At 42.9% G+C, this 72,089-nt stretch overlaps 1 protein-coding gene across 3 annotated transcripts; it reads right to left on the reverse strand.

Moving 5' to 3' along the window:
- Positions 1–15,146: 15,146 nt before the first annotated feature.
- Positions 15,147–34,054, reverse strand: pcdh10b (protocadherin 10b). 3 transcript variants are annotated; one of them, XM_034598351.1, is made up of 5 exons: positions 31,169–34,054; positions 30,027–30,085; positions 29,718–29,824; positions 19,696–20,058; positions 15,147–16,615 (listed from the first exon to the last, which is right to left on the reverse strand). In XM_034598351.1, exons 1-5 carry the CDS (start codon positions 33,515–33,517, stop codon positions 16,596–16,598), a joined length of 2,898 nt encoding a protein of 965 aa, XP_034454242.1. In that variant the 5' UTR covers positions 33,518–34,054; the 3' UTR covers positions 15,147–16,595. The 3 variants fall into 3 exon arrangements, with proteins under 3 accessions (XP_034454242.1, XP_034454241.1, XP_034454243.1); XM_034598350.1 differs by having other exon boundaries at positions 31,004–34,053; XM_034598352.1 differs by having other exon boundaries at positions 19,901–20,058; positions 31,004–34,051.
- Between the last annotated feature and the right edge of the window lie 38,035 nt (positions 34,055–72,089).

The raw sequence follows: 72,089 nt of genomic DNA on the forward strand, positions 1-72,089 counted from the left end.
ACAGCACACAAGTTACTTGTGTTACTGTTCTCTGACTCACTTATTACTTTCTAATTTCTGCTCATATCTCATGTACTGTCTCTGGTCGGAATGCTCTCTGGAATTCACACATTTGATTGGCTAAGTGGTGTCATGTGAGCTGATTTACAGCACATGCAAATGGTCTGTGAGTTTCCTGGGCCAAATAACCTGTGCTGTAAGGGCTATAAAAACTGCACCGGTTAAAGTAGAACTGTTTTATCAAAATTCTCAATGATTAATTGGTCATAGGTCTGGATAGGACGGCGTCTGAGTCTGGACCTGGACCACGATCGCCTACTACTGACCCCTGCCTTACCAGCTTGAAAACTCTGAAGCAGCAGGGACACGCTTTGTGTGTGCATGTAAAGATGTACAGTTACACAATTCACATGGATGATTTTGAATGGGCCTAGAGGGCACAGGGCTGCGCTAAAGAGCTTAGTCCAAAGAGGGGACGTCTGACAGCTGAATGGGTCTGCCTTAAGAAAAATTGATTTGAACCAGAGCTTTTTGTGTTACACTGCATCTCTGGAGAGGAGTGGCATTGTGGATCTGCTGCAGCAAGAAGCTTTTGAGAGGAGTTAGACATCCTTTTTTTCATCTCAAGCGTGATCAAATTACTGGAGTTTTCAATCAATAGCAGCACTTAGAGTCATGGTTAAATTATGGGGACCCTTTACAGGGGACCATTTTATCTTAATTGGTTCAAGCTGCATTCAGCTGAGAAAGAAGGATGAGCCGTGACTGTAGGTGACACATTTTGGGTCATTAAGTCACACAGGTTTTTCTTTGCTGTCGTAAGTCAGTCAAAAGAGAACCCGGACGTAAGCGGTTTTCAGACACGGCCTCCGGAGAAACTCAGCAGAATTGCTCATATTGCACATGCACGACCCAGCGGGAGGTTCTCCGCTCACACACTTTTACAGCAGCAACAAATCCTCCGGAGGATTCAGGTGAGGGGGGGTGCAACAGGCAGAGGCTGGGAGTTAAGTATTCATTCTGCAGCGGAGATCCCATGTTTCTGTTTACAGCTCAAACTCTCTTGACATCTTCATCAGTGCCGTCTACATGTGTGGCACCGCTTTTTCATCATTTGCTCATCTTCTGCAAAAACACATACACAGACACACACACTTGCGGTAAATAGGACATTTCTGTCCACACATACAGTCTCTACCATTACAGCCTCTATGGCCAACGGGCCATGGTGCTGCTCACCAATAGCAATATTTACTGTGTGTAATATTAGATGATCTAAATATGTGTGATGCCCCAACCCTCTCCCAAAGAGAGAAGTTCTCCCTTCTCTACTAATGTATGAAAAGTCATTCAAACTAATTATTAACACGACTGCTCAAATCAATGCAGGCTGTGCATTCGACACAGTGGAGCTCTTTCATTGCATTTTAAGTGCTCATGACCATTTTGCTCTGATTACAATTGAGTGCTCATGATTTCGAGAGCCTCTTCCAGTTGTCAAATAACAACATGCATCATCTGCTCAGGGGTGTGGTTGGGTGGAGAGGCAGCCTGGTCAAACATGGCCAGTTACTGTTTGTTCCCAGCAGTGTGGAGCTCTGCACTTCCCCCTCCAGCTCCTCTGTGATCAGTTTTGTGTCAGCGTGGACGCACTGTGCTCCTACCAACACAAATCCACTGGTGTAAACATTATTTCAGAAGACACGAGAAACACCAGGTTGGCTTGTTTTAACATCAGAGTTAGATCTCATTTCCATACCAAATGATTGCTTTAGTGTTTGAGCCTGCGGAGGAGCAAATGGTCTCGTTTTTTTAGCCCCCATCCCTCCTTCATACTGCCTAACACCCTCCACACAGACACACCACCTCCTCTGGTGCCTTTGTTTCTGGATCACCTCCACAGCGTGTGTGTGTGTGTGTGTGTGTGTGTGTGTGTGTGTGTGTGTGTGTGTGTGTGTGTGTGTGTGTGTGTGTGTGTGTGTGTGTGTGTGTGTGTGTCGGTGCCAATTGCTTCCAAATGGTCATGTGCTGAGCTGTGTGCCCTCATTCAACCATTTGACCAATGAATCCCTGTGACAACTCTCTAATAGGAAACATTTGACTTCACTTAAGTTCTGCCTTGTGTTGTGATGCAAATTTAAATAAAAGTTTGAGTCACTGTTCGGTTGTAAAAAAAAGATTATATTGTTACATGTCAGCTGCTTGTTGATTTTGAAAGGAAAAATAAAGCCCACATGATCCATCATAAAAGGTCTTTGTGAAACTTGTCGACCCTTTTTTTTAACAACTCTCACATGGGAAGATAGAAAACAAGAATTTATCTCAGATTTAAAATAAATCAAAACCATCCTCTGCTCTCCTCACAGTGTGAGACCACCCATCCTCTGCAAAGGCAAAATGCACAGCACCCTACCTTTAATTTTCATACGCTTAACCATCAAGACTGCAGGCCACCCTGTGACTGTAAAACACAAAACAGTTGGTACAAACTGTTGAAACGGACTGCGGTTCAGTTTGTACTGCCTCTCTGTCAACCACACTACTCACAATATCACACAATATCAACAGCATGGCCTGGTGGAGGTTAAAATAAAGATCATGGTCATGATTAATGATTAAAAGCATGTGTTAACTGTTACACGACATAACTGCAGGGCTGTCAGACACTCTAAATTACCATTCGACCACCACACACCCTGAATTTCATTACTGCATAAAGGACACACTATGCAACAGTTGGTGGAGCGAGAACGCATCCTAGAAGAAACTCTGGGTACGTATGTGTCTCCGGGTCTTCACCGTGAAGATTTCACTTCCCTGCTCTGTTGGCAAATAAACACATTTCATGTCATTTCTGTTGAAATGCCTTGTTTTTAGCAAGTCTGACTACAACAGACAGGGCCATTGTCTTTGTGTGTGTGCGTGCGTGTGTGTGTGTGCGTGTGTGTGTGTGTGAGAGAGAGAGTTGGGGGCAAGAGAATGCTCAGCGGATCAATGCACCACTCAACAATGAAATGCGATTTCACCCATTTGAAATAGTGAATTAAATAGGTAATGTGTGGCGATCGATGTTGATATCGTGGCCATAACCACAAATATATATCAATGAATGAAAAAACATTGAGAAGTGCCAAAGGACATCAGTTGAGAAGGAGGTCCTTCGATGTGGCCCCGGGTGCATCTGCATTCACACTGCTAAAAGAATGTGGCAATATGTGGTCTGACTGATTGAATCTTAAATGTGTCCTTGATGCATCTCGGCTGTGTTTACACCTGAGCTGTCCACATGTGACCTGATCCCCTGAGTGCCAGATGTGAACGGGGCCAATAATGCAATAATTTGCACTGGGTATTCTTTTTTTTTTACAATAGTGGGGTCTCTGGTTTTTCTCTGCCATGGAGTAACTGGAGAACCTTGATCTCAGAGGTCAAATCGTTTCTGTTCGAGAGGTTTCACTTAGTTGTTTTTCGACCATTCTGTTCAATCTAATAATATGAGCAGCTGTGGTCACGGGAACATCATGCTGCTTGGACATGGTTTCATAGGCTTTATCTTGATCCTGCTATTCCCTAGTCTCCTCAGACAACTCTCTTCTTGTTTTTCTCGTGTGCATGTTTAGTTCACACTACGATATCAAACAGCACAATGAGCAATGAGCCCTTTCTTTTCTATATAAAGAGGCTCTATGACTAATTATAAGATTGCTGACGCCTGTGATACGCATTGAAGACAAAAAAACATCACAACAATCAACTTATTGATCACCACTTCTAAGGGCCCCCAATCATTTGGTCCAAACTATTTTAGAAGATCTTCTCACAGCCTTTTGGTTTTTGTTAGCTGTCACGCCTGCTGGTATGAATGACTAAATAGTGTTTAATCTGAACCCTTTTCAGGAGAGTTGATTCAACGAGGAACCAAACCCTTTGGCCCTGTCTGTACATTACTGTTGATTACACAATAAGTTACACGTTAACTTATGAACTTGTGAATACTAGCAGCCACCAGACTGTTTTCTGCGGCAAGATGATATTGATCATAACATGATTCTAAAAATCACATGGTGAATGTCTCTGCTTTGCTGCTGTCAGACATGCACACAGAGGGCCTGTATGTGAGAGCACAGATGTCCAATTCAGTTTCTGCAGAGTTGTTCCTCCCAGCTCCCTGACGGAAAAAAAAAAAGAATACAAATATCTGAAATGAAAAAGTGGAGTCATACACGTAGACAACACGGACAAAGATGTCGACTTGATAAGACAACCAGATTCAAGAGCTTTAAGCAATAGGGACCAACGCCAGAACATTCATCTATAGAATCATATCAAGAGAAACTTATCTTGTCCAAGTAGGTCATTTACTCTCTCTATTATAGTCATCTCATTACTGTTCACACATGCTAAACACATTTTATATGTTTTACTCTTGAACAGTACTTGGAACAGCACATTTATGGCATGAGATGGAAAAGCAGTTAAGCAAAATTTACTAAATGGTAAATGGTAAAGCTTGAGATGACAAACTGCAAATTAGAATGTTAATATCTGATATATATCAATAATATACTTACATATCCTTCATTATGTTTTTTATTCAATCCTCCTCTGCCTCCCTTTGTCATTGTACTAGCTCTTGTCATTTCGGACCCTGCCACTTCCTCCTGCCCCACAGTGACCCCAACTCTTCCCACCTTTCTGCCTTCCCCACCTTCTCACCTCTTGTACTCACTTATTCCTACTCTCCAATTATTCCATCTATATATGCCAGCCCTTTTTTATTGATCTTATGACTTTACATGATCTACTGTACTTTCCATGCTGTATAACTGTCCAGCCTTGCTCTTATTTTTTGCCTGTATTTGCTTGTCTGTTTTGAACCACCTGCTTGTTTTTGGATTGTCCCTTTTACCTGGTTTTCATGTCTGTTGCTGATCACTGTCCCATACTCTGACTTCACCTATCACTTGACTCTGCCTGCTTTTGTGTGCTAACTGTTTCCACGTGTCTCTGTCCCACTGCTTCTTCCAGCTCCATGCTTCTTCAACTGTCTGCCCTGCTGCCGCTTCCTGACCTGCAAAGGAGTCCATTCAGCCATACACTCTTGAATGACCTCTGCAAGTCTGGACACTTCTTCTGGACATGTCCAGTACAAGCCAGGGCTCAGCAACTGTTCAACTGGGAGAGGGTGCTGGTGAGCTGAATTCTAAAAGCTCCTGTGTCCCCTTGTCCCCTTCACCATGACCAGCTCACCTTTTCTGACCAGATGCATATAGTGGTAGTTTTCCTCAACTCTGGGGTGGACATTAACTTCATGGACAAGACACTGGTGGTCCAGTTGGAGCTGGACCTGGCCACCTGTTGAGGTGAGTGTCATATGTGTATATCTTTCAGGTCTTGTCATGTCTTCAAAGTTAACCTGCATGATGGCTGGGGTCACTTGGCTCATTCTTGGTTGGGATCCTTATCCTGCCATACTGTCAAATCAACTGGTACTATCTTCCTCAATTCAGATTTTCTGACCTATCTAATGATCGCACAGAAAATCTGAACATGTGGTGTTGAACAAGCCTCTCTGCCTTCTCATCATTCTTATAGCTGCACCATCAGCCTCCTGCCTGGCACCGCTCCAACCTCTTCCTGTGCAGCCCAAGATCAGGGCCATGGAGACGTACATTGGCAAATCCTTTGCAGTAGACACCATCAATTTGTGCTCCACCCTTGCTGGGGCTGGATTCCTCATTGAAAAGAAAGATAAGACTATATGACCATGTATTGACTTACCAGGACTGAACAATCGCTGTAAAGAACAAGGCCTCTTCCAATTTAAATCCACTGCCTGTGAACTGTTACAAGGGCCACTGTGTTCACTGAACTGAATATTTGGTCATGCCCTTTGGTCTCATCAACGCTCCTGCTCTCTGACCTGCTGAATAGCACACCCACCATTAGTAACTCTTTGTAAAGGCCTCCCTGAACTGTCTGACTTCCTCCAATTTCAATGTAATTGTCGCAGACAGACCAGGATTTACAGGAGCTTAAAGGTCCACAACTGTCTTGTATGAGGACATCACAAGAATTAACATTAGAGGCCAGAAAAACCAACCCCAGTGGACATCAGGTTTGTGGTGATAATGAGTTGACTAATTACATCATTTACTGAGGATTTAGCACAACCACTATCGTCAAGAAACATGAAAACAGCGTCATTTCACACAATATCAGGTTAACATTCAAGTCATCAAGTCAAGAACAGTATAAACATTCTAAGAAAGTTGGAAGGAAAGAATAACTAATATTTATATGAATAGAGTAGAATCATAAATATGATTGTAATAACGTTTTCAAGATCAGATGTCACACGTTGTAATTAATACCAATATGAAACAGAGAAAATATATTTGAATGAGAAAATATGAGTGAGTAATATTTTTGGAAAATGGAGTAAAAGTTTGAAAGTTGCCTGATTTGGGTTAACAGGAAATTGATGTTGTTGACAAGTAGGCTCCATAACCCAGTCAATGTGTTCCTCTGTGATGTAAGGTTGGGTGTTTTCCATCTTTTTATTTCTACACCATTTCCTGCTGCAGCAGGAATGCCCCCATCCCCCTGCCCTCCCCCCACACGGTCTTCAACCCCGGCCAAATGTCTCCTCCAACTGTTCAAACATATGGCGGTCGGTCCTGAGGAATGGCTGTGAGCGTGTCTGCACGTGGGAACTGTTTGTTAGCAAAGGCCCACTGACGTACTTGTTAGCAATTAGGAGTTGCTTCTATGCCTATGCATGCATGTGTGTGTGCATGGGAGTGTCTGTGTTTGTGTTGGGCTGCGGAGGAAAGCATGCTGTGACTGCTGACGCTTATCAGATCGTCTGCTATCAGGGGAGGTGCAGGGAGAGGGCAGACGGGACGGCACTTTTATTCAGAGATCAGAGCTACATTGCCATTAAGAAGACTCCTTGTAACGCTGCCTTTGCTTGTTTACACTGAACCAGACAAGGCGACAGAAAGTTGTATGTGGTTTTAGATTGCTGTTCCAGAGGTGTGTGCGTATCAAAACAGCGTCAGCGTCCTGATCCACCATGCCAGCTCTCCCATTTACTCAGACATCAGTTCAGCTCCGTGTCTGTCTCCGCTGCAGACATAAAGGTGGAACAACAACACCTCCCATTTTGCATTCAAAAAGAACGGTAGAGTGGAATAAAGGTGCAACATTTACCAGTAGAGGCTCAAGAAGGAGAGCTTGGAGTGAGATGGAGTAATGGGTGGAGATCACAGGTGATGGCCCCTTGCTGAGAAGTGAATGGGAGCTTTCTCTCTTGAACGAAAGTCAACCAGCAACTTCAATCTGACATTAAATTGAATGTACCATACAGTCACAGGCCACAGCAGCACTATGTTAAATAGAGAAATTAAATCTACATTGTTCCCTCTCTTATATTCAGCAGTATGGCATCAGGCCAAGGATGAACTCTTAATTTAATATGTCCCTCCCTCCTCACAGAAGGGAGGGACATATTAAATTGAATTGACACATTATCACTTTCTACTTTTTTTTCCTGCACTTTAATCGCCCTTATTTATTTATTGGAGGAGAGGGGCCGTTGACCCCCAGAGTCATCTAACCTCGGTTTTACTGCAAATCATCTCGCTTTTATCATCTGTTATCTATTGAAATGGCTCCATTTCCTGCCAACTTTCATTTTCAATTAAAATATTATTCTTTTCGAACAGGAAAGTTCTGTAACCACACAGTACGTACGTGTGTGGGTGTTGAACAATTCAAAGTGGAATTACAGTACAGTTACTGTGCAGTTCACATTACATGACTTGCTGTCTTGTGATGAGGAGTCAGACATTTTGACTTCATACTACACAACTGACTGACGACAGGGGGACACACACTACACAATCTTTCACCAGCGCAAACCCCCGACTGGTATATCTGGTCTCCCAACCATGTTTGATCAGGAAAACACATGCGAGAGAAGAGACACTGTCATACCGAATGATCCTCCCGCAGAATGACCCATGGAGGAGAGGTCAAATGCTTCAGTGGACATCACAGTTGTAAAGAATAGAGTGCGGCTCGGGCTGCATTTTTCTGTCCAACCCTGAGGGGAAACTAAACAAGCCTGACCCAATCCTAACAGGGACTCTGTTTTATTCTGCCCGAACCCGACCCAAGCCTGCTGCAGTTAATACAAAACACAAATCCTGTCACACATAGTTGTTGCTTGATTTCCCTGATCACAGACATGCGCAGTCTATAAAGTCAGGGGCCACCTCACCACTACATGTACATTCACCAGCTTCTCCTATCCTGTGCTCTGATTGGCTGTAGTTGTTGCCAACTCATTCACACTTTTAGTCTGCAAGAAAATCTTGTCAGAATCTGTAGTGTGTCTAAGCCCCCCCTCTTTGAAGAATTCCTATAGAGATCAGCAACTGACGATCAAAACCCAATTTGGCTCTGATCAGAGGCTTGATGTCGTCGACTTCCAAACACATCTGCAGCTGGAAAGTCGGGCTTAAGATTGTACACTGTGAACTAGGTCTAAGTAACACTGGGTTCATGTTTCTGTTGGGTCTGGTAGGTTTGCCAGTGATGTGTATGGAAGACTAGCTTCTGAGACTGAACAGAGCTGAGCAGGGATTAACCTGTGACTGCACTCTGGTATGAACGGGTCAAACATGCAACCATTGTAGATCTGCACAGATACATTTAAACATGTATGCGGCGTGGAATAAGCTGATTGGTTCAACCCAATGAGAGGCGGGTTTAAAACAGAACACTGGACATTGTCAATGTCACACACCCATCCATGCAAAACAATGAAATAGACTGATGGGTAATGTTACTCAAAGACTCTAAAGTGGTGCAGTGGTTAGCACCAGGCTGGGTTGTTATTGTGTGGAGTTCTTCCTGTGTCTGTGTCAGTCTGCAGATTAGTGTTTAACTGGAGTCTCTTAACCCTAGGTGTGTGTGCATGGAGGGTTGTTTGTCTCTGTGTGCGTCATCTTGCTCCATGAAAGCAAATGAAAGTCAGAATGATTCCTGTGAGAATCTTAACAAGATGACAACAGTGAGCCTTGTACAATTGAGACGGAAGCCATATTAAAAGACGAAAACTAAGAAATATGCAGTTTTTCATGAGTTTAAAACTTTTAAAATAACTTTTGAATCGCTGCTGATTCGTCTCAGAGTCTCAGTGCAGACCCTTTATGAATAGGCCTATACACCCTCTTATCTGAATCAAATAAAATGTAAAAATAAAGCTCAGAGGAAATAAACTCAATTGAAACCGAACTCAACTATATTATCAAATAAAAACAGCAAACCAAGTACTGCCAGTGAAGTTAAAACCATCTGTGTGCTGCTTTCCCTGTTCGCCTCAGGCTACACAAGCAGTCCACAGCAGGCCCCAACTGGACAACACCACTTAGACAAGTCGGCCCTTATTACTGATCTACGTGTATAAATGCTTGTGTGTGTGTGTGTGTGTATATGTGTGTATTTGTGTGAACACTAAACAGCCTCCGTCCTGGGTGGCTCTGCTCTCTCGACCCCTTGCCCTCCTGCATTCTCCCCCCTTAGGGCTTGTTGGCTGGAGCCAGCGCAGACCAGGGCACGTCGGGGCAGCGGGGTTAGGATCAAGTGGGAAAGTGTGTGAAGGTGTGTGTGTCTGTGGGTGTGTGCTTGTCCTTGTTAAGTCGTGGAGTGGGGGGAGGACGGGTGGGAATGATCCACAGACAATAGTGGAGCTGTGGGCTACAACTGATGTGTTGTATGTCTCTGAATGATGTGTGTGTGTGTGTGTGTGTGTGTGTGTGTGTGTGTGTGTGTGTGTGTGTGTGTGTGTGTGTGTGTGTGTATACTCAGCAAATATGCCATTTGAAATAATTGTAGACCTTTACAATTTTACTGTTTTTAAATGTCAATAGATGATAGACTTTGAAAAGTTAATTATTAATGACGATTAAGTCATTAATCATAGTAGCGACACAACACTGCCTCTTTACAAAATTCAGCAAGAGCCATTACAGTTATAATTGTTAATTTAATAGTTTCCCCTTTGATGGTTTATTTACTGGAAAACTTCGATATCATGAATGGACATAATCAGCAGCACACAGTCAGAGTCCAGATGTTTATTGCTACATTGCGTCTGTTCTGTATTTTAATATGTTTATTAAAGTATAATGAATTGAGAGATGACTATATTTTCATGGCTTGCTTGGTGTGGTTCATTGCCAGGAAGCGTCTTGTTTCCTTGTCGAAGCTGCGAGCAGCTGAAGGCTGTCCACGTCCGACCGCACAAGCTCAGTGTCCAAATCTGCGACAGCAACAAAAAACATATCGACTCCTTCTCCTCCTTATCCTTGATGCTATTGTTGCCCTTCCTCCACTCAACATACAATTCTTCAGCAGTACCGGCCTTCTACAGACTTGGCTCCCACCTCCTGACCATTCTCCTGCTTGAGAGGCCTTTCAGGTGCTTTAACACACTCAGATGTGTGTGTTGAATGTTCTTTTCTCCTCACCAGAAAAACGACAAGAAAAGCAATTGCAGCACAGCATCAAAGGAGAGTTGCACCACAAATCCTGTGACAGCCACCACTCTACCACTCTAGTCAGTGGTAGAGGAAGTACTCAAATGTTTTACATAAGTAAAAGTATAAATACTTGAACAAAAAATGTCCATCCAGCCATTATCTGTACCTCTTATCCTTTGAGAGTCATAAGGGGAGCGGGAGAAAATCCCAGCTGACATTGGGCGAGAGGCGGTGTTCACCCTGGACAGGCCGCCAGGGCATCATAGAGTCACACCTACAGTCACTTTAGAGTCTCAAATTAGCCCAACCCCGATCTGCATGTTTTTGGATTGTGGGAAGAAGCCGGGGTAACCGGACAAAACCCACACAGACAAAGGGACAAAGCCTTTCCACACAGAAAGGCGTACCTTCATGCCACCGGAAGTACAAAAATGTATTTAAATAAAAGTAAAGGTACCACATTCACTTTTCTACTCACCGTAGGGGGTATATTTAAAAACAAGTACTTACTTGTTTTTACAAGTACTTACTTGTTTTTAAATATACTTTAAGTATTAAAGGTAAAAGTAAATATATGTATCTGAATTCATTTTCTTCTTTCTTCACCAGTGATGCTGCTGCAGGAGGTGGGGTCTAATGTTACATGCCCGCTCTGATTGGATCAATGGACCAGTTCCTCTTTTGTTATTTATCATTTTTAAAAGTATATAAAACGCAATGTGAATATATCACGCAATGCATTTTAAAAATGTAGGAGTAGGAATTAAGGATATCTGCTGATATATGACGTGGAGTAAAGGTCAAAAGTACCTGAAAAGTAAAGTACAGATACAGGATCAACTATGAAACTGTGACAAAGCTGATCTCTTTAGAAAGTTCATGTCAGATCATAAAATAACTTCTCATTGTTTTGTGACTAGAAAGAAAACGTCTTAAAAAATATATATTTTCCATCTGGCTCTCAACTCGGTTATTACTTTTCATTCATGTCAACTGCATGGGTGAACTGAATGTCCAGTACTTAGCGTTTGGGCTGTCAGGTTTTATTTGAGACTTGGACATGTGGCATTCAGCTGGCTGCTGTGTGGTTTCTGTGGCGTTTGTCCCGTTTCTCTTAACTTGCTCCAAAGGAAAGCTGCTGTGTGCTGAGCGCTCTATCACTTTCTCTGCTCTAAACTGGAGACGACCACAGCATTATGTGAGCCGTCAACCAAATCAGGGAGTGTGTGTTGTTTTATATTTGTGTTTAACAGCCAAACACCAGCTAATCTGCCTCTTCACGCCTTGGTGCGTGTGTCAACTGTCAATGGATTCTGATTTGAATGTTGCTAAGGCTAAACTCTGCTACGGATGCGGCTGGTGTCCACACTACTCCAGAGTTTAAGAGCCACTAAAAAGCAGAAGTTTGGAAGCGCTGCTGGCCTCGTTTAGGTTTGAAGAGACCTGAGATCTGGAGTCCGGACGAGCAGAAACTGAGACGTTTGGAAAAGGTGGCATAGACACTGAAAGTCGCTTGCTGATTGGATCTTTCTGGTCATGACGTGGCCTTCGCTGATTCGTCAGGCTCAGATCACATTACCCCTTTCGAGAGGAAAACAACCATTAGCCTCGGCTGTTGAACCAGCTGTTGTGGAGTTACTGTAGATTCAAGATTTTACAATGCTAACCCTAATCTCCCTTTTCTCCATCACTCCCTCTTGTTTGTAGCCGAGCTGTCTCTGCAACTACCAAACAAATGCTTCCTGTTCCCACCAGCACGTGCATGCTCAGTGTACGTGAGTTGTTTTCATGTTTGAAAGCATTCTCACTCAGCTGTCACAGATGACATCAGAGCAGACAACGATACAAGAGAGAAATGAGTCATGTAAATGACCAAAGCCTCCAAAAATAGAGCTTTCATATAGGACCTCCTCTGCTGAGGGCAAGAAGCTGATAGAGAAAATAAGACTTATGGGACCAACCCCCGAAAAGAACCCAAACGGGCAGCACGACATGGTTTTTCCTCAGTAAGTTCCCTGTCCCATTTTTTTGTCACTCCATCATTCATTCATGCTTCTGAAGAGCCCATAATCAACCTTCATGCAGACCGTCCTCACCCGCCCGCCCGCACGGTTTTATATCCACCCGCACTGATCAGCCCGGGAGTTCAAGCGATTCACCGTGATGGCTTCCTCTTTGCCCCTTTTTCCTTTTTTTGTGTCTAGTGGCATTTGCAAAAAAAAGAGGAGAGCTCTGTTGTGGAAAAAGTTCAGCCTCCCATAATCCGCTTTGCCTTTGTGAAGCGAGTGACTTTGAAACTCGCTATTGCAATTACCTCAACCGCCACCCCCACTCCTACTCCCCCCCTGCTCACCGGAAATAGAAAGAGAGACGTCGCTCTCTCTGTTTCATCTGCCTCTCGAAAAAATCCTCCCGTTTGTTTGGGGAATTGTAATTCTCTCTCGCTCTCCTTCTCTCTCTCTCTCTCTCTCTCGTCTTTTTTGTTCTTAAATTATCTTTCATTATAGTCTAATAGTTTTTCTCATTTGGCGCCTGGCGTGCATAAACGCACATGGAAATTAAAACTTTTCGGTTTGTGACAGAGATTAGCGTCGAGTGGAGGTCAAACATAATAGCTTCCATTTAACAAGAAAATAGATATGATTATACCGCGCTTGCTCTCCGTTCAACTTTTCGTCCTCAATCTAAACGGTGCTGCTCCGATAGCTCTGCCCTCATTACGCAGCAACAAAAGGGCTCGGGGCCGACGGTTCACGCCGCCACCGCTCGCTATTTGTCTTCCTGTGTTTAACATTGGAATAGAATTCTGAGGCTGCAAAAACAGACAGACAAACAGAGACATTTCATAGGTGCTGCTTATCCCTCCCCCCTGTTTGCTTGTAATATTTATAGTGCGCATCAACAAAGACTTAAGGCTTTTGTTTCGGTCGCATTAACAAATCAATGAATATTCAGCATGTACTGGAAGATTAAGCAGGACTATAGCTGATTTAGCGTGTGTATCTGAACTCTGCCGCGTTATTGGTTCATCGCCATCTGTAAATACCCTAATCTACCTCGGATTACAGCTGCAACATCTTCTTCAGACAGATAAAAACACACAAGCTCTCCTAAATCTACACTGCTGATGTAAAATAAAAGAAGGATTACAGAATGTGTGTCGACACGACAGAGGAGACAGGGAGGGACGATAAAGATGATCTTTCCTTGATTGAGGTGTCATGTCCACCATTACCACGCTTTGGGGATGTAAATACAAATGTTAATTTCATGCTCATATTAGTTCATCTCTCGGCTCAATCAATTCTCTCCAGTAGCAATGCTGGAAATAATTAAAGGTTTTTTGTGTTTTTTTTTTTGCAGCCCAAAGGCTTTTAAACCTGCTGCCTCCAAATGAAATATCAGGCTCCAAATGAAATATCAATTTGTACAAGGTTTACAGTTTTTAACTCCTCCACCATATAAACCCAAATGACAAGTATAGGCCTGTAATAAAAGTGGGCCACGTGTTTTTCTTTTCAGCCCAAAGAGCCTCGCCCGGTGCCACGGCTGATTTTTCATGCGCATAATCTGCCTCATATCGACCAAAGTGTCGACATTCCTGCACAACTTCATTTGTTGTTGAGAGTTAATGAGAGTGAACACATCCTCCCACTGTTACAGGCTGAAGACGCCACGACAGCTCAGTGACATGAATTAAGAAGCATGAGCGCATGTATACGAGTGAAGAGATGCCCTCAGCTTTAAGAATTGAATCAAGTCCAAACGTTACTTCTAAATGTGAGAAAGATAGGATTGTAAAATTATGGAAGGGAGGTTGGAATGTATGAATGAAATTAATGTTTGTGGTAATCTGGAACAAATATTTAAATATGCCCCCTTTCACAGCTTGCTCTCTGTCCTCTCCAAATAAAAAATAATAAAAAGCTAAAAAAAATACATTTAAAAAAAGACAAAAAGTTAATTTCTGTATGTATGTAAACATATCTGGAGGAGTGATGAAGTCGGAGCCTAGGCGCCAATAAACATTTGAACGTGAGTTGTCTGACTGAACTTTTATATTCCATGTAGGTAAAATCTTGATTCTATCTCAATAAGGAATAGAAGTCATGTTTAAAACGAAACTAACAGACATAAAACTCAAAATTGTAAAACAGCCAAGTTTTCTTTCCACCGCTGAAAGTAATCAGGAGGTAGAGCGGGTCATCCAATAGCCAAAGGGTCGGTGGTTTGATCTCAGTATCCCCCATTCCACTTGCATGTCCTTGGGCAAGATACTGATCCTAAATATCTTCGGGTCTGGCATTGTGTGCCTGTCTGAATGTGAGTGTGAATGGGTTAATAGTATACTGTAAAGTGCTTTGAGTTGCCATCCAGACGAGAAAAGCTACACATAAATACAGATAATTGACCATTTGCAATTGTGCAACTTCATTCACAAAAGGACCTGTAATGTTCGGGAGCGATGCAGACCTGGCGACCCGGGACAGTTACTCATTTTACTCAGTGCTTATGGAGATGTGAATCACCACTAATCAGACTTTCCCTTCTACGACCACAAAATGCTTCAAAATAAAGGACATGAGACCTTCCTTTTCACCATTTGTTTCCGTTTATTGTTGGCATATTGGTGTGTTTGTGTTTGTAATGTGTGAGAAAGAAATGTGTGTCGACTGCTTTCCAACTGCATTTGTGTACAACACCCTCTGCATTTGGCCTCGTTATTGTCCTGTTTCCTTATAAATGTACCCTTAAAGTTTTGGTTACAATGACACAAAATTACCACTGATTTCAATCTAAATTATTACCTTCTTTTTATTTATAGACATAATCTTTATCAATATCCAAAAGCGGAAACAAAAAAAAAAAAGAATGAAATAATGTCAAACAATGAGAACCTCTGTCTCTCTTTATGTCTCCCAGTGGGAAAATAAAAATAAAAGAACAACCTTCATCAGGGGTTTTTAACCAGGAGTCAAACCTCTGAATCAGAGCGTGGAACCAAATGGATAGCACGCCTTCAGAACAAGTAGATATAGATGGATTTATATATAGTTTTATATTCAGCTTGAAACTTTTAAAAGAGTACAGTAAACACTTCTCACACATGATAGAAACTACTTGACACCTCAGAATCAGAAGAGTGCAGGCCAAACACTGTCCAAGCCCACGATATGGCGAACAGACCAAATCCAATGCAGAAAAGAACAAAAACAAAATGAAAAGAACTCAGAATAAAAAAAAAAAATACATAAATAAAAATACATCCTGCCCACAATCTTTTCTTACAAAGTTTGAAGTAGATCAGAATAGAGACACCTGACCACATAAACAGAATAGAAAATTCTAAAACTGTGGTATTGCATTTTGAAATGCACAAAGATTCTCCTGTACAATTTGGCGTCTCTCTGCGAGTACAAATGCCTAAAGGGCTCAGTGGCGGTTTCTCTGTGTGGCTGTCATTTCAGTTTGTCTTCAGTATACACATCCGGTCCTCATGTGGTAACGTTTCCCTCAGAGACGTACACATCCGTGCTGTAAACAGGCACACGCAGATTGGAAAAGGAACGGCACGAGACCAGAGAACAGTTTCGTCTCTCCGTCACCGCTGTCCTTCCTCCTCCTCTGTTTGTTTCTCAGTCCCGCTGAGACAATGGGGGTCCTCCCAGTATAAGGCTATCCGTCTACCTGCCCGCACCCATCTGTCCCACCCCCTCTCCTCCGTGTCTCCTCTTCCCGAGAGAGGGGTGCCTCCAAAGCCCGGCAGTGATCCAAGGAATTCCAGAAAGGTGGGAACTCTAAGTTCCTCAAAGGGGCAGGGGGGTGGGGTTTCACATTTTGTGTGTTGTAGTGTGTTTTTATTTATTCTTATTTTTTTATAGATTTTTTTTGCTGGGTGAGGAGGGATGAGGGAGGGGAGGGTTAAATGGGTTGAAAACTTAATGCTTCTTGGTTTTTTTTGTTGTTGTTTTTTACAGCCTTGGTCATCAGGGAGTGATTGTGCAAAGTCACGCGGTTTCCGATATGTCCACGCGGAAGGAGCTAGCAAACCCTTTTCCTCGCTGTAAGAAGTAGAGAGAAACACAAAATGGTTAGCTCTGTGTGTGTGTGTGTGTGTGTGTGTGTGTGTGTGTGTGTGTGTGTGTGTGTGTGAGAGAGAGTGTGTGTGTAGCTGCTTTCAGACATGCACTGAACTTTGGATAATCTTCTGAAATTTTCTGGAGGGGTTATAAGTGAGAATGCATTTTTCTGAGTCAGCTGCTGCGGATATTATCTGGAGTTTCTCCTTCCAGCCCCCAAATAAAACCTTGGGATAAAGTCTGAATAAGCCAATGTGAGATTAAAGCAGGGGATGATCCGGACGATTCACCACAAGCGAATGGGCGTGGTTGATGACGTTTGGAATTCACCACGGACACGAAACGATAAAAACAAATAGAGAACAAATGTTTCAGGGTGAAGAAAAAAGGAACGAGGCACCACCGAGGATGTCAACTTGGAAATATTGGAAAAAGTCCGGACCCTGTTGTGTGGACATGCTTTGGAGTTCATGTGTGAAAAAGAGTGAGTGTACGAGTGTCAGGTTTGTCTGATGGATGACTGAAAACAAAATGGCTTAAATGGCCTCATTCACACAAAATCTGTGGGTTCACACATGCACGACAAGGGGTAGGAAGTGTCACGTCTCTCATCTTGGCCGTCACCGTTCTTTCTTGTGAAATGGCTCGTGGATAATATGCGTGTGACCATGTATGTGAAGGAGGGTGGGGGTCGTGTTATGAGAATGGTGCCATTGGACTGTGGGTGCATTTCACGGCAAGTTTATTTAGGGCAGCAACAAAAGAGGGAGGCCGAGATGTAACCCCCCCCCCCCCGCCCCCTCCCTCCCCGACTCAATGTTGTCTGAGTTTGATGACGGTAATCACTGTGGGCTCCGACTATCACTAGCCCCACCCCTCTCCCACCACCCCTGCACTCCACCCTCGCGTCGACCCCGGGCCGGGTCCAGGTCCGGGCCTGCGGGTCCCAGGACAAAGAGTCTCTGTGTATCAGTGGCTGACTTGATCAGATTAAGGAGCTTCAGCCTGTATCATCATTCTATCCCTTCCTCCACCCCAGGCCTCCCCCTGTTCTCCCCCTCCCTTCTCCTCTGACTGTTGTTCCCTCTTTGGCTTTATCCTCCCCCCAGCCCAAGCAGCCCCCCCCCCCCCCGACCCACCCACCCACACATACACAAACACACACTGCTGCCCCCACATTCATTAGCATAAGGCCCACAGTAATCTACTTTGAGAGAGGAATGAGTGGCGGCGTTCCTGGGAAACGCAGCAATATTGCGAGCCCTTCACTTCGAGTGCTGCATCATAAGCGCATAATAAGCACCTCCATGGTAACTGTAGAGAGCAGCACGCAAAAGAAACATGGTGTCCGTCAAGCTGAGGCTGCAAAGTGTAAAAAACTAAGTTTAAATTACACACAGTTTTACACTGTGTCTGTCACTGTGGTTTTAAATAGCATCGTTTTAGCCTGAGAGGTTTTGTTTCATTTCCCGGAGCTTTTGGGACAGACAAGGTTTTTGAGCCGTTCAGACTCATGAAATCCTTTCACTGTGAAATATGCATAGTCACGCCACAGCAATGTTCCTATGCTTTATTATATCATTAGCCCGACTGACAGTTTTTTATATATATATATTCCATTTGACAGTGTTATATGCTTGTCATCAAACAACACAGGCTTACATCACCACAGCTGTTATACCTTAGAATTTTTCAATTGCTGACATATGATTCCTCTTAAGCAGTGTCACATTAAATAATCACCACTGTTATAGTCGATCGATGTTTTTATGTATTTATATTTTCTGTCTAAGTGCTCATCTTGCACAATTGAAATGACATTATTGCTGTAATTCCTCATCATTTTGAATACAGTCTCACCCACAACCTGTTTGGCTCGAATTGTGGTTGTAAATCTGTAAAATAAAAAAAATAATAATAATAAGGTTGTGCATGTGTAGGAAAGATTTGTATTTATAATCAAATTAAAAAATGTAACGGTTTGAGAAAACATCTATAACTCAGACACACTGTGACACTGAAGTCACAAACATGATTAGACAACGCTGCAAGCGCCACGCTAGAACATGGACATTCTGATGTAAGCAATTAGGTCCTTGTTCGACATAACTTTTTGATTCAGGATAAAAAAGGAAAACATAGCGAATGAATAAAACATTAATTAAGAGAAAAAAAGGCTTTTTTTTCCTGCTGTTCCGAACAGCACGCTGTGGTTTTAAATGATGGCGCTCGGGAAGCAGCGGGGCTCTGACAGTCTGATAATTCCAGCTAGCTGTGTGAGACGATGAGAGAAGGGGCCTCTTCAGGCACCGCTTGACAAAATTATAATTAAGCATTATCACTAAATTGCAGTGATTGAGGATGTATCTCTTTGTGGCCTTTGAATGAGAGTTAAGAAAGAGTAATTCCTTGGGAAATGTGACTTTTCCCTTCTTTTTTTTTCCTTTTTCCCCCTCCTCTTCTCAATTATCTAAAACGTTTTTTTGATCCTCAGCTCCAACGCAATGACGTCTGTCGAATGAGAATGAGATGCTAAGCTCGCTGCCTGCCGTTCTCCTCCGCTGATTAAAAACAGACATTTTTCATTGCTGGGCATAGTGAGAGGGCCAGTGTCTATATTACGGGCAGCCATTTTATTCCATAATGAGACAGAGCTTCCTTAATGCTAACATCTCCACCCACATCAAAGCAACCGTATAGATCATAATTGCTTTTGGCATGTTTCATTTGGGAAGGCCCACAGGCCAGTCGGTGCTGGAGGTTTGTGTGTGTGTGAGTGTGTGTGTGTGTGTAGTGTGAAGTGAAATGGTAGGTGAGGGGAGATAAGATCATCACAGTCACACATAATGGAGATGCTTAACAAAGAGGGAAGAGTTAGTTAAACACCCTGACAAGAGGGCTGAGAAAGGTCGGAGCTGAAATGAATTTCATGCATTCCTTCTTCCAGCCAATCTGGGGAGAAAATTGAATTTGGAATCTTTTTTTTTTCCCACCTAATTCGATCAGCAGATCAGGGAGATCAGGGGCGGGCGCTTGGGCCCGAGCGAAAACACAATACTCACTTAAATGAGCTGGGTTACAAGGTGTTCTGGAGCTAGGCAGAAATGCCTCCAACTCTTTCCTCTCTAGGGAGCTGTGGTGGTGTCTGACGTGATGGTTTTGGAGAAGATGGTGGTGATGGAGGTGTTGGTGTTGATGACTGAGAGGCGTCTCTTTGCCAAAGGTGGAGAATGACTTATCGGCCGTTTGCTCTGGGCTTTCAAATACCTCTGTGTCGGGGACAGAGTCCATGCCAGGCACGTGGAGGTTGCTGCGGTAGTCCGGACCCTGGCGCCCGTCGGAGGGCATGAAGCTCGGCATCCAGCAGCGATCTGAGTGGCCCAGGGCCTTGCACTCCTCCGTGCAGTTAGAGAACAGATCAGCACCTGCACGTCAGGGGAGGGAGAGAGAAAAGAGAAATGGAAAAAGTGTTGGAGGTCGCAAGTATTTCTGGAACAAGCAAGACGGTCGAAACAAAAAGAAAACACAAAAATGCAGACAAACACAAATCCATCCAAAGTATCTCCTGTAAGACTTTAGCTGTTATGTACTTATGCAACTTGGTCTTTGATTCCTCGAGTCAGGATTTTTCTGTTTGAACTTATTTAATATGTAAGCCTCCCACACACACACACACACACACACACACACACACACACACACAAGTCAGTATTTGATGGTACATGTGCTTCACTTCATTGCAGTGGGAACACGTAGGGCTACTTTTTACTTCTATAATCTTTATTTAACAATAAATACTCGCTGCTTACCGACTTACATTACAGTTTAAATAAAGAGCATATGATATATATGGAACATATAGAATCCTCCACTTATATCTGCAATTTATCTGAGTTCGTATTGACCGAGGAGAATAACATCGAGCCAGTTTGTTCATTTCTGTAGACGAGTCAGCTAGTTGGTGAAACAGTGTTATTTAATACAGAGGCTGTGACATAAGCACAGACAATGTGAGGGATAATTAAAAAGGAGGCAGAGAAACAAAGTATTTAACTGAAACACAGAAAGCGTCTTGTTGATAATATGTGAGATTGTGAACTCATGGGGACATTTTACATTAAGATTTTTTGTTGTGCAGCCTCTTTCTCCCGTTTTGCATGTTTTCAACTATTTTGTGAGTTAGTTCAACCTTGACCTGTTTAAATCAGAAGGAGAATGACTTTATTTCAGCCCCACGTTGTTAATTACTGATGCTGTAATTACACTAGTTCCCAGTGCAGTTCCCATTGACACAAGGTCCATTTATTTCAGATTTTTAAGAAACATTTTTGTTGTTAAATAATAAAAAATGGACTAAATGGCCCTGAAACGGTTGTCAAGGCTCACGCTGAGCTCTGCGCTGTCCTGAGTTTAAGGACCTTTTTTTTCCTTTGTGTGAGTGAAAAGTATTTGTTTCATACTGGACTTTTAAAGGTGAAGTGATTATGTTTCATAGAACCACAGGAAACAGATTCTTATGAATTTGAATGAAAGAGCTTTGGGATATGTATAGCCTGAAAAACAGATCCAAGCCAAGTAATTGGGAGGCATCATTGCTAAACTTTTCTATTTGTCAAACCAACCCATGACCTAATTACTAATATGAAATAATTCATACAAAATGGAGAGAGTGGGAGAAACTGGTGGGTCAGTAGGGAGCCCACACGCCCGCTCGCGCCCCAGCTTCTAAAGACCAGTAAGTCTCCCATTCTCTAAACTCCTAAAATTATTTATGATGAAAAACAAAACAATTAATCAAATGGCACATTTATTCAGAGGAGCCATCAAAATAGGAGATGTGATATTATGTAAGGTAAAAGATTTATTTTCCAAGCAGCCCCACAGCCTGGATTTTAGAAATATTAAGGTCACTGAGGTGTAAACCTTTTAAAGGATTAGTGTCTGTCATATTTTGATTATTCCCTTTTAGTTCCAGTGTTGTGGTCGTGTACATACAAATTAACTTTCCAGCTCTTTATCGTGCAAGTAAATCTTACAAAGTCCCAGAAAAAGGACACATGGGGACATTAATGTGTCCAAGCACCAAACAAAGATATAGAATCTTTACCAGACTTTACTATTCAAATGTAATCTTTAATCAGACACAGAATATCACAGGTCAGTGGATGTCTGTGTGTGACCTGCAGCTTCTATGTCCAAACATGTGAAAACAATGAAATGGCTTGATGGAATTTATACGACAAGGCAACCGCACGTGTGTGTGTGTGTGTGTGTGTGTGTGTGTGTGTGTGTGTGTGTGTGTGTGCCTGTGCCTGTGCAGTCTTCAAAGCCCTCGCCAGCAAACTGCTCATGCTCCCTTTTTAGCCAGGACGTTAGATGAAGCAAACCACAAACTCAATAGTATTAGATTACCAGCCTGCCCCTGTCCCAGGCCCTCAGTATCCGTCAGGCTCGGCCCCTTTTCAAAACCCATTGTCCTCCATGAAAGGCGGGCTGCAGGTACAAATGAAAACCAGTTTGAGCGTGCTTCACTTTCATGTGCACTAATTATTTGTGAGGCTTTTTAATGGCAGGAATTTGTCTGGGAGAAAAGCACCTCCTGTCAGAGGGCAAAGGGAGCAGAGTTAAAGGGGACAGAGTTAGTAGGAACATTAGCCGTTCGGCACAGCTATTTAGGCCGAGTGTAAGCCTTAAGCCAAATTGTGTTTTCATCGGCCCATATGTTTTTTGCACTGGGGCTTAGATCCTGTGTATGCATGTTTTTTGCAGCCTACATCTGCTCGTTGTGTGTGTGCGTCTGAGTCGCTGTTTGGGGCTAAAATCTGTACTGTCCAGCTCGAGCTATCTGCTGCTAATCCCCCTGAATACAGACTGATCAGGCTAAGACTGCTGCCGTCTCACTAAGCAGTGTGTGAGTGTGTGTTGTGGTGTGTGTGTCTGTAGCAGTCAGCAAACGGGGAATTTGCTTTGTTACAAAGCGGATTAATTTGGCTTGCCATCACTAACAGCTTGGAAAAGTGCCCAGTCTCCTATCGAGAGGAGAGGGTTTCTTATTAAATATTAACCAACATGCCATAAATACACCATCACATTACGTTTTAATATGGCCTCGTCCACCGGAGGAAACAACACAGTGCTGGAATTGATGGGGGACGCGACCAGAACGCACGCCGGGGCGCAGACCCACGCCATGAGTGCACCTGAACGCACAGGGAGCAGAACGATGTGAGCAGCGAAATAAACAAAGAAACTAAGCGAAGTTGGACACGGAGCTCTGCTTCCATTACAAAATGGATGCTGTGTTAATTCTCAAAATGGGAACGGGAAATGGCATTTAGACTCAGCCAGAGAGATAAGACTGTCACACAGAGAGCGAGAGAGAGCGAGAGAGAGAGAGAGAGAGAGAGAGAGAGAGAGAGAAGAAAAGACAGAGAGAGAGGGAAGCGCAGGGTAATTTCAGTCATAAAGCCAAATCAACACATCTTGATATTTCTTGACATTTTGGCTAAATTAGATGTTCCCCATGAACATTAGACAGCGTCTATCAAATCAGACAGATAAAAACATCTCAGCTGTAACACACACACACACGGAGGCCGGGCCGAGCTTTACATATCTATAAAGGTTGTGGGTGATACAATTATCTCTCCACTACATCAATTTCCAGCCATATTCTCAGAGCTCATTCATCATGGGTTGCGAGGCTCGGTCCGGCCGCGGCATCCTCTGCCCTCCGCTCCCATGTAAAAGAACTGTGTCAACACGCATCACGCTAAGCCAAACACAAGTGAAGAGGCCAGCGGGGAGACGGCGAGCAGGAGGGCGGGGCGCTCTTGAGGCGTGCTGACCCCTCGTTACTTCCGACGCCTCATCTCATCTTGGCATTCTGCACGGCGCTCGCACGGGGGGCAAACGGCAAAGTCTCGATAATAACCTTCATTTGGTAATTGGTATGCAGAGGTCTGAAAAAATGAATTACTGATCAGCGAGCTGTTACCACGGCGATAACGTGAACTGCAGGCCTAAGGAGGAATTCATCACGGCAGCGGGGAGAGATGGGAGTGGATTGGGACGGAGGGGGTTGTCGGGGGGATGGGGGTAAGAAATTGGATAAGCGTCTTGACTCAATCTTCTCCAAGTGCGTGACACTGGCTATATTGATAATATGTACTTTACACAATGTAGCCGGACTGGAGATGGGGCCCCTGAGGTGACTCCCCGGGCTGCAGAAGTGGTGCTGCAGGGCCTCGCAGCAAATGAGGAGCACTTTAATTCCACTGTGATTTCATTTACCAGGAAAAATGCCCATCCCAGAATGAATGAAATGACCCTTAACTTGCACCACAGACAACTCTACAGTTCAACATTACACCTGCAACACAAACAGTCCGAAAAGCCTGGAACTGGGTCTTTTTTTTAATTGTGTCCGAGGTTCTTTCCCATATCAGCTCCTGGTTCTGAATATAATCAAATACAGGTCACTATTTCTCCACCTGAAAATCAAGTCAATTGCTCATTTTATTGAAATATTACTTATCAAGTAAAACAATTAAGAAGCTACGTAAAACAATTAGGAAGCTATTTCTCAAGAACTGTAGTCTACCTCAAAATAATTCTCAGCTATTTTACTTCACTGTCTTTTCTTATAAAAGTTGGCAGATATTGTTATTTTGTTGAAGTGCTCTGATACAAGTGACCTCTATTGCACCTCTGTCCATCCTGGAAGAGGGATCCCTCACATTTGGATCTCTCTACGTACTTTTCACCTGTATATCGGAGGGTGTTTTATTTAGTTTTGTCCTCACTCTAGTCGTAGGTGAAGGGCAGAGGAGGTTGCACCTTGTTAAGCCCTAAGAGACAAATAGGGATTTGGGCTTTAAAATTCGATTGATTGACTTGAATATCTGTAAGAAGGAAAATATATGTACAGTACACAAGAGGGAACATCTATAACTGTATAATGCATTTACAGAATTCTTTCCTTTGCATACTGATGTTGTATTCACACACTCAAAAGAAAATTATGCCTAAAACGTTGACTTTATGCATTTCATTTACATATTACATTTCCATGTTTCTTTATTTCATGAATTCAATGTAATGGGTAACATTTAACAAAGTTTTTTTCTATGATGTTAAGTTAGTGTGAATAAATCAAATACTTGATTAAATAAAGTTAATCATATCCATAAATATATACATTAAACACACAATTTTATGAAATCACTCAAGTTATTTGATTTATTCACACTAACTCAACATGATATAAAACCTCTCATGAAATATGACCATTTATATTGAACTAATGTTATTAAGTTACATTGAACTTTCATATGTAATTTAAATACATAAAGTCAAGGTTTTAGGCATATTCTAGGTTGTTTTTTTACATTTTACATCAGTATATCCTTTATCGTATTAAAATAGTGTATCTCCAAGTCAATAAATATGACCACGAGAGTGAAAGTGCAGTTGATGGACATGTACTTAACGGTTCATAATTCAGCTTAATGGGATCATTTTGAAAGCAGAAATATTCTGTTCTTACTCAAGTCAATTACTTCTTCCACCACGGTCGGTCCTCATAACCTGAATCCCTTCAGGCTCTGAGACAGAATCAGTTATTACTATTCAATGTTCTCACTCTGGGCTGCAGCACCTTGAGCTAAAATTGAGCTCTTATGAAAATACAAATAACTTTCAGTGCCTTCTAACGCGTCTCTGTGGAAGCATGGCAGACCTGACACTCGTGCACTTACAGGTTTACAAGGAAAAGGACTGGCCTTCCCTGTGATAGCACGTGATGAATATTTTACATCGACAGGTCATACAGGGATGGTGGCGGTTGTAGGAGTGATAGAAATATTAAATGCAGCAATTATAATATGTATAATGCTAAATACAATATTTATGCATTTCTCACCACTTTCGCTGCATTAAAAAACGCCCCAACGCTAAAATCCCGGGGCTATCACTTCATCACCGCTCTGCCTCCGCACACGGCAGGGAGCAGCAGCACAGGAAGGGGGACAGAGTCCTTCCTGTACAAATGCTGCCTTTAATAATAGGTTAATACTAATCATCCCTTTGGTCGTTTTCAGGTGGAAAAAAATAAACGGTTGTAACCTACTGCAGGTTTTCATATGCTTGGTCCCTCTAGGTTTTTGAACTGCCACAGTGTATAACAACCATCCCTGCCTGCGCTCCAAACAGTTCAGAGTGTGTGTGTGTGTGTGTTTGTGTGTGTGTGTGTGTGTGTGTGTGTGTGTGTGTGTGTGTGTGTGTGTGTGTGTGTGTGTGTGTGTGTGTGTGTGTGTGTGTGTGTGTGTGTGCTCTATGCACTCGCGCACCATGTGACACTTTCCTCCGCTCGCACCGCCGCGGCTCCGTCAGTTATTTCTCCTTCCCGCTCCTGCTCCGCTCGTGCTCTGGAACGTTTACAGTGTGTAACATGTCGTCTCTGCTCCCTCACAGCAGCACAGCAGTGGGTGACGTTTTCACTCTGACCGTTCACACATGGAGCAGGAGAGGGCCACAGCGCAGTTATCTTATCTTTAAATCAGTGAATAATGAACCTGTGTGGAGCAAATATATTCATTAAATAAATTAATCTGATGGTTTTCTGCATGACGGATAAAGAAAATGAAAAGAAAAGACTTATATAATAATCATCCGCTTACAGTGATCAATTGGACGTGGACAGATGAATCCTGCATTCGACCTTTAATGAAAATCCTCCCTCTCTCTCCCACACTCTCTGTCGCTCTTCGCCGCACACTGCGACGCCTTGAAAATAACCTTGGCGCTGATCAGGCCAACGAGGAGTTTGTTCCACATATTGGATACAAAACGATTCAAATGGGTCAGAATCGAACAGAAAAAGACAAAGAAACGTTCCCGTGAGTTTGTGCTTCCTGTTTATATGTGCATTACAGGTGCTTTCTGGACTCCTGGTGCATCCTTGATGTGAAAATAAACCTTGTGGCTTTTGATCAGGGAACAAGCGAGCAAACAGCCTGGAAATGTTGGCACGACAGCAACAACAGCAACAAAAACAGAAAATTATAGGGCAGTGAGGGTAAGCAGCACCATCCTTCTCTGCGAGGCCTGTTTTTAGCAGTTGGAAACACATTCAAACAAATCTTATCTCCGTATTTCTCTGCCAGTATGTAATGATAATGCTTTAATTCTCTGTAGAACAAATTTAGTGTAACATAAAAACCAATGTGCTCCTATAAATCTGATTATATGGAGGAAAACGTTTCAGTGGAAGCAAAACGTCCAGCCCTCGTCCCTCCTCCACTGGTCTATCCATAAAGTCCCTTGTCAAAGTCAGGCGAAGAGGCTAACACGCCATCGTGATGGATGACATTGACACGTTGATTTAACATTAGCATTTATTAAACACTGACACAGTTCGAGTGTGCCCCTCGCTGCTGACAAACTCAATTAGCACACAGGGAGTAAAAGCCTGTGTTCTTTTTCCAGCATTGTTGGAGCAGAATGGCGGAACACTAAGCCACGCTATCAATTATCCTAATCAAACAAAGACTTGATGCACAGCAAATAATCTGTTTAAAGGCACTAAGCTGCGTGATAACGCTGCGGCAATGTAACTGTACTCCGCTCGCCACGCCAAGGGTACTCAAAGTCAGCGGTGACGTGCTGCTGACGTTCTGACCACTGCATCCCAGCTGGATGTACGGCGTGGCGAAGCTTCGTATCTGTACGAACAGTCCAACACACTTGAGACAGAACTTACAGCAGCTCTCCGGCCTCAGTAGCGATACAAAGGTAAAACCAGTGTGAACTCAAAACCTCATCTCTCGCCTGAAAGGACATCAACTACAACTTTCAAACTAGATGGTCTGTTATTATATAAATCTTTTCTAGCCACTAAAAGCACATTACAGTACAGTCTAACCCATTCACATGCCTTCTCACACATCACTCACACACTGCCGGCACAGCCGTCAGGGACAGTTTGGGGTTTAGTGTCTTGCCCAAGGGCACTTAGTCACACAGGATCGAACCGCAACATTCTGGTTAGTAGACGACCCGCTCTACCTCCTGCCAACAGCCACCCCTGTTACTTTTACTATACTGGAATCAAAAAATCCCTTTTTGATTCCAGTGGATTCCAGCATTTAACAGAGCAGCTATCGTCTCTGTGGCACAGAATGTCAAAAACTGTAGCATCGTACCAGCAGCTAATGTTTTATGTCTGACGATCATGTTGAATTATTCTTTAGTCAGAAAGATCCTGATTTAAATTTCAATCCGATCTTTCAAAATGTTTCCACTAATAGACTTGACTGTCTTGTTGAGACCGGGGGCTGCAGTGTTGCTTATTTTGTTTTTAAAAAAAGAAACGAAAAAATAAGGGCTGGCAGATTTTCTCTATACACACAAAACACTGATGTATTTGAAGCAGGACTACATCTTCATGCAGCAGCTGCTGCTGGTGCCACACTGCTGAAAGAGGCCAAACTGTGTTTGGAAACTGAACCTGAAAAGACGTCCATCACTCACAGAATCAAAAAGCTGGCACGGATATTATTCATAGTTTTGTATGATTTTCTTTCATCAGGTCAGCTGCTTATGTTTAGACTGACAACTCTAACATTTCTCAACTTTGACTTATTCAGTGGGAGGATAAAAAGGGTTTGTATTTTCCTACATGAAGCTTTAGAAAAGTATTTCCATGTTATTGATACCAAAAGTCGAGGATGAATATCCAGCCAGTCCCACTTGGGTAAAAGAGTGAGACTATTGAAAACCGAATATGAACTCTGGCTGGCAGCGTTGACATGAAATGCTAATGCACTCGAAATAGGACGACTCCATCCAAATAAAGGAGCTGGCTGGCTCAGTCCCGATTAGGAGTAAAGAGGCTCCACAGTGATGGAGAAGAAAAAACCTGAGCTTATTAGAGCTAAAAAAAAAAGAGGGTGGGGGCAGTGAGGAGAGTTCAGCTCTGTGCGTTTCTGTTTACTGATGTCTGTGTCACCCAGCCAGTCTACAGGAGTAACCGTGGAAGTGGCAGGAAAACTTAATTTGGCACTGCGAGGACCAGACACGATGACAGGGTCCGTCCACAGAGGCCCCCGCCACTGAATGAAGACATAAAACCACCATTCATAACTCAGTGGGGCCCTATTGTATCCCCTCGGATGGGTTCCTTTAGACAGGGAAGATTAAAAAAAGGGGAAAAAAAGGATGAGCACGGAAGGATATACGGTCAGTGAGAAAGCAAGGGAATGGAGAGGGATAGAGGGAGTGCAGTCGGAGAACAACTGCATGAATTAATGCATTAATGAATCTAATGAACGGATGAATCGCCTGTTTTGTTTGCTACGGCCTCAACCTATTTGGTCCACATCCCAGCACTCCGGTGCGAGCGTGGCCTCATTAAAAAGCCTGTCACGTCTCGTCGAGTGGTCTCCAGCTCCGAGTGACCGAGCTCACAGGGAGCGGGGCTCCTCATTAACGCCGCCACATATTTACAAACACACAGCGCCGGGGTTTCGCTTTCTGCCCACCGACATTAAATCATTACATGTCAGAAGAGATGCCGCCTAATGTACACATTAAAGGCGAGCTCTCAGAGGCGGCTTACAGGATTCTGCTTTAACCTTTACATTTTCTCCCTTTTCATTCTTCTATTCGAGGGATGTAACAGGAAATCACAAGCCACGGTGGCACTGGAAAGAAATTAGGACGTACTAAAGTACAACGCCCTCATCATAAAAGCTGATTGTCGGACACACTGAAGTGCTTTTAGATGATGCTGACTTCAGCCATGTGTGATGCTCGCCATAATTAAAAAGTGCTTTCATTTGCCCAGCCCCACACAATGAGCCGCATGTGAGCGAGAGGAGTCCAGAGTTCAGCACTGGAGAGATGGGCAGCAAATTGCTCCTGGCCCCACACCACATGCTTATAAGCAAAGCCTACCCCAGTCCTTTAGAAGACTGACAGTCACTGATAGGCCCTTTGGAAAAAAATTAATAAACTGATAGCGGGGCGTAAAAAAAAGAATCACGTCATAGACAAACCCAGCCAAGCAAAGGGAGTTTCTTACCGGAGGAATGGCCTCGATTAGTGGCGTCGTGGTCGCTGTCTCCCTGCTCGCTGTCTCCGTGGCCACTGTCTTTGGAGCTCACCAGGTCGGCCTCCTGGAACGCCGAGCTGAAACCAAAGACATCACGGAATCAAGTTTTTACAGAGATTAAAATCCCCTTTCTAATATCACTGGTCCCATCTCATCGTCCAGAGCCTCGTCAGAGAGTGAATCGACCAGTGAACGAACAGATAAGAGGAAGTATTTACAGGTGGACCGAACACTGCGAGCACCAGAGAGGCTGCAGGCCGAATCTCTCTCCATATTTACCTGTTGACACGTCTTGGCCTGTCAACCAGGTAGCTGAGTTCAGCTCGTTGGTGTTTGGTCTGAAAGAGAAAGGGGAGGGGGGGTCAGTGTGTGTCACTCCAACAGCCTGTGTAACATCATTAACACATAGACAACAAGAGAACTGACAAAAAAACATCACCACCCTCCAACCAGATATGATGCAACCCACACAGTGCCATTGATTGGTGCTATCTGTAAAATGGCCCTGTGCTGCGTTCAGCCCTCAACCATTACACACATCATTCACATGTGGTGAGGAGTGTGTGTTTGAGGAGTCCCCCCCCCCACACACACACACACCAGAGGATTGAGCACGGCTCTACAGATATGTTGCCTGGGCGGCAAGATAAAGTAGTGCACCGATTCAGGCTGGCACCGCCAAGAGATGCATCTTTGTTCTCGTGCAACTCAGCAACATTGTGACCAGTATGCTTAATGCAAACACTCCTCTCCCCGGGGACTCACACACACACACAGCACAGCACACACACAGCACACACACACACACACACACACAGCAGCCAGCAGCTCTGACCCACCATACATTACGCCTATTCTCATCTTCTTTTCTGGCTTTTTGATCATTTCAGAGACATGGGAGCAAAACATGATCATGCAATAATTACTATTTCACAGCTGAGCTCCCTGAGGACTGTTAAAGGCAACATGTCAGCAACCAGTGGTCTAATCACTGGGTTTGTTTTATGCTTTTCCTGAGATAAGTCACAGCAGCATTCTGTATAAGCACTTCATGAAAGACTCCTCAGACCTGCTGTTGATCTGGAGGGGGGGGGGTCAGGAACTGGAGATGGAACATATTTTCTATCTGTCATCTGAATGGATTCAAACAGGCAGACTTGATGTGATATCCTGAGTATGAACCAGGTTTTGTACACATGCTGAGGGTCTCTGGATGGAGGGGGAGTTAAACTGTAAGGTATGAGAGGGACTCTTACCTCGCTTGATAAAATGCTGCCGTTTGATATGATGTCAGGCTGCTGGTCTGTGTACCCTGTGACTATGGCCCCGCACGGGTTGTGATCGGTGTCTGTGCTCCTAGAGGGACTACACGGCTTTAGGAACATGAGGTCGGTTTTGGCAGACTCTGGAGTCAGACATACCTGGTAGCAATAGTTCTGGTTTTGGTGGTGGGAGCCGAAGCTCCCTGACTCCTCCACGGGGACTTGAGCTGAACTGGGTCCACTCACGTTAACAGCGCTTTGCACCAGCATGATATCCGACTTGCTGAGCTTTTTCTTGCGCGCTCGGCCCTGCTGAGAGCAGCAGGAGCTGCAGCTCAGGCAGCAGTCGCTGGTCAGGCAGCTGTAAAAGTTAAGCTTCTTGTCCTTCTGGCAGCGCACGGCCAGCACGATCATGACCAGGAGGAAGATGAAGGAGACGGAGCCCAGGGCGATGATGAGGATCAGGGTGAGGTCCAGGGTGCCATCTTTGGCCTTGGCAGCGCCTCCCCTGTCCCCGCTGCCGTGGCCCTCAGCCACACTGTCCACCAGCACTACCAGCACGCTGGCGCTGGAGGACAGCGGCGGCTGGCCGTGGTCCCTCACCTCGATCAGCAGGTCGTAGAGCTGGTGGGGGTCTCGCTTGACCGACACCCTCCTCGCCGTGCGGAGCTCGCCCGTCCTCCAGTCCATCCTGAACATGCCATTCTCGTTCCCCCGCTGGATGCTGTAGGAGAGCCGCGCGTTCTCGCCGTCGTCCGCGTCCATGGCCACTATGCGGGTCACCAGGTATCCCGGCTCAGCTGAGCGGGGCAGGGGCTCCCTGGCTGTGCCGTTCTTCCCCAGGGGTGCCAACACCACCGGGGCATTGTCATTTTGATCCACGATGATGACTTTGACTGTGGCGTTGGAGGAGAGCTCCGGGGTGCCCGCGTCTTTGGCTTGGACCATGAAAGTGAAATCCTTCAGCTGCTCATAATCGAAGGACCTGAGTGCGTACAGATAGCCTGTCTCCTCGTTGATTGACACATAGGTTTTGACTGACATGCCCTGGATGTCACACTCTAATATGGAGTAGCTGATGAGCGCATTCTGCCCGATGTCCGTGTCCAGAGCCGTCACCGCGTGTATGTATGCCCCTGGCACGTTATTCTCTGTCACATACACATCATATATGGTCTGCGTAAAAGTGGGCGCGTTGTCGTTCTCATCGGACACCTGGACTCGGATGGACTTACTGGTGGTGAGCGACGGTGTCCCTTTATCCCGCGCCACCACCGTGACCGAGTAGGATTCCGCCAGCTCCCGGTTCAGCGGCCCGTCCGTCAAGATGGTGAAATAATTCCTGAAGGAGGATTTTAATTTGAACGGGACATCACCGAGGATTTCCACGTTGATCTGACCGTTCTCCTCTGCGTCCCGGTCCGTGACACTCAGCAGCGCAATCACGGTGCCGGGAGCCGCCTTCTCGCTCACCGACTCGGTGACGGTGCTGAAGGTGATCTCCGGTGCATTGTCGTTCAAGTCGTTGACTTTGACCAGCACTTTGCAGTGCGCGGGCACGGCGTTTGGCCCCAGGTCCTTGGCCTGGACAAAGATCTGATAGAGGCCGCTCTCCTCGAAGTCCACCTCTGTGCGCACCTCGATGCGCCCGGTGCGCGGATCAATGCTGAACAAGTCCTTTACGCGGCTGGAGATGTGGTTACTGAAGGAGTAAACTATCTCCCCGTTTAGTCCCTCGTCCAGGTCGGTGGCGTTCAGCTGAAGGACCAGCGTGCCCACCGGTGCGTTCTCCGGGAGGCTCACCGTGTAGACGGGCTGGTCGAACACCGGAACATTATCGTTAGAGTCCAGCACTTTGACCACCAGCAGCGCGGTGCCAGTCCGTGGAGGCTGACCGCCGTCCACCGCGGTCAACACGTACCTGTGCGCCGCCTGCTGCTCCCGGTCCAGCGGCTTCTCCAGGACCAGCTCTGCGAACTTGTTTCCGTCCGTTTGGGTCTGCACGTCCAGGTAAAAGAAGTTGTTAGTGGTGATATCGTACGTGCGTAATGCGTTAGAGCCCACGTCCGGGTCGAACGCGCTCTCGAGGGGGAAGCGGGTGCCCGGAGTGGCGCTCTCTGAGATCTCCACCGTGATGTCCGTGTCCGGGAAGCTGGGCGAATTGTCGTTGATGTCCACCACCTCGATTTCGACCCGAAACAGCTCCAGCGGGTTTTCCAAGAACACCTCCATGTTGAGCTGGCAGCTGACGCTCTGCTTGCAGATCTGCTCCCGGTCGATTTTCTCGCTCACGAACAGGACGCCGTTCTCCAAGTTCACCTCCAGGTACGGCGTGCGAGAGCTGGGCACTACCTGGAACCGGCGAGAGGCCAGTTTGGTAAGGTCCAGTCCCAGGTCTTCGGCGATATTCCCCACCAAGGTGCCATGGTCCGCCTCCTCCGGCACAGAGTAGCGTATCTGAGCGAGCACTCCATCCGTGATGCACAGGACAATCACAAACACAATCATCGCCGGAAAAACAAGTGCACTTGGGTAGAAAAGACCATAAACCGTGTTATCCTCTGTTAATGGACAAAATGTCAATTTCCATCACATTTAAATCGGGATGTAAAAGTCTCAAAAATGCGTAAAAGTCTCCAAAAACGCGTAAGGCATCCAGACAAATCTGTCCCGTTAAAAGAGAGGCATCTTGTAAAAACAAAGAAATAGTTAAAATGACTGATGGAGCTTTTATTTTATTTTCTCTATTCTAGCTCCACTGTTCCACTGTCTTGTTGTTCAGCTGCGTCCCGGAGAAGCTAGAGCGCACATTCCAGTGAAGCGCGGTGCGGCTGGAGTGATGAAGGCAGTCAGGGAAGGAGTTGAGAAAAAGAAACCATAATCCATACTAGAAAAATAGGAAAAACATTTTTCTTTCAGTGGATAAATGTCGGACTTGGCCTCTTTCCTCTTGTTCTGCCTGTGTCTCCTCTTGGCAGCCTGCGCCCTCACTGCGGTCTCCTCCACTCCACTCTCCACTGATGCTGTTCACTCAACAATTTGCTTTTTTTTTTCTCTTCCTCCCCCCGCGTCGCACCTCCCTCTCTCAGCCCCCGCGGCTGTAAATCACGCTGATAGCTCTCTCCCGATTGGATGGCGGGGCTGCCTGTCAACGTGCGCTCGGCCCATGGGCTCCCTCACTGTCTCTCTCCCTCTCTCCACCTCCCTCCGAGCTGGGACTGGCTTCTCTCTAGAATACCTGACGCTGGAGAAAACAGGGAGAGAGGCCGGACATTTATTAGCTTTAACCCCTCAGCTGCCACGTCCTGGACACAGTCCCCACCTGGCCCCCGTGATGCGAAGCCCATCATCTAATGAGGGGGTGGGTGATCACAGTGAGTGGTGGGGGGGGGGGACTTGTTGACTTGGTGGCCGGGGTTGTGTGAGCCTCAGGACAGGCCGTGTAAATCGGGTTAATGCATGCAAATGTTGTGATATGTATGCAGTGAATCATTCGCCATCCATGCGCCGCTCTCAGGGCCGTGCGCTATAATTACACCCAGTAGTAGTTGGGTTATTATCTCTCGGTGCCCCACACGGCAGCGGGACAGTCAGGGGAGCGGCGCATCTGCGGACTTCATGCGACCCCTAGCGGTGCCAGTGTGAACATATAGGGTGGGATTCACATCGAGGACCGTGGCTACATGCGTAACGATCAAATAGTTCAAGACGATACAAGGACCGTGTACATGATGCGTGTGCCCGTGGATGGAGTGGACAGGATGCATTGATTTCAGTGAGAGAAGCAAACTACTGTATGCAGTGAAGTTCATGAAGTGGCATCCAGATGTGTTTGATTTTATTTGAGCTTTTTATCCTGGACATAATTTTTGAAACTATCAGACAAAAAGCTGAAATACAAAATAATTGTTTGAAAAATGTTTAATTGTAAAGTACATTTAAAAATAACCAGAGTTGACTAAAGAACAATAAAATAACAATAGAAATAACCAAAAAAATAATTTGGATATATTACTGTATAGTGGATAAAACATTTGATAAAACTATCCCATGGTCCCCACACTGACTTACACATAATCACATGGCCCTCATCAGTTCTATTATGGAACCTTAGATGTTCAAACAAAAAGAGAAACACACAGAACTGAAGGTCAGAGGTCAAAGGTACCACCAAAGGTACCAACTTTCACACTGATATTATAAAATGTTAAAATGCTTATTAAAAACATACAAAGCAATACGGAGCAATAAGAATTGAAATAGAAGTGGTAAAGCAAAGTTACACTGAGCAATTGGATCAGGCCTGAAGCTGCAGACATAACCAGTACACAATCAGACAATTGAATAATCAATATTAATGAAAGATAGGTCAAAGAACATCAACAACTACCAAAGGAGTTGTATAGCATAGATTTATTGGTCATGAATTCAGCCAGAGAATCAATTCAGATGCAGAAGAATTAAGATAATTGCACATGGCATGAAATGCATGCATATTGATTTTACCATTAATTGATCATATATTTATGAGAGAGTTAATTGGTACAGGATGCCGAAGCGATACCAGAGCTACATTATATGTCTAAGATAATAATTTAATTTTGGTCTATGATTCTGATATGAAAACTGTAGATGAAGTGCTAAGGTTCACAGAAATAATGGCATTTATTTGTTGCTTTTCCAACCCTTCTTTATCTAATTTACTGAATGGTAGTGTTTCTCAAACGATTTCATTCACTAATGGTCTAAATGGTGGAATCCTCTGGATCATTTCTCCAATATCCATGTTGTACTGTTTGTTCTTGTTCATGTCTCCCTGATGAGGGCTGGTGGACCAACCAAAATATATAGCTGTGTTTTATTTGAATTGCTTGTGTTCTCCATGAATCATCTCCCCTCTGTGGACTGACACTTGGCCGTGACTGCTACAGGAAAGCGATGCCTTCATTCATTAGCTGTGTGAATTTAGCTGAGTTAAGGAGGAGAGCAGCTTATGTCAGACCGAGGGCTCCCCCCAGTGAGCAACTGCAACACTACACCTCACACACTGGCGCACCCCTGCGCAGTGTGGTCCTTCTCTCACCATGCCGATTCTGCCCACTGTGCTGGAGTCCAGCGTGCCAACAGATTTGCTTCAATGGGAAGCAGCGAGCAAAACACACACACACACACACACACACACACACACACACACACACACACACACACACACACACACACACACACACACACACACACACACACACACACACACACACACACACACACACACACACACACACACACGCATGATTCACGCTGTCTGCAGACTTTCAGAGCCACACACTCAAACAAGCCACTCGAGGAGAAACATGAATTGACCCCAAGAAGAGATTTTCTAAATCAAGTCCCATAAAGTCAGTGGTGCAGTCAGACATGCATCACAGATAGCTCGAGCGAGACTGGAAGCGAGGTTCTTTCTGTATGTGCAAATCCACACGCTCAACCCGGGTGAACACTGATACGGACAAATCTTTCGGGCTTAAAACACAGCACTTCAACTGGTAATCACTCCCTTTTGGTGGGTAAAAATAGTGGCCATCTTACACATCGAAAGTTTCTCACACACTGGAGCAGACACACCAAAAAAAAGCCCAGCATCTAAAAAGGCTGCCCTAAAGCAGTTCCACCCATAAGATAATTAGACCAGGAGATAACAGCATGTAAGGCAATCAAGTGTTACAAAGCTACAGGGACCAGAGAGCATCGTCTAATCTAAATCTAAGCACCGTCTCTCCTCCTGTAAGCTTTAACAAGCACACGATCAATTAACACGCAGGAGGAATCACTCCTGTGGTGTGATACTCGAGGTAAATTTAGATGTTGGGGAACAAACAACTTTTGGTCACATAAAAGGTTTCACAGTATCATAGAAGACCTTCTGCAATCCTGTGGACTGTTTTCAAAGTTCCTTCTCAACCGTCGTGGATTGCGATTTAAATCCAATTTCGTTCCTTCGCTTGTTTCCCGTGGCTTCGTGGTTTGATAGTCCGGACTGTCAGGGCCTTGTGTGCGAGGATGTAAACACCAGACAATGGTCCAGAGGAACAGATTGGCCATGAAGGAGCAGAACTCTGAATGACTGAGTTGAGGGTGCAGACCTAGAAGTCGCTGAGGCAATAGTGACTTGAATTGGATTCTTGATGAGCAGCGGAGTGACATGTGCCCTTTCAGGCTGATTGAAGACCAGACTCGCCGCCACACTCTGGACCATCTGTGAGGGTTTCACTGTGCGCGAAGGGAGAGAGGCACTGCAGTAGTCGAGGCAGGAGATAATCATGGCCTGTACCAAGAGTTGGGTGGCATACTGAGTCAGGTGATGCCTGAATTTACTCGGTTGTTTCTGCAAAGTGACATGAGGCGTGGTCAGAGGAGGACAGCTGGTCATCAAACATGACACCCAGGTTTCTCACAGCTTTGGTTTGAGAATCTCTTCCCGATGAAGGGAGGGTTTGTCTGGGAAGATTAAAAATCGCACAAAATTTTTTGATTTGAGTGGAAATGAAAGGAGATGAAAGTGGTGTCGCTTTATCCAAAAACAGTTTAACCAGTGTTGTCATGTCATACAATGCCAACCAGTTTTTATTTGAGCAAAACCTAGCCTTGGTTCGATTGTTCTTAATTATCACGAGCCCACTGACGGGAAAAAAAACACAAATCAAAGAGCCACACAAGGAGGTACACAACTCGAACAGAAGTGAGCGACGACGGATGTTGACGATGAAACGAGCAGCGTTACTGCGTTCAGCTGAGCAATCATTTGTGAAAATCCAAAAAGGAAGAAGATAAACCTGAAATAGACAAGCTTCACATCTTAAATGGTGACTGACCTGTCCAGGTTTTCACAAATGAAGATTCACTGACCACAGGAAGAAAAAACGAAGACAGTAACTGCTTGTTTCGTTGTCAACATCCGTTTGCCGCTCACTTCCATTGTGATCGTGTTTCTGTTGTGTGGCTTTTGCATTTATGTTGTGGTTTTCCCTCGACGCGGAGATGTTGTGGCCACTCATACAGCTCTACTATATACTCGTACCTTTTCACTGTGTTTGTAGTTCAATATTCAATGTAGGGGAGTGATGGTTTCAGTGCAAGTAGCACAAAGTTGTACACTTCATTGTGGAGGGGGGGGGGGAGTGTCATGAGGACTTGGAGTTTCCTACATGTTTCCTTCATACTTGTTCTGAGAGATGACAGGTTTTATAGTGTTATAATGTAGTTTTATAGTGTTATAATGTAGAATATATATATATATATATATATATATATATAAAAGTCGTGGTTGTCAGGGAGATTCACCTCACCTGGTATGGCTGCAGTATATAAGCTGGTGGCATTCAGTTAGTCCCCCCCCCCATGGCTTCCACAGCATTTGGTTTGGGTTGTACTTTGCTTTCTACATTTCCTTTTTTATTTCTTTAAATAAACTTGTGTGTGGTCTTTCCTATTTTGTCCAACCTTGAGCTGGGTTGTGACAAATATACTGTCTTAAATAAGGGAGGGCTCAGATAGGTCTGCTACAGCAAACACATCTAACCAAAAAGAACCTAAAGACCTTTGCAAAAATAAACCGACAAAATAATAATAATAATAATAATAACATTGTTAAAAATAAAAAAAGCCATTACCTCTTTAGCGGCTGCTGCTTCAGAGCAGGCTAAAGCACCACTGCAAATACATTAACTCAAAAATGGAAAAGCAACATGCATTAAGAGTGCTCATGTGTCCGTGTCTCTAACATGTCACATTTGACTGGTTTGGCCAAGTCTATCATGCCTCCTTTATTAGTAGAGTGTTTTAACACATAAATCACTTCCATTAACTGAGGCGGAGGTTAAATCCGATAAAATTGGACCACATGTTATGATCAAAGGCCTCCCATATGGGGAATATACATGATTCATGAATATTTATGCCCCACCAAATCATTTGTCGTCTTTCACAAACACACATATGTATGCTTCCTTAAAGGGATAGTCGAGGTCTTCTGATACACTTAAAGGGATAGTTCACCCAGAAATGTGTATTATTAAGTTCATCAAGAGACCTCAACTGTTGTCTCCACAAGTCTTAATACGTCTCATAAAAAAAAAATCTAAATCCAACTCAAAATTAGGCCAATCCACTGTTTTCATGGTTAGATGTCATCGATACTTGGAGAATGCTGCCTCAGTTGTCCTTCAACATCAGTGTACACCACACCTCATCCAGAATTGAAATTGTTTTACATCCCAAGCGTCACTAGATAAATCAATCAATACAATTTTATTTTATCTAACCAATATTCCAAAATCACAATTTATGTCATAGGGCTTATCAAGGTGCTACATTCTCTGCACATAACCCTCAATGAGAGAAGGAAAAACCACCAAAAAAACACTCTTTAACAGGAGAAGAAAGTGATTTCTCTGCTCAGTGGGTAGCAACCTGACTCCCGATCATGCATCAGTATACTATAGCACAGCAGTTGGAGATTTAAAAACAATTTGTCAAAAGATCCCACATTTAGGCAACACTTTAGCCAACAGTTCCAATATATAAATACTGAAAACAAATCTCCTGAAGTGAAGCCTAATCTGTTATGGGAAACAGCCTCAGCATTTTGCCTTATTCGCAGCACATCAGAGAAAACCTCTGACACTCGAACATGTGCAGCTCAAGAATCAATTATGAGACTTTCAAAAGAAACAAGATGCTAATCCATCAGATGAATTACGAGTAGAACAAACAAAACTGCTGTTGAACCCATTTTTACATCACAGGCTGAAAAGTCACCAGACTCATCTGAAAACAAAGAATGTACGAGTGTGGAAATACGCCTGGTAGATACCTGGCAAATCTACTGGGTGAAAAAATGAAATCACAGCCTAGCACAGCTCTAATAGCACCATCTCTGTAGCAGACTGCACCATAATACAGGAATCAATGCCACCTTCAGGTCATTTTATGAAGGCCTGTACAAGGCTGAGTCTTTTATATGTCAGAACAAAACATCCTGTAATTCTTAGTCACCATGTAGAAGAAAAAGAGCTGCTGGGTTTCTTTATTAACAGAGAGGAAGTGGTTGCTGCTAAGCCACGTTTTAAGTCTTTAATAGAGGTATTGCTTGCTGTGCCCACTCTATTAAGCATGTTTTGTAATAAGGGCATGATTACAGTTTCGCTTTTTCACAAAATTGGGAAAGATAGCTTCAACTTTTATTGTCAATGCATTATGTTTGCACATCGCTGTTATATATGGTAATGATCTTTTCCATTTGTCAACTCTTACTGCTTGCTCCTAGGCGCATAATGCAAGAGGGTCTCTGTATTATCATGGATGTGTTTTGGATGCACTTGCACCTTGGCAGATTGACGTTATAATGACAGATTATCCAGGCACTGGGAGAGAATGCTTCTCTGCAGAGGAAACAGATCTGCTTGTGTGCCAAGTGAGAGTGGATTCCACCGGAGTGAGGTAAAGCAGGTATGGTGGGAGGTAGCGGCGTCCTCGTCTTCTGGCATCACTGGAGCGGCTGCATAGTGCCGACAGCACTATCTTTTTCAAACGTTTCTTTATGTTTTGTTAACCCTGCACCCATCAACAGGTTTTTTACTAGATGTGTATTTTGTTCCCAGACCTGGTGTTGATTAAATCTCATGAATCTATCACAAGATTCCTTGTTTAGTTCCCTGTTGATTTCATTATGAAACATCTTACATAATATGATAAGAAAGATCAAGTGCATGTTTGTATTGAAGTTGCTGCACATTCACACATCTTGGCATCTAAAAAATCCACACTCTGAATGAAACTGATAAATAAATACATTTACCAGAGACAAATGACACGGACCAGAGATTATAATTAGAGTGGAATAAACAGCACAGAGTGACGACTCACGGAAAGCTCCGAGCAGCTTTGTATTACCTATTACTCCTCTCTGTTGCGAGGGAATAAAGGTTTCCTTCTCAGTGTCTGTACGTGTGTGTGTGTGTGCGTGCGTGCGTGTGCGTGTGCGTGTCTGACCTCCAACAACTTCCAGATAACCAGTTAACTTGAAGCGAGGCCATTAGAGCTCACAGCTGAGAAAACGGCTGTTTGTCAACCTTGAATCACTCCCTCCTCATTTGTTAAAGGCAGACAATGCACGACTTGTCACGAAAAAAAGTAATTGCACTTAACAACACCAGAGAGGAGCGGGGGCTAGAGTAATTCACACTCCAAGAGGTTGAGCTCTGGAAAACAAAACCAAGCGCAGCTGCATGTTCTTCAAATCTTTGAAAATTTGAACAGATACCGGGGGCAGCATGTTGACACTTGGTGAACCGGTGCATATGTGCACACACACACTGAGATGTGCGTTTTGAGAAAAGGTAGCACACGGCTTCATTCAGCTGATGGTGTTTGGAGCTGGAAAGCGGCGTCACAGATTGACGGGACTGTCTGGAATCTATCTACTTTCCTAGATTTTGCCTGTTACCTCGGCTCATTTCACCCCGCTCCGAATCCCATTTCACAGACTGGATGTGACACCTTAAAGACGCACGCTTCCAGGCGCTTCAATTTTTAATAAAACCAACACAGACGCAGCTTTTCAATGAGAACAATAGCAACTGTCAAAGACTCTTCTGCGCCTCTTCTGCAAGTTTGCGGAGAAGAAAATGTTATTCACGTCTTCACACACACAGTGCTCAGAATGATACTGTCATTGTGGCATTACTCAAGCAATGTGAGCTTCAGTCATCGGGCGAAAGGCAGACTGTGTAGAGTCAACACGAGGCTCCCCACAACGGCGGAGAGAGGGGGATGAGGAGACAGACAGAGGCGAGTGGAGGAGAGACAAACAGAGAGGAGTAGACAGATGGAGGGAGGAGCGTGGAAGGACGGCGAAGGAATGGCGCTGTCGCAGATGGACGTCAAACAGCAGAATCAGAGCGACCGAGCTCACCTCGCGTCAAACTTCATTATCTTCAGAAAGTTGAATGTGGAAAAAGTAGTGCTCTGACTGAATGTTTGAAGAGTGGAGGTCATCACATTTGGACCCTGATATCAACCTGATATCACATGTATCTGGATATTTATCTGGATTTACATCTGGTTCTAGTGTTTGTGTGCGATCTTGCTGCATTGCGATTTCATTTGTCCTGGGCCTGTAGTTGCTGTGTTGAAGAGGATGTTTCCAAGTAGTTACTGCAAGTTACTTGCCATGCAGTTGACCTGCAGCCCTTGGGACCGTCTGGTTAGTAATCAGCCTCTGCAGCTCGGGGGCTCTCACAAATAATGTGGGCTGGGCTGAGACTGCATGAACAGAGAGTAGAATATACATTATAGGCTACATAATAAAACCATCAGTAATAGAAACACTTTACTTTACACTTTGCTGAGATCTTAGATTATGAGACCATTTCTACAATTAGGTTAGAAGGGGAAGAAAATGCCGGCAGGTAGATGATCAGAGAGGTTGTTAGCAAACAAACAGTGTAGAAGAAGAGTTACAGATCTATCAGTCGATTTAAGGTCAATCGGAAGAATCTGCACTGCCACTGTTCCCTAGGTTGACAATTGGATCCCTGGCCCCTCCCTACAGAGGTTGTGTCAGAAAGGGGCTGCTTCATCCAAAGACCTATGATAAATCAAATGGGTGATCTGCTTTAGTGTCCAGTCAGGAGCCGCTGAAAGACACCATCAGCATGGTGCTGACAAAGTGTATCTCTGACAGTGTTATGTATTGGTATTGCGTCACCATTTTAGTTGTGTTACTTGTTTTGTTATCCTTCATGTTTCTGGTCCTGTTTTAGTTTGACACTCACATATCTTAGCCAGGGCCAATCACTAACCAGAGTGTCAGTGAGACACTGAGCCCCAAAACACCTCTGATGGCTGTGCCGACAGTATAAGAATGGTGTGTGAAAGAATAAGTGCTGCAAATATAAGAGCTGTGTGAATGGGTGAATGCGACCGACCTGTACTATAAAGCACTCTGAGTGGAAGATAAGACTGGAAAAGCTCCACATAAATAAAGTCCATTTACCATTTTTTAGTTTATCTGTTTATTATCAGTTTAACCTCCCGGTCGTTTTTCCATTTGCCTCTGATTCTGCATTTGAGACCTTGCTGTTTAAGTGCGGTGTGATAATTATTCTGTGTTTAGTTTGTTTCGTGATGTTCTATCACAGTGTGGAAGTTTTAATTGTGACCTGCCAGAGATGTGTAGATGAAAATTAGCCTGAGGCTATCTCTGGTACAATGCGATCATTTGGTAACGATCATATTCAAAATTGTACATTCTCTCTTGTAAAAAAATAATGGAATTAGCTCATATATAAATATCATCAGACTGATTAATGCATTTATAATCATCTAGCAGATCTGGTATTAATTTTGCTGTTACCTCTGCCTGTTACTGATGAAGGTTTTAAACCAAAGCCTTGTAACTGCAACCATGTGTTTGTTAGTGGAGTGAGGTACCCACCATCAGTTGACCGGTGGATCTCCTAGTTATCCAGATTATCTAAACTGATGTATTTGCAGGTAAAACTGTAAAACATTGCTAATAATCTCATCACACCCCAGGAGACCTCAACCTGGTCTGTACCAGCTGAAGCAAGAGATGTATGCTGGAAAACAAATGGTCAGATCTGGTCAGTGACTCCCAGCCCTGTGGAGCTACATGGTAGATGATGGTACCACTCTCCTTCACACAGCTCCATCACCTTCTACACTCCTGAACAGGCGTAACAGGCTGCTAACATGGGTCCAAATGAAAATAAAAACAACTAAGTTCCACAGTCTCTCAGGAGTCATGAAGGTCAGTTGGAATTGACTCCCCGCAACCCTTAACATAAGTGGTATAGCTGATGGATGGTTATGTAAATGGTTGGGCCTTCCTCAATGTCTTTCCAATGTCTTGGACAGATGTGTGTGTGTTTGTTTGTGTGCAGAATCCCCCTGAGGCTTCCATTGAAATCCATTAGCTTGTACTCCATACAGGAGAAGGTGAGGTTGTGTTTGAACTGAGAGACTCACCTAGCTTGCCTTTTGAAAACAACAAAAATGAAACATGATACCTTTGGTTGCTGTAGCCAGGCAGGGCTGTTTTTGAATGGGAACAGCATCTAAGATGTGGACCACAAAGAAGGAATCTCCTCTGAAGTTGTGAAGACGGAATAGGAGAGCTATAAAATCAGAAGATGAGCTAACAGCAGCAAGGGAGCTGAGACCAACAGGGTTGTTATGTGGGCGGATGTGTGGAGGATACCCCAATTCAATTATATTTCATTTGTATAGCGCTAACTTATAGTACACATGATCTCTAGGCACTTTACATAGAAGGTCGAGACCGTACAAATGACAGAGAAACCAAACACTTCCCACAATGAGCAGGAAAATCATGTTTCAGCTCTGACGGACTAGTTGTTATAATGAATACAAAAAGAGTGACAATTATAGATGTAAAGATGTTATTAATGATAGCAGCAACAATTCATATAATAATAATTGTAGTCTGATAGTAATCCTGCAGCTCTTGAGTCAGAGATACCTGCAGAGAGAGAGCGAGAGAGAGAGAGAGAGAGAGAGAGAGAGAGAGAGAGAGAGAGAGAGAGGCTGAGCTTCATTATGGGGGCCATGTGCAACCAGTACTTCTGGCAGTCTCCCTGCCAACTGTGAGACTCGTACTTGCTGCACATCCTGTCTGACTGCAAGGACCACCACCAGGTATAAGCTGGCAAAATCCTGGAGGGATGCAGGATGCCTTTCCAGTAACGCCACAGTGGCTGATTCAAACTCGGCTTCAAGGGAAAGGGAAACATGTGAGTTGGCCTATAACACCAGCTGATGTTCCCACAAGAGATCACTGATAGTAAATAGCCAAGCCAACTCGCCAAACAAGTCTTCATAATAATTTAAATGCTGCTGTAGATTTGTACGAAAGTCGTTCCTACAGATAAAAAGACTATAACAGAGCAGTGCCCTAATTACAAGGCGACATCATTCTCAGGCTGCATTTGAAGACCAGTTGCATCATAGGAGCATGACTGGACTGTCCCATTTAGGGACACAGCTATAGTGTCATTTAGGCTATCAGAATGTACTTCTCATCTTTTATTTTGTTGACGTGCTTTGCTACTCGTGGCATCTTTTGAACTTCTGTCCATCCTGGGAGGGGGATCCCTCACATGTGGCAACATGAGGTTTCTGCCGTCTTTTGGTAGTTTTTCCTCACTTAATGAGGGTTAAGGGCAGAGCATGTCACACCTTGTTAAGTTGATGTCACCGCGTGGATCTCAACAGTTAATTGGGTGTTAAAATGATCATTACCAACAGAAATGGTCATGAAAGTTAGCAAAATAAGACCCCTGCTGTAGTAAACAACTTGAAACGGAAAATAAAAAATAGATGTATGATCCATAAGCCCACATAGAAGTAGTGCATCCATCAGTGCTTTGATGTGAATCACTGATAATCAGTAACTGTCTCAGGACAGACAGAAGAGTCAGTCAGCTCACTGCGGTGCATGGAAATGTCCTGAAGTCATTATTTATTTCTTTGTGAAGTTGTGTGATTGCTGTGACGTCTGCACAGTGTGGTGGTGCATTTAGATTGTCTAAAATTCCATTTGAAACTTCAGTTAGGTATATACTCCATTTAGAGCAGACAAGCATACTGCCATAATCCTGAATGAAAGTAATGGTGTGAGTGAGTCACGGCTGGATTGGATTGGAACATAAATAGAATGACCTGCTGAAAGGTTCCATCTGTGAGGCAGGCCAGAGAAATTCATTCTTACTCACTGACTGAAGTTTAAGTCTGCTGCATCATTATTGAGAGCAGAAAATGAGACTGAGGAGAATGGAGAAAAGATGGATGACTGAGCGCGTGTTTGCGTGTGCGTGTGCGTGTGTGTGTGTGTGTGTTAGAGAGAGATGAAAAGCTATGAGGTAAAGAGAAGACAAAAAATGAGATTGATGAAGACATGAAATCTAGACCGGTTCAGATTTGTTTAATATACTCAAACTACATTCAATTAACCAGAACATTTAAGAATTATAAAAATATGGTTATAAATGATCCATTGAGATCATTTGTTGAAGCTGGTTAATGTAAAAAATGTTTGTCAATGCCAAGATGACGCATGCGCATAACAAATCCTATTCCTGCTGTTAGATCTGTGCAACTCAAACTATTTGATTAGGGTTGGAGAAGAGACCAGAGTCATTATGGATGGGTACTGATGATCTGTCCTGATTGGTCAGAATAGTATCTGCAGCAGTTCTGCTCTGTTTCTGTTCATTAATGTTTTACATTTTCAGTTTTAGCCATTCACAATGTGTAAAGTATTCATGATGTTTTGATTTGGCAAGTGGGCTTCTTGTCCAGAATAACATAATAGATTGACCTCAGTACAACAGTGGTTATCAAATTGAACAACTCTGTCTGCCTGCCTGCCTGCGTGTGTCTCTCAGCAGGATTACTAAAAACTACCAAACCGATTTTCTTTAAGTGTTGACCTGATGGAGAACTCATGAAAATCTTGAGTCAATCTGGATGAGTTGGTGGATCCAGATTATTGTGTGCCTTGTGCAAATCACAGCAAAATAGACAGTGAATACGTCACAAACATAAATATTTATACTTCTAGTTCAAATGTATGAATGCACTGCTCTTCTGGCCACTCTGGCCACTAAAAGCCAAAGTCTCTCGGGACTCTATCTGAACACATTTGAATATTTTTGTGGTGGCCTCTTTTAAAGAATGGCCAACATATCTGTGCCTTGAGTTCTGTGGCAAAGAGGAATAACTGCTATCAGGGTGGGATCAATAATACATGTAATTTAAGTCATCTCTTACAGGTGATAAGATGTTTTCTCTCCCTCCATGTTATCCTCTTTAACGTTGTAGCTGGACTTTTCTTTTTACAACTACACTTGATTTTGATCCACTCCCTCACATCCAACAAGCTGGTTTCATTTGTCTGAACATGTAGGTTCTGTTGAGGCCTTATTTCTGCCTCTGTGCTCCATTTGTCCTCTGACACAATTGTAAGTGGCTTCACTTGCTCTAGTTCTTGCAGGGCAAGAGGGGAGGGTGGAAATTGCCTCCCTTAATTGAGTTACCTTGCATATCTATTCCCTATTCCCACCCGATCTGATCACCCTCTCACTCTCTCTGTCTCTCACTCCATCACTTTATCATTTGACTTGTCAAAAGATTTGGAGGTGAAGCTGTCTTCTACTCTTTCACTTGGAATCCATCTCTCAGGAAAAAAAATCCATTTCCAGATGAGACCTTGTTCTAATTTGCCAACAGCAGTCTGGGAGAGACTATGAGACTTGTGTCTGAACACGTGCATGGGATTTGATGCTGTCAGCCATGTTATGCCAATCCTTAAAGCAGCTAGGGGAGCTAGGCAGCAATTAAAACAATTGTTTGTCCGAACAGCTTGTTGTCTAATGAAATGAATAAAAAGTACTGCCATTGATGAAAGCAACAGTCCTGGCTGATGGGTTGACTTTACCTCACAAAAGCATGTTCTCTGCACCAGCCACTCATTCCCCTGAACAAAAGATCAAATCACAAAAACTTATGCATAAAAATCAGTGACCTCAGAGCCTCAAGTGCTTCTATTGCCAGGAGTCAGGCTACTTGAACACTCAAAAGAAAAAGACAATGCAAACCACTAAAGCACCAGCAGCTGTGGGTTTGAAAAAATGCTCTCTTAACATAGACCTAAATTGAATGCAGGAAAAGCTCACATCTGTGACAGTTCTTAGATATAGAGGCCTGCAACTTGTTCCTTCATGGTCGATATAGTGTGTTATCATTTTCAAGCCCTTAATAAATTTTCAATCTTTGGTCTGTCCACACAGACCACAGGGACAACTTTTATGTCCAAAGTATTTTTTTCCGGGTTCCAGAGTCTGCAGTATGTTGCAGAAGTCTATCTTTTGGCTTGAGTACCTCTGTCATTATTCTGTCTCACTCCTGAACCTTTGTGAGACTTTTTATGTTTGGACCTTTTGTAAGGACATTTTGGAGCTTTGATTTATGGACTCAGTATTTCCTTGTGTTTGGAATATTTGGATTTGTCTGTTTGCAAATGTTTCCGATTTATTTTGAAACTTCATGAACATGTGTGCTTCCTGTCTTCGTTCTGTTTCCTGTGATTGTCTGCATTTGTGTTTCATCTGTGTTCAGTTACCTTCGACCTCCATGGTCTATATAGTATATGTGCTTCCATTTGTCTTTGTCAGGTTATCTGTTCAGTGTTGGTTCTGTTCAGTGTTGGTCTACCTTGATGTCTCCTGTTCTGTTTTTACCTGAGTTTCAGCTTTCCATTGTCCTGATTCGACTGCCTACTGTCATATCAAAGAGTTTTGTTGACCAAGTCCCTAGATCCTGGAAGTGGTTGTCAGAGTTGCAGCACCAAGCTGAGCATAATGTGTTGTAATGTACCAACACTTCTCAATAGTATCTCCAACATCAATGAACTGGCCCCAAAAAGTCCTGGCACAGGTTAAATCAATAATTAAGCACCAGTCTGTGCTCAGAACTTACTGGTTAGAAAGGTTTTGGTGCTGCTTCCATTACCTCCGGCCTAAAAGCCCAGATTTCCAGTCCCTACGTGTTGTAACAAAACAAAAAAATATGTGGCACATACTTTGTTGTTCACCCTCACAGTACTGCCCCCCCAGCAGCCCCCTGCTGTGCTGTCCACCAGCACAGCAGGGGGCTGCTTCTCCATATCAATGCTTCTCCATATCATCCCTCAGATAATGGGTTCACAGAAAAAAGATGTTCAATGCCAGCTGCTTGCTTGACTCAAAATTGTCTGTCTTTTCTCATTCAGTCTACTCAAGCAGCGATCACCCAGGATAACCTGTTGATATCTTCTCACCATCAGTGTTAAACATTCTTCAGCATGCTCAAACCAAAGGGTCATAATGCAACAGAAGGTGAGCTGCCTTCATGAGCTTGGATTGGTCGACTCCAGTAATCCTCGTTTTTGCAATGACTACAGGAAAGTCATTTATTCTCAAAACCCATTTCATTTACTCTACTTATGATGGATGATTGTACGCTCAGCCAAATGTGTAACAAAGCTGGGCTTGTTACTGGCAAGTCCCCTTAATGCCACAGGCTTCAGAAATATCTGCTTTCGTCACACTCAATCATTTCCTCCAATACACCATTACACCTTGCAGGTAGAGCTAGACCCACAGCACATTCCAGTGCCTCGTGTACAACATATTAGCTGAAGTGGAAAATTTCAAATAGCATATTTAAATAATGTAATTGCCTACTTGGTCTGACCATTGAATACTTTCCCCTTATTTTCAGCCAATTCCATCAGGCCAAGTTTCTTCTATCTTAATTCAAAGCAAGTGTGGATTGGACAAGGCCATTATTACCTCTTTAGGGTGGGTGTGACCTACAGCAGTCATAGTCAAAGGACGTAATAAATTATAAAAATAAATAAATAAATTATCTTGAGGCTCTTAACATTGTAAGATTGAGACCTTACAATATTAATCAGAAACCCAATGGAGAAAACAACTCCCTTCACTTTCATTATACCAATTCATGTTGGAGCATGTTACAGATGTTGTATGAATTTCTCTGCTGCCTCCTCTTACTGGTGTGGTTAGTCTTTCGAAAAACATAGTTTGCTACTTGTGAATGCATGTGGTGTTCTCGCCCTGCTGCTCACCCTGCAGTTTTAAAGAACGTATTGGGTCAAGTTCAATACTTGTCTTAGTCGTTACTGATCATTTCCAGATGCAAAGACGTATGTGCTATTCCTTCCCTCCAGGACTTCAACCTGCAATTTGAACACGAGAAAGGTTTAGAAAACATAGATGCTGATGCCTTGTTCCTTTTTGATTAACAATTATACCTGTGTATTAAAAAAGATTTAAAAATTCAGAGAAATTATTAAATTAAATTATAAATGTTTTATTCAATGGGTTGAATCCAAACTGAGCATGTTTAGCTGCTATTTAATGCAATTCAGACCCGCTGCAGGCCTACGTGAAACCACTGCTCTCTCATTCATTTCATTGAGGGCAGTTTATTTACACAATGACCCAGAGGAGGCTGGTTCAACTTTCACAGTAAGACAACACAAGCAATTTTCAAAAGGTGCTGTGGTGGCGTATCACACACATCCAATCACCTTTCCCTGCATGATGATTGACTGTGATATTATATTAGCCTTAGAGCACATTTACCTGTTACCTCAACTGGACTTCCTGGATCAGATAAAATGTTACTGATGTTGTGCCGACCTAAATCTCTTAAACAATGGATTAGAGTAAATGTCCAGGAAAATCAATGTAAGTCACACTTTCATCTGAGGTAATGTGCGTGTGTGTGTGTACATTTCGATGTCGGGTGCACCAAAGATAATGTTCCGTCTTTGCCGTCGATGAAGTTGTACTAATTTGTGCTGCAAATCCAGCCTTAGCGTTAATTGGAAGAGGAATCGTAACGCCCCCCCCCCGTCAATACAAACTGTGGGGTCAGGCTTTCCAGGGGTAGGAGGACGGTGAAGTCTTCTGGCAGCTCTCTGTGTAATTATCAGCAGCAGCAGGTCTGTTTCCACCCAGCATCAGTCCAGTCAGAGAGGAGGTGAGTGAAGCAGGGAGAGATGTTAGGCCAATCAATAGCCACTCATTAGTAAAAGCACAGTAAAAAACAAAGCTGATCAGCTAAACGTCCCCCTGCAACCCCTTCCTCCATCCATTTCTACATCTCCTTGCCGCCTGCTGATGAAGTGAAGAGCCTCGTGACAGTTTGCCGCTCCTCTCCCCCCCCTGGCCCCCTGTCTTTACCTCATCATCTCCCTCCAATCCTAACCTAATTACAAACACATTTAACATTTATCTTAATTACCCACACTCCCGTTAACCCCCTCTGACTTAATTAATGTAATCAATAATTAATTTAAATATCACTTTTTAAATTAATTATTGTTGCATTGTGGCTAATTAGCTATGCTAATGAACAGAATGTGTCTGTTTCCCCTCTGTGCATGTCACAGATCAAATTCATAGGGTTTCAACTATTGTTTACAGACGAGTCCTCATTATCAGCTCCCACAAGTCTCCCTGAGACTTTCATCGTCTGCGTCTTGTTTGTTTGTTTGAATGGAGACGTCCAACCGTCCTGTTGCTAAGCTGCACATCAGTTACGGCTCTAACTGTCTTGTCGTCTTTTAACCCACGTTGTCCAACTTCTTTATGATTTATAGGTCGCCACCGCTCTTCTAGACATTCTTCATCATCCTTCTCATTTTGATCTGTTTCGTTCCATCGCTCATTCCCTTTTTCATTATCTCTCAATCTCTCTCTCTCTGTCTGAGTATTAAGTTCCTATGTGTCTCTCTCGTCATCTTGACATTTAGTAATTCTAAGGAGAGAGCTTATATCAAATCATGTTCCACCTGCAGGACTACAAACAAGGACATGGTATGATGGCAAAGAGACGGAAATGGTTGTATGATGAGGGTGTCTGCCTTGGATGGTAAAACACAATGAGCCATGACGCATGCTGCACACATGTCACTGACAGCTGCTCTTTCTACAGCATCTTCTGAATCATTTTTCAAAGATCCTCTGTCGAAACTTTTACACCAAAACTAGCTTGTCCTGGTTCCTCCCACAACCCAAAGACATGCAGAATGGAGTTGGGTTAATGTGAGACTGTGATAGACTGGCGAGCTGTCAAGGGTGTAACCCTCCTCTGGTCTAAAGTCAGCTGGGATTGGCTCTAACATCCCCATGACCCCTAAAGGTATGGTTGGCAAGATGTATCTGAAACACTTGTTGAAAGCCTCTCCACATCCTGATAGCCATCAATAAAGTTTTCTGAAAAAAAGGCAGGTGTCTGTGCCCTTCACCCGGCTTTAATACACACAACCAATCATTTCATTCAGGCTCAATTAATTAACTGGCGTGTGTAACTGACTGACCTGCCTGCCTGTGTACCCGGCCCTTGCTGTCACTGCACATGATCACACTCTTCACAAACCTGAGAGACATACATCGCCGAAGCTGAGAACAGAAATTAGTGAACAGGTCACAGAAAAGTCGCCTCTAGCTGTCGTCAGGCAGTGCGCTTTTGGGTGCGTAACTTTGAAGAGAGGGCCGATGGGAAGGGGTGGTATATATATACCAGTCTTATTAGTGGTGTAGCTTATGGATAGGTGGATGGTAGGGATGATGTAATCACTATGAAGTCAGAAGATGACATCATGTAATAAACTTTATTTATTTATAAAGCACGTTTTTAAGACAGAGTTTACAGCAAAGCAAGTAAAGTAAATATAAGAGAAATAACAAATCAGTAGAAATCAATGTGACAAGGAGGCCAGACAGCCACGTTTAGGTGGTTGGAGACAAGGAAGTGTTCAAATGAAATGAGTAAATATAGAGCAATGTCACATGAAAACTTGAACACATAAAAGCAGTAAGATGACAATAAAAATAAATGAACAAGTAAAATAAAAGGTGAAAAGATGTAATGTTGCCTTTTAAGAACAGTGAGAATAGTATAGTGTAGAAATGCCTTAACATTTGCAACCCCAAAAAAAGACTGAAGACACGTTCTCTAGCTTGTTAGGATCAGGTCGTTCGTCATCATATTGTATAAATGATGATGCCATTATGAAATGACATTATTACAAAGAAACGTTGGCATTACCTGACTAGTGTACATACAGCACAGGTGAAGGGTATGCATCGCCTCAGATTTGTTTTCTACGGCTCAAACACATGCAGATTGGGGTTAGGTTAGTCTAAGGCTCTAAATTGACCATAGGTGTGAATGTGAGTGGTTGTTTGTCTCTGTATGTTGGCTCTGCGATGGACCTGACCAGTGTGTACACCATCTCTCATCCAATTTCAACTGGGATTGGCTCCAGCTCCCCCTGTGAAGTGGTATACTGTAGATAATGGATGGATGTTAATAATGTCACAGGAATGTCCATGATTTAGCTTAAATATTACTGGTTCTATGAGTGCCAGTGTCATGCTTGGCCGGCATATATTGAGTTAAATATGAAAAATTTGAAAGAATTTAGAGTCAATAAGCAGATTCGGAGCTGGATTCAGATGAAATAATATCCTATCAAACTGTCCCTACTCAGGATCCTGTGTCATCAAATATCTATAATCCCTGCCATGTTCCAGGGCCCCTACCCATCTCTAGGCCTGCTGGATCAGTGGGCACCCCTGGTATGAATGTGTGCTGTAAAGACTGTGAAGCAGGCTGTTGGCAAAAAAAAGAGCATTGAGCTCTGCTGACTTTTAGCGGATTAGGAAGGGAACAGTACGGATGCTTGTCAGATCCCCACAGGGGAGGTGCTGGTTAAAAACAAGTCTGATCGCAGCAGCCTCCTTCCCTGAGCTGGATATTTCCATTTAAAAGGCCATTACTTCTCATCACGTCACACACACAAGGAGACCCAATATAGAAAAGAGGGCTTTATCGTGTCGAAGCCGCTCAGTAAAGCCAAACTCCCAGTAGATAATAAGGCTTGCCGTCAAAACTCCACAACCCAATATTCAGCCAGACTTTACACTTCAAGTGGATGACTTCCCACTTATCCCACAGTAATGACACTACAAGATGTTATTACTGTATGCAAGCTAAAAGTGGCAGGGCCAAACTTGGCATTTATAGATCACATACTATCCCGATTCAATCCTGTCTAAATATTCTTGAACATAAATAAATTTACACACACACACACACACACACACACACACACACACACACACACACACACAATGCAGATGTGTGGATATATGTGAGTGTAGGGACTGAATTACATTTTAAAGTTTAAAGTGAAACATTTTTTTTCTGCTTAACAAAATTCTACACTTTAGACTGAATATCATCAATGAAGTCAAGCAGTTGTAGCCAAAAACCTCGACTAATGCATAACGTCTGAACATGAGCTGTGCCACGTTTCATTCTAATAAATGGAAACAGAACAAAGTTAGAGACGTTTTATTTGGAACAACCAGTAAACTGAGAGACAGAGAACGACAGTAGGTGGCAGAATGCACCTTGGACTTATGACACAGAGATATTGGATCAGCGACTTTTCGTTAACATATCATGACAAAACATAAGAGGTAAGACTTAACTGAAGTATGTAGCTCTTTGCTGTGAACTTTGGGTTCATAGAAAGATAAGAAAGATACATTGGAAGCTGTGGAGTCTGGGCTTGTGTTGTTAGCATGAAGTGGAATGTTTGTCGGTACCACCTTTCTGGACATGTTTAGTTTGTGTGTTATGTCAACATGTTGATTTAGTTGTATGTTGTTTGGATTGTGTTTGGTTTAGGTGAAAAGGTTTGTTAGGTGCATTTAGCCTAGCTTCTATCCATTCCAACGAGGTACAGCATGTCCATATTGAGATAGCGACCCTGTGGGTCTCATATCTTCTGATAAAAATCACGATATATGCGTGAAATAATTCATTTTTGGGACTGGGAACCGAAATTCTAAACTGTGAACTGTGAGCACTATTTCATTTTAACTTGCTCAACACTATGTGGGCATATATAATAGTGAGAGTTTCTTTTTAAGGAGCCAAGGATTGAATTCCCAACCCTGCAATTAGTGTCAATCAGTCTATGCCTCCACATTTACACTAACATTTACATACTGTGATAACATACCATACAAAATAAGCAGTTCACTTAAGTACAAGTACTCTTCAGTAAAACGTTATTACTAAAACAAATTACGACCACATCATTTTCCAAATATTCTAACACACAACACTTATCCTTTCACATTAAGCCACACACATACACACATACCTGTATATGAGTGTGTTACTGCACATGCAGATATCATTGGCGGAGGACTCGTGTGTGTCTGGCTGTAGAGACCTGTGAAGCACAGCCAAAAGCAGGCTGAATTTAATGACATGGAGGACAATTATTGTGCATCCCGTGGAGACCGACACTAATTTAATAAGTTATGCATTTGTTCTGTGTGCCTACCCTCCAGTCTCATCAGCGAGGAGCTTTCAAAGGGACTACCACCACACTCCACCACACTCGTTCTTTTTTTTTCCCCCAACTCATTTTCCATCCTACCATTATGATAAGATGTGGCTTAATTAATTTAATAGGGTCAGGAGTTATTACCACCTCCACTGCACACACTTTATTACCAGGAAGCATCACCTTCATTATGAATTTTTCTTTTTCACTGCACATATTTCTGAAGAGTTTGCTCTCGGGCCTCCTCAGGTGCACGGCGAGGTGAGCAGCAAGAAGGGATTTATGCTGTGGTTGGCAAGTATAGGTCAGACACAGTACATGTGATTATATCATGTATAATATACTTACTTAACCTACTACTTTTTATGTGTAGCCGATGCTAATGTTACTCTATGGATTATACTTTATTTTTTAAAACACATATTTTTATATATATATATATATATATATATTAAGAAATTTCCTCTTAAACCCCACCTACGTATTATGAATTACAAAGATTCTGACATTCATTCATGTTCTTTTATCTGGGATTTGTTCAGAATTTACGCACAATGAAGAGCGCTCTTACGCACACACTTGACAACTGAAATACAGTACGTGTATAAAAACTATCAATTATTGTGTTTTTTACTCTTAATTCTACATTTGTATAATAAGATTTAAAAACCATAATATTTTAGTATTTTTATCTAAAAAAAAAGAGAGAAGAGTTTCAGTTTCTGTTAATTATGAGAACTGAGTTTACGAGACGAGAGATGGTTCAGGAGATGCAGCCTCACTGCACCCAGGTCTGTGGGTGCTGAGCTCCCTGTGTGCACTGCGTGCTGAGCAGGACCCGAACCTGAATATTATTGAAACATTTTGTCTGAACCTGACCCAGCATGTCCAGTCCTGATGGGTCCCGTCAGGCTCAGGTCGAGTATCCACAGATGCTCAGCAGAGGGTTCCCCTGCAGTGCTGTGTTTCCAATGCTGTGTTTCCAGCTCCAGCTCAGATAACTCAGTGCACCTTCCTTCTCTTTCCCCTTCCCCCTCGCTCCTCTGTGTTTGACAATAATTACTTTGACTTCAAATCTGAGATCAAACAATGTTTTTACTTCCCTTATGCAGCTTTCTCCCGATACAGCTTTCACTGAACATTTTTGAGGTATTTCATGTACACTGTTGACACTACAAAGTATAACAACTTTTTTTACGGTTTGAATCGGCTACAGTGCCGTCTCATTTACGAAAACGTGACATTCATCAATATAAGAACACAGATGCAAACAATTCTGCAGTTTAAGAACGCGTCATGAATCTGACGAAGAGTTTTCCTAGAAAACTTCTCAAGAACAAATGAAAGAAAATTCTTGAGAAGATATTGGTGAATGTGGCCCAATGTGTTAAAATGATTGATACAGTTATCATCGTCTGAGATTATTAATCAAACGTGGGGTTTTACAATAAAAGCATTTCACTGGCGAGACAAGAGTTGGCTTATAATATGAAATAGTCACAGGAAATGCTTTGTTTTTATCAGAGAGCTTAGCACTTACTGCTATCTTACTATCTTAATGTATAGGCTGAAATGATGGTAAATACAATTTTTAGTTTGTGAGGTGATCTTTTGTGTCTTTGTGATGTCACCACTAATTCATTTCTTCACATTTTTTATTCAGTGTTTTTATTAACAAATACTTAACAAATACTAAATTGTATACATGTTAAAACCTGAATGTCTCATCTATTTATTTAACATTGGAGCCCAAATTATTATTTGGTTGGCCGGTAAAAATCAGCCGATATATATATATATATAAAATCTAACATCAAGATGGAAAAACAACGATGCACCCTCAGTTGCTCCTTAAAGAAATTTCACAGAACCTGGGATCCCCTGATAAAATATGTTAATAATCTACCTAGCCTGGAACTATGACCTCACATCTCCACATGTGGTCTGTTGTGTTTCCCTTGTACGTGATCTGGTTGTAATATTCTTGTAATTTGGGATGCGAGTTGAAAAGAAAGCCAATCAGAGCCTTTCACAAACATATTGTCATGGCATTAGATTGATATTATGGTTTTGACGGAACAGGAACGAGCACAGTGAACACCTGATGTTCACACACTTGTGCCGTGTGCAGCATAGAATCACACGCACAATCATTAGAAAAGGCCAATTACCACATGCTTTTGTTCCAAATAGGGATAATTATCTCTGAATGTATCAAACCACGGTTGGTGTTACCACTAGTAACTATAGGTGTTACCAAATCAGCCAGGACTAAAAGCGTTGCGATTGAAAAAAGACAGGTTTCATTTTGAAGCTGTGGGTCAAATCTGCAGTGTTGGGATGAATCTTCCCACAGAGCTGGTTCAGCTCAGACATATAATATAATGTCCAGTGTGAATGACTCTGAGCTCAGTCCACAGCCTCTGCTGGGTGAAGGTCTGAGCTCTGACTGGGCCTCTCCAGGAGATGGATTGTCTTTGCTTGAAGTCTATTGAAGATTTACTTCAAGGTTTAGGGCAACTGTCTTGCTGCATCACTAACTTCTACTGATCTTCAGCTGGGGGACAGACAACCAAACATTATTCAGTGAGATAAATGTGAGAATGAATTTCCCCCGATGATGTGAAGCTGCCCAGACAGAAAAGCCACAAATCATAATGACCCCCCCACCTCACCATCGGGATGTTTTCATGTAGGTATGTGTCACCCTTTCTACACCATATGTAGTGCTGCATGTTCTATTCAAGATTAGTTTTTAATCAGTCCACAACATATTTTCCCAGCAGTGTTGTAGAGTGTCCATCTGCTCTTTCGCAAACTTCAGAGTCAATCTGATGATTTTTTCTTTTTTTAGAGAGCTCAGCTTCCTCTGTGGTGTCCTGCCATCAACGCCATGCTCCATGATTTGTGTAGAATCATGAACAGAGATGTTATCCAGCTCCATGGATTCCTCCGAGCCTTGGGCTGCTGTTCTGAGTTGTTTTGATTTCGCTGAGCTTTCTGTGTTTTGCTTTTTATGGACAGTTTGTCTGATTGTGGATTCTCTGAGACGACTCTGTAACCCTGTCCAGCTTCATGCAAATCAAAGCTTAGCGTTTAGAAGTGTTTTCTGAGATTCCTATTTTGCATCGAGTCTTGGTTCACATCAGCTGATGCTTCCTGGTAACAGCAAACTGAAACAGCAGCTCTAAGCCACAACTGCAGTCTGATTTTGTTGTTTGGACTCCAGGGTTTCTGACTCCTGACTGCAGTTAGGTTTTGTTGACATAGGATGTTTGAATGTTTGTGGTCATTATGGTCAAGAACTAAATAATTTTGTCTTATTCGTTAAAATAGAAGTGTTTTTTTATATATAATTGCAGCCTGGATGAAGATCTGATCATATTTTTACACAAATACAAATAATTCTGAAATGCCACACTTTTTTCTTTGCTAGCTACTGTACATGGCATCGAGGCTCAGGCCTACACCATAGAAATTAGCACCGTACAAACACAACATGTGGAAATCGAGACCTTTTAAGCAATGATGTGTCCATATGCTGTACCAATATCAGAAATAAAGTCAAGAACAATGATGAAAAAGTCATTCCGCAGCCATATAATGGGTCATTTCAACTAAACAAAAGAAAAAGTAGAGGTTATTTAACCCTTTACACTAACGTCTGGATGCATGAGCAGCGTGTGCGCATCACAGAACATCCTGCTTTTCGTTTCAGCGCCCATGGCTGTGTCCAAAATCCCCTACTCATTCACTAACCCCTACTTTACTATCTAGTCTTCTACATAGGGCACTATATGTGAACTCAAAAAAAGAAAAAAACGCTTTCAGGACACTACTCTGTAATGATGTAATGGTCGCAGGATTATTATTACCCTAACCATTCATTGAGCAAGGCTTTTATTATGAAATATTGGCTACGTTTACCATGCAACTGCCTCACTCTTCAATGACAACAAATCTACGGGCTCAGCTGTTAGCAGCAGCGGATGAGGCCCCACAGACGAGCACAGCAACGTCAAGTGTTCAACCTCGTCTTATATTCTACTTATATATTTGAAAAAATGTCCTATTATATCAAATTTGTTCGAACTGGATTTTTGGAAAAAGAGACAATATGGAATAACAGTGAATGGCTGAATTCTTGTAAAACATTGCACAGTTATTGTAATGCACTCATATGTGTGAGTCTGTGTATTGAATGTTTTATACAGTTTGTTGAATATTGCAGGAATAATGTTCCAATATTCCAAAATAGCAGCCTTAAGATAAACCCAGCATAGTCATCCGTCACATGTCAGCCTTTCAGCTCTTAATTATGACAACATTACCAGCAGCAACACGAGCGATGCACTTTCCCTGTGGATTTTAGAAGTTCTCATCCACTGCCTGTGTGAGGATCACTAGCTGACTTGCTGTAGTACCCTTCATTCAGCCCTTTGCTGTGGATGTGTCACTGCTTTGAGCTGAGAGCACAACCAGGTCAGAGCCGAGTGTGTGCCTCTTCCTCCTCCTCCTCACTGCACCTCCTGGATCTTCTTAGCATTCACCTCACCGCGGCAGCGTGACAAGACGCCAATAGGCAGATGGGGGATGTGAGGCAGGACTTATACAGCAGCTGCCAAATGACCCGCGCTCAGCACACAACACATGTTTAAAACGGACACAAGTTTCCGATCAATGCAGGAGATGATTGATTCTCCCTCTTTTCCTGACATGGTCTAAAATAGCAGATGAGAAGTACACGTCGTTCACAGACGGGAACATTCCTGTTTCTCATGCTGGTTCTGTTGTTTGTGTTTTGACAAGCTTATCTTTTCCAACAGTTCTCAGCACCTGGTACAAGCAGAGGGATACGGAATTGTTCTGTACCAGTAGGGTTGATAAACATTTATTTTACAAGCCAGTGTAGTCTCAATCCAATCACTTATAGGACAACTTTGTTTTTTTTAGCTTTGGCCATCCAGTTATACAAGTCATGTGGAAAATAAACTGCTGAAATCTCAAAAACAAAAAACCAACACACTAAAATAGGACAAGAAGCTTATCAGACAAATGAGGTTGGCCAAAATCACAGGGGAGCGTAAACAAAGGAGCGTGGTTGAATAGTTACCCTGCTGTTCTTCAGACTACACTGGCCAAGTGGGGACCATGACTTGTTTTTAGTTAACATCTTTTTTTCACAATCTAAAATACAAAACATTTTTTTGATATATTTTGAAAATCAAAGTGAGGACCACCACAGTCTCTGATACAATTATCTGCAGTGAACACAGACTGAAAATCACATACATGGTTCAATAGACTTTTTCGATGTTTTACACCACATATTGTTGTGATACAAATAATCAAACCATCCAAACAATCCAAACCACCTGGATTTGGAATAAATGTATGCCCCCCCCTAAAGCCCCGACAGGTGATCCTGTGCCCACATGATACAAATCTTGTGGGAACAACTTAAAGTATGTGCAGCAAATGATTGCTGTGGATTGCGTGTCTCCATAGAGACAGGAGCTGAAAGAATTTCACTGTATGACCTTCCAAAGTGAAAATAACCCTTGATGAGATCTCTCCATCACGGTGGCTGTATGTATCCAAAATCATTGGAGACACGTATACATTTTTTAGTAAACTATCTGGTGTAATCATGATATACATCTTGTTCACAAGATAATTATCCTGTGCAAACAAGTTTTTATCTTGTGCACACATTATATCACTAATCTGGACTTTAGGGGCTCCATATAAACATGTGTTGTACCAGTAAATCATTAGTTCACTGGCTCAGAAGGTAGAACAGGTCAGGTGCTGTCTTTGGTGAGGATGTAGCAACTTCTGCAAGCACAAAATCATTATTTTTAATGGAGGTGTATTTCAAGTGTGCTAACAACCAGAAGCAAGTAGGGGCGCACTGGTTGCAAAACTCCTGTTCACTGCAGCGCACAGGGATGGAAAGATGTAAACTCATTTGCGAGCTCACAGCAGGTCACCTGACTGCTGATTAGCTCAGACACATGCACTGTAAATAGGGTTTCACAAAGTTTTTTAACCCTTTGGCCGACATTTCTGTGAATAAGGTCAAACTGAAATAGACTCTGGACCTCCCATTGAGGTATTCATGGGGATGGAAATGTATTTAGTTTGTTGAGTTTTTTTCTTAATTAAGTGAGTTTTCTCAGAAAGGCTCATCACTACTTTGACATGGGCATGGTTGCTTAGCAGCGGCATGTGCAGCAGTAGCTCGACCTCTCGGGCTCCTTGGATAAATCATGAAAAGAGCATGGCTGGTAGTTTTAAGACATCTTTCGACGCAACATCACCAAAGCAAAGCAGTGATAGAGATAGAAAACAAACCAATTGGTTTACATTGGTGTCAGTAAAGGAATTGAGTTTGATACTGACCTCAAAACATTTATGCTGCATTGGTAAGTAAACAGCTAAATGTGGTAGAAATTAAAATGACAGTCTATGGCACATTGAAAACCAATCTTAAAAACGTATGTGAGATTTTGATGATTAGGGGCTGATGTGTGAACTGTCAGCTAAAGAAAGTGCAAAAATTATCTCAATGAAAAACATTTCTGATGATTTAGCTCATTGATATTGACATAGAGAGAGAAATGTCTTGATAATCTTAATAATAGAACGTTATATGATGCTTATTTGGGGATGTGGGGGAGTTATTCTCTCCGTAGAATTCATTTGGCTTCTGTTTCAGTGTTTCCTCTTGTATCTGAACTGGACTGTGAATGTCACTCCATGCTCTCTAAAAGGGGACAACTGTCATTGGTTCTGCTGCACTGGTTTTGATCAGACAGCCTGACAATGCAATGGGAGAACAATGTCCTGTTCTCTTTTAAAGGCATCGCAATGCCTCAAACAAAGTGCACGGCAGATTGTCAAACTGTCTGGAACTCTCTCCTGCTGCACCTCTGTGATTTCAGAGTTGGGATGTACTGTGTTTGAAAATTCTTGCAACCTCTTGAATTTGACAGTCATGCCTACATCACACAGTTGTTGTAAATGGCTAGCTGTGTTTGAGGTCAGAAACTAAACAGAGCTTCAACTTCGGTGGGACATTTTGGATACAACTGTGCACAACTCTCTGATGGAAGGGCTCTTTCCTCACTTTTAACTATGGTCAGCTTTTCAAAACACATTTGCATTCTAAGTCATGCCTAATGTCTCATGGTTTTGAAACCATTGCATTGATTAATTGCCATTAAAGCTAGGGTTGGTATCCTTGAAAAGCTAGCAAGAGCAGGCTACACTTTGAAAATATGCAACGGATACATCCCAGCCCCTCCCACCAGCCCTCTCATCAAAGGTACATCCCCAAAACACATGGACGTGCACTGCCTGACAAGTGCTAGAAGCCAACTTGTCTGTGACTCACTCGGGAGCTTCCACCTATCGTCTCTGCTTCAGACAGGCAGGTCAGGTAGTGACAGACAGTTAATCATTTCATCTGGGCTGAATGAAATGATTGGTCGTATTTATTACAGTCCTGTGAGGAGCACAGACCCCGGCTTTTTTCCTTTTCTTTATGTATTGATGGCTATCAGGACATGGAAGAGGATTCCAATGAATGAGATAACACGTGTTTAAAGAAACACTTACCGACCCTTCAGTTAATTACTTGTATTTACTTGAGTCTCTGTAGGAACCCAGGGTGCAGTTTTGAAGGCTGTTGTTGCAGAGAAAGAAGAAAAGCTGTGAAGGAGTGGTGAGTGTCTGACTCTGTTGATGCCCTTTCCATTCCCCGGTCATACATTTCCATCTGTAAGTTGGAGCGGGGCCAGTGTTATGCATGCTACTCATGCATCAATGATTAGTAACTTCAAGAAGCTCTGACTGTAGGCGACGATTAAGAGAGAGAAACCGCAAACCACAAAAAAAGAGGAAAACAACATCTTTATCTCTCTTAGTGCTTTCATTTTATCTGTAATTGTAGCACATTAACTGAAGATGCAACTGTCCAACATGAGTTCTAACCCCCTTGTCCCTTCCTTCTGTGCAATGATGCACCATTAAACATTTACTGCCACAAATACTGTGACCTGTATCTGTGCACTTGCTGTGTTTTACCTTCTTTAAGTGGAACACCATGGCTTGAAGCTACAATTTTCTACAAGAACTTTGTTCTCTTTTCAACAGAATGTAAAAAGGCCCATATTAAATAAATGGACACCTCAGTGTGAATGCACTTAGTCCCTGCAAATGTTCCACCCAAATGACGACCACACAAAGGCCACAGATCTGGTTCCATTACCTCTCATTTGAATGGTATTTGACTACATTGATCTTGGTCAAGGACACTATGACTCAAAATAATACTCAGTCACAAGCCAGGCTTGTGACTGCTGGGTACAGTGGAGAAATACGCACAACTCCCTCTGGCCTCAGTGCATTTCAGACAATAGAAATAATTGAGATTCACTTGTTAGCGGTAGTAAATGAAAGTGTCACTTTAAATGCCATACTTCATAGGGAACATTTGGTATCATTTAATTTCCCTCATTTGTTCTATTCATTTAATTCAATTGGAAAAAAAACTTGAAGAAATAGTCTTCTTTTCTTTTGTGCATATCAAAGCTCATTGGTATTATAGGTATGTGTTAAGGGGTTACAGTGTAGCTTTGGATCTAGGCCAGCTTGGACTGATTGGGCCTCTGATGATGGGGGGGGGACTCTTACATGTGCTTCGGTGGGCTATGGAGGGATGACTAACATTTCTCTGCAATAGAGACATGAACTGAAAGTAATGGGTGCCTCAGAGATAAATCAATTACTGCTAGCAACAGATGAACAACCAAAGGTCTTTTGATGATTTGTTTCTCAGTTTGCTCTGCACCAGGTCTGGTTTTCTCCCCCACTGCACTGGATCTTCATTGGTAAGAGCAGCTCAATGGAATTTGTGAATGGTGTGTTAGTCTTTGTTTTCCAGGTGGGACAGGACCTGTCACTGGTTCCATTAGCAGGCTGACATTAAGCAGAGGGGTTTAGGCCTGGACGACCGTCATGGCCTCTTCCCCTGTCAGGTCGGTTTTTCCACAAACTCCCTGATGCCACACACACACACACACTCGCACACACACACACACACACACACACACCCCTCTATTTTTGTTGTCTCCCTCACGTAACACCAATACTTGCACACAGACATACAGGAAGAGAACTGCAGCCAATGAACGCTATTTTTAACCTCAACAACTCTCAGAAAAATGATGCTGTCTTGTCATTTCTTTCAGTCGTGGATTGGACATATTCACAAGACAAAACATTGTGTTGAGGTTAAAATGGAATGTATATAGTATACACACACAAACACACACACACATAATGTGTGTGCATTCATACCAGTTTCAAGGTGCGATTGACAAGTTTGACAAAGGGGTAATTTAACCATGGCTGCCAACTGTCTCAAACTAAGCGTGACACTCACATTTCATTATGGCCTTCTCCAATGTACACCAAAGAGGAGATTTCTTTTAATAAAATCGGATGCTTTTCTTCTTCTTTATATGTGAACTGTAACAGTTTGATTGTTTTTAATTTGACAAGAGCTGTTAGCACTTGTGATAAAAAAATATAAATGAGTATTGACTGTAATATTTTCTTCACTGCATCATTCTTGGGCTAATTCACATGCAAAGTGTTTGTAGATGTGTCCGTCACTTTCCATTTTTACAGAAAATCCCATTCCATCAAGTGTCAATCAAGTCATACTGGCTTCGAGATACAAGCACGAGACAAGCATCACCCTGGGAACTTTCATGCTTTTTATGCTCTCTAGTGCTTTTTTCTCCCTGCTGTGTTAAGTGAAGCATTACCTTGATAGGCAGCTATTCAAATCACACAAATATCCTTCTTATCCTCTTCAGACTGTCTTGACTGGCTTATGGGAGTATAGGGAGAAAATGGAATGAATAACATCCATCTTCCTATACATGCTATACATCACGTGGCCTTTTAAAGAAGAAATGTCTTTATAAATTTGTCTTAATTTTGCTTTTGTTTTCCTATTTTCCATCCTCAGAGAGGCTGTTTTCTGTTATTTCCTCTTTCATTGTTTTTTGCATATGATAATATGTACCAAAAATAGGTCAGTGGTAGGTCAGGTGCATCCTGTTTGCTTAAATTATCCTTGAGACATATCTAGAACTACCTGAAACAAACAATGGCTGAGACAAAGTTTAGAAAGTCACACACTTCATGGAAAATATCAGGAAAAAACAACAACCTGTGAAGCCCAAAGAAGTCTCTGTGGCCCCCCACGATACTACTGAGTGTTCATAGGAGCACTATGACCTCAATTAATGTGAACTGGATTGTTGTGGTGTTTTGGAATCATTTAACTGAGTAAACAGGCAAGAGGTGGCCAAGAACCCAACAATTACCTTGATGGAGCTTGAGAAGGCCTCAACAGAGATCTGAGAACCTACCAGGAAAACCTTTATGGTAGAGCGGCTCAAAGTCGTATTCTTACAGTAATAATAATTAAATTAAAAGATTTGTGCCCCAAATCACAACTTACATTATCTCAAGGCACTTTACATAGTAAATTTGTATTTTTTCACAAAGCAGGTTGGGTCCATTCATTCATGCTGTTGATGGCAGATTCTGAATTTATCATCTGCAGCTTCACCAGACCAGGGTACATTTTTCAGTTTTCAACGGTCCAGTGTTGGGGAGTCTGTGTCCACAGCAACTCTCTATAAAAGTGTTTAACATGATCTTCTTGTCGACAGCTCACATCATGCAACCACTGAGTGTCAGAGGTGATAATTCAAAAGTTGATGAATTTTCTTGTTGAAAGTGAAAATTCTCCCCTGAAATGAAAGGGAAAAGGTATTAATAAAATGTTTATCCTCACTTTCTTACAGTGGATGACAGCAAGAGTTGATGCAGTTACTTCAGGGACACATGTCTGCAGTTAGACAAAAGAGGGCCCAGGTGATGGCTTGACTGCTTGCTCATCTCCCAACAAGGCGTGTTTACAAGCTCTTTCTGTCTTTCCTTCTTTCTTCCTGTCTTTCTTGCCTGTTTGGTACAAATTAGATTGTGCACTAGTGTGAATGTAACTTTAAATTATATCATGCGTAACACAGAGAGGAACCAGAAATTGGTGTGCCTGTGTGTGTGTGTGTGTGTGTGTGTATGTATGTGTGTGTGTGTGTGTGTGTGTGTGTGTGTGTGTGTGTGTGTGTGTGTGTGTGTGCTGACAATCAAATGGACCAGTGTTGGGGAAAGTGTCCCCACTCTGATAGACAACAGACTGCGTTAAGTTCTATTTACTCTTTAGTAATGATCCCTCACATATCATTTAATGAGTTCTCAGTGATCATGCACCAGACCATCTGAGCAATGTGGTATCAGACGCTTTGGAAATAAAACCATAGTTGTCTAGTCTTTCATGGTTTCTAGTTTACGTCCTGACTGCAAAGTTCATCAGTCCAGCAGCCTCTGTACTGACAGCATGTTGCAGTGATGTGATGGGGGTATTTGAGGAGCTCTCAGGAGAGTATCTGCTGCCTCTGTACTGAACCATTACTGCACTTGACTTTCTGTCTCTTGCAAATCCAGCAGTCAAATCCAGTGGGATTGTTTCCTAAAGTAGAGCTCAATCCAATTTCCTTTTGGCTTTTTTTCCTGAAGGCAAAGGATTCATACAGCGTTCTCTTTCCTTCACCGTAGCCACTGTGCTGCTGTTGCCCTGTGAGATGTTATCTGTATTGAGTTGTTTTGAATCCAGCCAAGTAGTTAGCCCTCAGCCAACCTCAAAGTCTGAGACTGCTTAGTTTATAACCAGTTTATGGTTTCAAGTGTTTTAGAAGAACAGAGTCAGGTGCACGAAGCCTAAAGCCTCAGTATGTGTCAGATCACCTGGTGTCACATAAGGTTTACATCAGCAACAACTGAGGTTGTCTTGTAACTATGTGTGATTGACCACTGCCAAAGGCAAGTCAACAATCTTGATGTCATGGTCTGCATTCATAACCACTTTCTAACCTCTTTTCTCTTTCTTTGTATTTGCTTCTGAACATTCTTATTCAAATCTGTCTTTGTGTAAGTCCCTCATCTTACAGAAAGTGCAATACTAGTTCGCTGGAGCAGTCCATTAAGAGAATGAAACTTTGTTTTCCATTATCACCTTAGAAAGGTTGCAAAATAAAATTAAAAAATGTTTATAATTAATTAAATTATTTATGATATATTGGAGACAAGTCATGAGAGTCAATGTCAACATTACCACCCCTTACAATTCTTTAATTTATGTGCAGCAAGTAGTGCAACATTCAAGCCTTTTTATACGGCAAGGTAGTCACTTTTTCTAAGGGGACATCCTCTCTTTTGTGGACAGCCTCTCGTTTCCAATCTGGTAGAGAAGAAGAACCAAGAAGGTGGTGGAGGAAAAAAAAACCCCGATTAGCTAAAACCTTGAAGGACATGCACAGAATTAACCCCCACTTTAATGACACTGCTGGTGAGAAAAATAATTTCCTGCCTCACAACATGCAGAATAATAAAACGTGTGTGTGTGCGTGTGCGTGTGTGTGTGTGTACAGTCAGCCAACACTGATAGGGTTTTTAATCAAAGTCTCAGTGTTTTGTTTCTCTACAGCTGATTCCCCACGGTTCTTCTTCAGCCACTTTGCAAAAGTCCACCCACAGACTTTCTTCTTTCAGTCATGAAGCAGCAGAATAGACAGACGATATTCAATTCCAAAAAGATAACTTTACCATTCAGCCGCTTGGTCACAGTCAAGGTAACATCTAAGTTAAATCCAATTTGTAGTTTGGCTGTGGGTAACCTCAATAGAAGCAGCAACAACTCATTCAGCAGAGGGATAAGATATAGTGGCCGGGATATGGATTTGAGGGGCTTCAGGATGCTTGGGTTTGCTGTTGAGCCCTCCAGATGTGTTGTGGCCCCAAACTGATAGAGGAAAGGGGGTACACACCTGATAACTATACGAAACATCTCAGGGCCAATGCCAAAGAGTGGACTTGTGAAAATCAGATTGGCTTGCCATTCATTTCATGCAGGAGCCAAATAACGTTCCAATAACAACTAGGAAAGACTAGTTGGGAACCATGGTGACATCAAGGGGAAACAACAACTAAAAACTGGAAAGGACCAGAGATGGGATGTGGCGGCTTGGAACACCACAGCACTTTCTCTGGCAGGAGGAACCCAATGCAATTATTTTGATCAAGTACTGTACAAATTAGGATTACCTCAAGGTCAGAGGATGATTGACCTACAGGAAGAATGATGTTACGTGCCAGGCAGTGGGCATAGTGCTGTGTGTGTGTGTGTGAGAGAGAGAGAGAGAGAGAGAGAGAGAGAGAGAGAGAGAGAGAGAGAGAGAGAGAGAGAGAGTGTGTGTGTGTGTGTGTGTTGTCTTTCCCTTCCTGCTGTCTCTGCTTCTCCCCCTGTTTTCACTACAGGTGAGATGGGAGTGGTTCCTTCCTCCACTAATAAGAGCTTGTCCAACCAGCAGTGAGGGGGATCTACAAAAGGAGCACACCTGAGCGTCTGGTTCTCTCTTTGTTCTCTCTGACCTCAGCCTGTGTGCAGCACCCTGAGCATTTTTGTATTGGTATTAGAGAAAACTTGTTAAAATACAATGATAGATGTGGTGGGAAGGAAGGTCTAGGTAAGTTGGGTACCCTATACACTCACTCACGTAGTTACTGTTTGTTTAGAAACACTAGTCAGGTTGGTTGTTGCCACTTTTGTATTTATTTCAGTGAAGCCCTTTTTTTGATAAACAGCGTAGGCCTTTTGTTTGTGGTTTTGTTTAAGAAGTACTGAATAGCCGGGCTAGTTTTGTCATATTTATTTAATTTCTTTGGCAACTTCCTTTGTTCCCTCTTCCCCCACATCATGTGAGTACGTTTGCACTTGACTTATAATCTATAATTAAAATAGAAGACACCTTTATTTGTCACATCCGCTCTGACTCCATCAATTTATTGGTTGTTGTGTGTTACCGTCCGTCTTTACTCCTAGTTCCACCCAGGGAACGTAACAATGAGGTTATGACCTCAGAAAAGTGTAAACTCGACTTTGACAGCCTGATGTCCCAGCTGAAAACTACAATTGTGGGAACATCTGCAAAATGCAAACCTCAGAATACCCCAGGTATAGGATGCTCACATCCTAAGGTTGCAAAGCGCAGGGCGACCTGGCCAGATAAAGGACAGGCTTAGATAGGTATCAGTCACAGTACCCAGAATTCCCCAGCACATGGTGAGGGTAGTTAAAGCAGCAGCACCTCTGATTTATCCCTTGGACCAATGCAAGAAAAGAGTGACAAAAAACATACACTGAGTATATAGACACAAGTTCAGGAAACCACATCAATCAGTCAAACCAAACCATTTCAATTACTTGAATGCACAATCTAGAAAAGAGAGTGAAATGCTTGATGTAAAGCATTTCATGGTGTCCTGAGGAAGATGAAGATAATGTCATCATCATTTGGAAGACTGGTACTGAATGTTTTGGGTAAAAAACATTGAACAGAACAGCCTGATGGAGATAGGGCAGCTTTGTGGTGACCTTTGAAGGTTCAGGAAAGCCTTCAAGTAGGCGTCATGAGAGGAAAAATATAGCCCTGAAAGAGATCAATGAATACCAGAGAGAGCTTTTAAACCCCTTCACCGGGCACTCTATCACCTGAGCAGAACAGAGAAAACAGTTGACCAAGAATCCCTTCACCTGCCTGTTTAGGCTCCTGGGGGGGGGGGGGATCTGGGAAACTCCACACTCCAGAGGTGAGGATAGTCCCTCACCAGCACACACAGTGACCAAGAAGGGAGATGGAACAGTAGATTGGAAAGTCTCAATGAACCAAAACTCCCTCAACACTCAAACTATGAAGACAGAGAACCCTCATGGAAAGGGGGGAATAACTTCTTGCATCTAGCAAGAGGATGCTCTGTACTGTGACTCCATGGGAACCCAAACAGAGATCCAAAATGGCGTGGACCTGAAAAGACCCCAGTAGAATAATTTACAAACAGCCACAGGCCAAGAACGCACACTCTGCCTCGTAAACACATTTCCTTTTATGATGAATAAGAAGCACCAAGATGTCAGAGCAGAAAGAGAGTTCATATTAATTTGAGTGTTACACTGTACCCACAAGCAACAGACTGAATGTAATTAAGATTTGGTTTTGGATGTCGGGACATGTTAAGACATCGACAATTTGTCAGTCGGCCCAAACAGCAACATTTCTATCAAAATGTAAAAGACAATTCTGGAAGCCCCATTTGAAACATATGAGACTTAATCTATATATATTTTTTGTCAACCATTTTCAAGTTACTTTCTAAGGTCAGCCACCTGTGTATTGTGAAAACAGGAAGCAGACCCCTCTGACCAGCTCTTCATCTAAACTTAACAGTGCTGACCTATAGCACAATATGGAAATATATGTAGATCTGTGGTAGCTGTGCAGACGCAGCACACAGAGCTGGAACCTGTGGTGTAAAAACATTATTTTACCTTCATCATACATCAAAACCTACACTTTTCTAACTCTAAATTGACAGACAGTGATATATATACCCAATCACCACAATGCGTGGGTGATGGTGCCCAAGAGGGACTGTATATAAATTGGGTATGAACTGTTAATTATAATGCCATAATAATGAAAGTAAGGAAACTTCTTGAAGTGACAGCTTTTCATTAAAAATATCCTGATGCATGACAGGAACGTTTTCAGATAGCAATGGATGGTTTTGATCCACCGAAGCCTGGATACCTGCTCCCACCTACACACTCCTGGGCGTGAACCTACGATCTATAAATTACAGGGCAATTAAGATGGTCACCATGGTAAAGTGTCACCATGCTAATGTTGGCTGTATGGCATTGGAGAACACTGCAGAGCCTGATGGCAATGTAAGTAGTTCACCAGTATTTTTTGGCATAAAGCACAGTTAAAAGACAAACCAAAGTCTGGTAATAACACTAAGATAATCCTTTATTAGTCCCACAATGGGGGATGGAATGCCAGAAGAAAAGCCTGAGGAGTATAATTAGGTGAGTTGATGGTTATAGTTGATACTGAGTATATCTCAGGACCCTCACAAAGTCTGGGGAAGAAAACTTGGATTTATCTGTAAACTTGACATTTTACATTGTTGATACTGTTGACTGAATAAATACTTTGACAGAATTCTTTGTTTTCTAGCCCAGCTGAGAAAAAAACTCTAAAACAAAATCTGTTACATGATAGAAACCCGATTCCAGAGAGATCTTGTTAAGTGTCATTATTTCCAAATGCAGTCATTGTTTCCAATTTCAGGAGCCGGAGAATAAATCTGATAATTAAGATTGACCATCTTTGTCTGCTGCTCTGGGCATGTTGAAGACATAAAGTGAAAAGTGAAAGAAGGGACTGAAATACAGTTTGCCAAGATTTCATGTGTCGAAAATACATCATTACTGAATACCCAAATAACCGCTACAGACGTGTGACTTCACAGTTCGATGGGAGGTGTGACAATGGCTGTAGGGTAAGGGAACACCCACTGAGTCTGTGCATGTACAGGTACTAGGAACTGGAATGGCCCTTAGCAGGTAGCACTCAGCCTTAGTTGGCAAGGCCAAACAATTCTAAATCTGTCAACATCCAGACAGAATTCCTGAGAAACAGATGAAAATCTTTCAACGTAAAGCTAAGTGACAAAAAAAAAACCCTGCCTTTAATCAGATCAGAACCTAAATCTAATGGGTTCCTCCTTGGCTCATACCCCGGCCCTACAGGTTTTGTGCGTAATCCTGCTGGCAAACCAACAAAGAAGAAAACGTGCTATAACAACAAACAGACACATGTGAACACACAGGCTCCTTGGTAGAGGTAATTATCACTAACTCTGCAGTTCCAGCAGCCTTTTGGAGCATCATAGCTTCCCTTTGCTTCTTGCTTTGATTTCTCTGCCTGCTGAGGCTCCTCTGTTCAGTGTTGTTGCCAACAGTGGCAGGCAGCTGTTTCCAGTGGAAAA

The sequence above is a fragment of the Hippoglossus hippoglossus genome, chromosome 10 (assembly GCF_009819705.1).
Source record: "Hippoglossus hippoglossus isolate fHipHip1 chromosome 10, fHipHip1.pri, whole genome shotgun sequence".
NCBI lineage: Eukaryota > Metazoa > Chordata > Actinopteri > Pleuronectiformes > Pleuronectidae > Hippoglossus > Hippoglossus hippoglossus.

What these genes read in the sequence shown, in the direction of transcription:
- pcdh10b (XM_034598350.1), bottom strand. Translation starts at nt 33,517, where the DNA reads ATGATTGTGTTTGTGATTGTCCTGTGCATCACGGATGGAGTGCTCGCT. An exon ending in AGGCCAAGACGTGTCAACAG is followed by an intron (nt 29,825 to 30,026) that starts GTAAATATGGAG and finishes CTTTGGTTTCAG; the next exon opens with CTCGGCGTTCCAGGAGGCCG. An exon ending in TAATCGAGGCCATTCCTCCG is followed by an intron (nt 20,059 to 29,717) that starts GTAAGAAACTCC and finishes CCTGACGTGCAG; the next exon opens with GTGCTGATCTGTTCTCTAAC.